The sequence below is a fragment of the Xiphophorus maculatus genome, chromosome 18 (assembly GCF_002775205.1).
Source record: "Xiphophorus maculatus strain JP 163 A chromosome 18, X_maculatus-5.0-male, whole genome shotgun sequence".
Lineage (NCBI taxonomy): Eukaryota > Metazoa > Chordata > Actinopteri > Cyprinodontiformes > Poeciliidae > Xiphophorus > Xiphophorus maculatus.
In genome coordinates this window covers 17,432,032-17,500,554 of record NC_036460.1, presented here as the reverse complement: position 1 = coordinate 17,500,554, position 68,523 = coordinate 17,432,032, and the positions used below count along the sequence as shown (strand labels likewise).

The 68,523-nt window shown below is 39.3% G+C and overlaps 1 protein-coding gene across 1 annotated transcript; it reads right to left on the bottom strand.

The window, feature by feature from the left end:
• Positions 1-21,402: 21,402 nt before the first annotated feature.
• fzd9 (frizzled class receptor 9) lies at positions 21,403-24,082 on the bottom strand. The gene has a single exon (XM_005815977.2). The coding sequence runs from the start codon at positions 23,650-23,652 to the stop codon at positions 21,904-21,906; it is 1,749 nt and encodes a 582-aa protein (XP_005816034.2). The 5' UTR covers positions 23,653-24,082; the 3' UTR covers positions 21,403-21,903.
• Between the last annotated feature and the right edge of the window lie 44,441 nt (positions 24,083-68,523).

Genomic DNA, 68,523 nt, shown 5'->3' with positions numbered 1-68,523 from the left:
GGGAAGATGAAAGGCAGTCAAGCTTGTAGATGTAATAAGTGGGCCGAGGCCTTTCATGATTCATGCCGAGGCTTCGTTTTACTGTTCAGTCAGGCCAGCGATATTAAATGTTGAGCAGACTTGTGTTTACTGCTATACAAAGCACTGCCTTTTTTATGTTCTTCTGCTCTATATAGGACATTACATGAGTTTAAAAAAAAAACGTTCTGATGCTTCGTATCTGCTGAATATGTCATAGGGTGTGTTAAAAATTCATCACAGAGCGTATGATTGTTATTTATTTTTCATGCAATTCTTTGCAAAGTATTCGTGCTCCTTGAACTTTTTTACAAAGTGAAACTTCATTTTGCTTGATCGGAAGATAGAACAGTAAAGCAACACTATGCAATTCACAATGGTGAAATTACAGTGTTATGTAATTTCTGGGCATGAAGTGACATTTTATAGGACAATCAAGTAACTCTGTTACCTTCAATTGTTATAAAAATGCTTTATATAACACACAAGACTTAAAGACAATTGACTTTGTAATTTAACTCCTTAAATTACACCTCTGTCACTTTAAGAAGCTACTCTTTCAGAGTCGGCATGTCATCATAGCAATGTTCCTCCATTATGTCGCTAACAACCTAGGAGCTTGTATAAGCTCAGCAGTTGTGCAGTTACACTTGGTGTTTGCTAATTAGTGCTGCCGCTAGTCTGTAGGAGCAGAGTGGGAGGGAAAGGGTGCTCTGTGAGACAGAAGCTCGGCTTGTAGACTGCAGCTATGGGGAGCAGCTTTGTGGAAACAGTCAGGATTGTCCTCCTGCTGGAAAATAAATCTCTGCCCCACTCCCAGCTGTTTGAACAAAAAGATACAAAAACTGACAAAATGTCAGAACATGAAAAAATAAACTTTATTTTGTAAAGCAGGATCTCTGACAGAGACCAACCAAAGATAATATTTTTAAGTTCTTTAGGTGAAGGTTAATTCAACAACATTTGAACTTTTACTTTGGGCCAGGACTCCAGAGGGTGTGATGCAAAAACACAGTGAAACATGGAGGTGGCAGTATCATAATCTGCCCAGACTTTTATCTTCAGATGAAACTGGGCTTCTTATGAATGGAGGAACTTGTGAACTCTTGTAGGTCCTGGTCTGCTATAAAGACAATTTATCCAAAAAGTGAGATTGTATTATCTTAGGTTTGGGCGATGATGGGCCAAACCTCAACTCTACAAGCAGTGGTCTGTTTGTATCCTGTTCACCTATCTGTCAGTCCCTTTACTCTCACTTATATGCTTCATCTTATCTCTTTTCCTCCTGTTGATCACGTCACTTTCGATCCTTTCCCAACTTCCAAGTCTTTTTCTCCATTTCCATCCACTCTTTTTTCTGGAAAAGCCCATTTCCTAAACACTGCACCCCCACTGGCCACCCCACTGGTCAGCGGGTGACCAATCCTCACACCCTATCCAGTTCATCTTGTCTGACTCTCTTTTCAATAAACTTTATACTCTATGTGTCCTGCTGGTTAATGTCTATTGACTCAGCCATATTTCTGATCTAAATTTGTCTAAAAGGGGTTAGAGGATGTAATGGCCCAAACAGCATTCTTGCATTGCAATGTACACATGTGACTCACTTTAAAATAAAAAATAAAATGCAAAGTCTTCAGCTTCTGGACTTAAGGACTCGTTTTCAAGTGTTTAGGTACAATCAAGTGTTTCTTTACACACTACATGACCAACACTGTATTTAATATAAAAACATAAATGAAGGTGCATTGTAAATGTAAATGTCCTCTCTTTGTATGTGTGTGCGCCAAGGTGTGTGTGGCTTATAGGAAGCAGTCAGAGGGTTGCTGACGGCTCCATAAAGGAGCCTTTGAATGCTCTGGCTCTGGTAAATTTGTAGCAGATGTGAGGGAAAGAATATCCACCCAGGTTGAGTGGCCCTTTACTATGAAGGCGACAGGAGTCCAATCCAGGGGAGGCAGACAGGAGCCAGGAGAAACATACACACACACACACACGCACCCCCCCCACACACACTCTGGGTGAACTCCAATCAGCCAGGAGCAAACTGTGCAGGAGACAGGAGGCTTTTTCTTTGAAGCGCTCTGGCTTTTAAATTGAAATTATTCTCGCTTTTTAATCCAGAAAACAAAACAAAAAAACATTTGAGTTCCTTCTGTTGCTCTCTGCCCAGGTTTTTCACTCAAGTGTGCAAGTTCAAGCAGGATCTTTTCAGTGTTCCCTCTGCAAACTGGCTCCCCGGTTTCCCCTTGTGGATGTGGAGAGTTTGCGGCGCTGCAAGACCCGGCTTCGTGCCACCTTTCCTGGCTGAGTGCTGACAACCGAGGAGGGTTAGGAGAGAGAGGCGCCTCACCAGTTTACATCCTCTCACGCAGAGAACACGGCCAGGTAACACATGATAGGGCTGAGTCTACAAAGCTGGTGGGGCGACACTCATTATCTTATCCATATGCTGGGCATCTGTCAGGGATACACCCTAGAGCAAGGATGCAGCCGCAGAGAGAAATCGAGCCATGGGATTAAATGTAAGGGGATATTAAATGATTCTAGTTAAGTTGTTGTACAGTTAAACACCCCGGAGCAAATATGGTAAGCAGTGAGTTCAGAGCAAACGTAAAAGGTTTAAGAAAAAAGTAAATTATTGCGACTTTATGCACATACATGCTCAGAAATCCTCCTTGCGAAGCACTTTATTTGTGCTGCAGGATGGAAACGTCGCTGTGCCTTGAGACTGCAACACCAGCGTTAATTAAAAGTTGTCTGGAACATTTACCACGTGGGACCACAGGAGCTCATTCATTCACACTGCTTCCCCCTCCCAAGGGCAATTACAACTGATAAACGGGGCATTTAGTTTTACTACCAGCATTGCTATAAACAAGGTATACATACAATGAGACTCAGTGTGATGAAGCAGTCAGCTCATAAAAGAGGCCCTGAGTTTTTTTTTGTTGTTTTTTTTTGTATCCCGAGGTGATTGGTAAACACAACACATGTTCAGACTCATAAAACGACTCCTTCCACTGGGATCACAATGTATACACTACAGCAGTGCTGGGATTTACATTGAAAGTGAACAGAGCTAGAATAGAAAATTATGGAGACATTTTTTCTTGTTATTGTTTGTTCTAATATTATTGTTTTACATCTACAGATCACGTTTGTGGTACACCTTGTTATTATTGAGTTGGAACTGCTTTTGCCTTCAAGAACTCCCTTAATTCTTTGTGTTAAAAGGTTAACAAAGTGTCAGAAACTTTCTTTGGAGATTTTAGTCGATATTGACATGATAGTATCATATATGTACTGCAAATGGTATGTTAATTTCCTGGTCCACCACGTCGCAAATAATCCTCTATTGGCATGAAATCCTGTGACTTTGGAGACTTTTGAGCTGCAGCAATACTTTGCAGTGGGATATAAATAATGCTCACCCAAGAAACATTTAAAATCAAGATAATTTCTTGTAAACCAGGTATTCTTCTTTTAAGAATACCTGGTTTATTCCTTGAGGCTTGGCATGCTAGGTAAGACATCTAGACCTTTAAACAAAAGACCACAGAACCAAGAAGTACTATCAGAAATCCAGATCAGGACTTTTAAAACCATTCATCATCTTGTTTCCTTTTACTCCATTGAACAACTGAGCTGCATTGAACACAATCAGCTTCAGAGAAGAGACGGAGACATTGATCACTGAGGCATTCTGGATACTTTAGAAACTCTGCTGCCTGAAGGCTACCTAAGAACTTGGACATCCATCCTTTTCTGTAATAATAATGATTTTTTTCCCCTCTTGGTCTACAGTATGTGACTGGTAATGATATTATCTATAGTGCTCATGTTTTTCTTAGTTTGAATTTAATGAAAGATCTTTTTGTTCATTTGTTGTTGTTTTTTTCTCGCTTCTATTTGAACCCCATACATTTGCATATCATTTATAGACCAAAATGACAATGAGTTTGACGTCCCTGCTGTGTGTCTGGTGCTTATCTCCAGTGATCAGTGGGGGTGAATGATGCATCCATGGACAAGTTGTAACAAGCATTTTCTTCAAATTTACCTTTACATTTTATAAAATGATCAGCAACTTTGGGAACTTTTAGTTAGTGTTTCACAGCTTTCCCTGCAAGCCTAGCCTTGTGACTAGGCTTGCACCGATATGAAAACTTGGGCCGATGTCGATATCTTATTTTAATTCTACTGTATGCTATATAACCGACACTTACCAATAATTTATATACTGTATTACTGTATATTCGTCTAGCATTTCGACACCTTTGGGGGAAAAAATAACGAGAAACAAATGGCAACATGATGAAAACAAATAATGGTTGTAAATATCAACCTGTTCTTTTTGTTTTTTACCAGACTGATGTCAAAAAATTACTACCATGCATCACTAGTTGTGACTTAGAGGTAAAATATTCTTTGTTAGTGGGAAAGACAATAGAATATGTCAATAAAGTAAGAACTGAGACAAACAGGGATGAGGTACCGAGTTTAACTTGCCATCACACACGATGGGATAATAAGGACGGTCTCAAAAATCTACAAAATTCATAGACAACTGCAGTAAGAACTGGCATCTTGGGGTCACCAGTCTCCATTATACCCATTAAAAGCTGGAAAATACCTCAAAACAACCTTTTCTGTCTCGCTATCACACATGCAGGTGTGTGGAGTTCCCTAAATCTCACCTGGGACATTAAGCAAAACCTTATGCTTTAATCAGTGTGAATGTAAGATTGAGTATTTATGCAGCAAATATTTGGCTGGATCTAGAATGGAACAAAAAAAGTGATTAAATGTGGTGGAAAATCTGTGATGCTGCGGGCCTGCTTCTTTTTCAAAGGCTTAAATAGCCTTGCTGGAGAGCATCCTATCATAAATACCTTGAAATACCAGCAGATTTTAAAAGGAATTCAAAATTTTGGTTCTAAATTTGGGTTGTCTGGGGGATCTGGTGCGATCAAAAGCCAAAAATCCCCCTATATGAGTGTGAAATGTTACAGTTAAGGACAACAGCTAAAAAAAAGGAGTTCACACAAAGTATTAAGTTTTCTCTAAGGCTTCCCCGTGAGTGTGCAGGGCGCTTTGTGCTTTGCTGTGCTTGTTTGATCTGCCGGACTTTGTTGATAGGGGCTTTCTCGCGTGCAAGAGTGACTCTAGAAAACCAAACTGCTGAGGGTGAACAGATCTGTCTGCAGGCCATACGCCTTTCTCTGTGTGTCAGGGCACATTGTCTGTAACCCAGGCTGTTCGGTCTGAATGCAGCTGAAAACAAAAAAACATGAGGGGAACTTTCACACCATGAAAGCCTCCTGAGCAAATAAATGACTGAAGTCTGTGTTCTTTCAGTTCCAGTAATGTTTTTTTGTGTATTTACTACATTTTCCTGACCATTGCTCTTTTCCTTCCAACCTCAAAAGTTCAGGTTGTGCACAGCTCAGGGGTGTCAGGGGGTATTGTGTTCACTTTTAATTAAACTTCACCCCTAAATAAATGTAACTGAGTCTCACACCCACTCATATCGCCTTATGAAAAGAGCCCGCCAGGCCAGATGTTTGCCTTAGTGAGGATAAATATCTAAGTGGCAGGTTTTTCTGTTAGAGAATCTGCTCCCTTGGTCATTTTTGTCGGATTAGTCGGGGTAAGGAAAACACGAGGATCGTGTTGCGTGCGTTTCACACTCCCTGACTGCTCAGCATAAACACCATGAGATTCTGGCTTCCCTCACATCCGCCTCTCCAGCTCCTCCACTTTTCTCCTCGGGCCCCTGAAGCCCCATGCCCAGCGTTTGTTTTAGTAGCGCAGCCTCAGAAGATTGTTTGGCTGCGTTGTGTGTCACACTGGGTGAGTGTTTGATTGTGTTCGATGCGTTACATGGTGGGAGTGTGCATGAGCAGGCGGGGGATGCTAATCCCTCTCTGCTTTGTCCTCTGCTGCACAGCTCCAGTGATTGCAGGACTCTTCACTCAGACACACATGAAGTAGCTCTGAGGGGACCAAAGAGGGTATCAAGGTGATGCACATGCATTAGATCTGGCATTAAGTTTTAGTTTATGCAGAGACACAAAATAAGCAGCAGGACTATCATATTTATACTCAAAGTTTCTATTAAGTCCTCTTTGAACAAGGGGTTATTTTTCTTTGCCCTTTTCTCTCTAAGCCATTCAATCAGTTGTTTTTCTTTTTTCCTCAGGGTCACACAACGAAGACATCTAAATCACTCAAAATGCCTGATGAGCCGTTAAAGTGAGACAAAGACACATGACCATTTTCTCCTACTGTCTAATATTAAATTACCTAAAATATTCTATTTGCTCAATACCAGAATAAGAGGAGAGACTTTACACATTTTACTAAAATTCAGAAATTTACATTCATTTCCTTTGTATTTGGTAGATCTGCCTCTCAAAATGCAAATAGGGTTAAAACAAGTCTTGCTAAATTATAGGTTTAGAAACTATTACATTAGCTAAATAGCGAAGGAAAGTTTACTTATATAACACTAGCCAAACAAAAATAACTTTAAGTCTAGTTTACAAAGATATTGTAATATTTCTAACACAACGCATTGCATAAGAGAAACAAATGCTAAATTGCACATTATAAAGTTAACTTGAATCTAAGTTTGATTTTAAATCTAAATCCAAGTCCAGTCTTCAGCATCATGTCCAATCTCTCATCAGTGATCAGGCAAACAGTTCGCTTGTCAGATACTTTGATCAAATGCTGCAATAATAAATGTTTTCCTTCCTGATTTAAATTTAAAAAAACTGTTTCTACATCTCAGCTCTCGGAAAGGCCTGAAAGGGCTGGATGGTTCATATTTGACAACTAAATCAGAAATATATTTTGGCCCAAGACTATTCGGTGCTTTATAAACCAGCAGAATTGTAAAATCCATTCTTTAACAAACAGTGGAACAAGTATAAGCACAATTATAGTTTTCCAAGAGACTGGACAGACATGTGTGCTCCAGTTTTACCAGGAAAACATTTTTTTCTGGCAATATTTTTAGAATAATAAGCTGACATATTAACAGATTTTATGTGGCTGTTCTGATTTAAGCCTGAGGCCAAACAACACCAAACCTTCTTGTATACTTTAACCCAACTGACTCTATTTAAGATATTTTTGGACCAAAACAATGATTCCAGTCTTTTCTTGATTAAGCTGGAGGGGATTCTACCCCACCCACTCATGGATATTATGGACAGACTCATTCAGCCGCTGCTATGGACTGTGGTCACAAAGAGGTTGTATCAGCGTACATGTGGTGAAAGACATTTCAGTATTCAATAATCAAATCATGTGGCACCCTCAAGGACTTGAGGTTAGCAACTCAGATTTAGATTCTTGATGAAAGAGGCTCAAGAATGGACCTTTGAGGAACTATACAGTTGGTTGTTGCTGTTTTCCATGTCTGCTAAATAAAATCTGAACTAGTTTGGCACAATCTTCAGTCTAGTATAGTACAGATCCCAACTTGACACTTAGAGCACACTATGCCTCCCCTTTCAAACATTAATGCACTATTTAGATGTAAAAAAGAAAACAACAACAACAAAAAAGAAAAGTTCCTTTAAAGCCAGCAGCAGCGTTCAGCTTTGGTGAGATAAACTCACCACATGCAGGTGACTGCACACTGTGTTGCTACACAGCAAAGCAGCACCATAAACGGAGCGGAGCGTCAACAGGGCCCGGCTTCACACATACCCCTCAGTTCCAGTAGTGAGTCAGCTTCAATCTCTTCACTCAGCCTTATTTTTTTCACACAAGAAACCAAAGAGTGATCAAAGTCGGCCATGAAAGATGCCAGTTGAAAGTTTTTCATCATTCTTTCATGTTCCTACTTTGCAACCAAAATCGAATGGTCAAATGTAGGAGTGAAAATGAAATGTTAGCTTGAACAAAATTGGTCTAATTGCAGGCTTTAATATTTCTGAGTTATTTTTATGTCTCGTCACTTGACATCACATGGATGATATCAAGATTTTATCAAGTTAGGAATTCTGCACTTTTCCATAATAAAAGCAAAATGTTTTTAGCCAGAAAACGTTGATAATGTTTTTAACCAGAAAACGTTGATAATGTTTTTAACCAGAAAACGTTGATAATGTTTTTAGCCAGAAAACGTTGATAATGTTTTTAACCAGAAAACGTTGATAATGTTTTTAGCCAGAAAACGTTGATAATGTTTTTAACCAGAAAACGTTGATAATGTTTTTTAGCCAGAAAACATTGATAATGTTTTTAACCAGAAAACATTGTCCACAGAGGAAAAACAAACAATAGCTGTAGCAGAAGATTGGCTTCTTTTATTAGCTCTTGTCATTTTTTTCCTTCAAATCCGGTATTTATTATAGTAAAAATAAGAGACAATTGTTTTAATTAATGTTTATAGATGTTGCATCAAAGAGCCAGTGACACCTAGTGGGAAGATTACAAACTGCAACCAAATGATTGCTAGTGAGGTAATTCTGCTCCGTTGAGACCTTGAATATAAGTATTTGACTTTTCCAGTAAATCTCAGCAGATGTAACACAAACAACCTTTAAACTGATCCATCATGGCTAAACTATGCAACGCTTTAAATAAGGATTTTTGTTCTAAATAAATGATGAACACTTTTCTAATGAGTCAGGCTTGTTTCGCTCTGTGTTTTGGAAACAGACTGAGCACCTGGCTCAGTAGGGCTCTGGTTTGGGGCTACAGACTAGCCTGTTAATGGGTACTTGAACCCCCCTCCGACATCCGCCTACCACTATGTTCCACTTAATGAGGCTCTACCCTGAGCTGTAAACAAGCCCAGATGCAACCCCAAAACACACAGGAAATGTCTCATGACCATAACAACACAAGGATCCTGCCAGTTCATGCATGATGGGGTGTGAACAGGAAGGGTGAACTGTACAGGTTTTCTTCCTCGCTGCTTCATAAGCACCTATTATCCTGAGGGAAAAGGCCGCATGTTGCACCGCTGCTCCAGCTCTTGCTCAGCATGCCAAATCCTCGCTGGCCGCCAAGATCATCACAGACTGTTGCCTCACTACTTTTCCACAGCCTACAATTACAGTATGTACACAAACCACAGTTTATTCAGCACCGTGTTGGACCTGGCATGTCAGCTCTGACAGGCCACAATAGGAACAATGTCTGCTTCTGCACAAAGACTATTTCACACACACACACACAACAAGGTTTTTATGTTACTTCTAGGGGGCTCAGACCCTCACAAAAGGTCTAGTGTTAGAGTGAGTTTTGAGCCCAGCTGGTTCCCTTTACTGCACAGACTGGCTAATGTACAGTGATCAGCCTGAGTCAACAGAACTGGCCGGAAAACGGGGTTTAATTGATGATAGGAACGTTTTTTTGGCTAAATGTGTTTGAACTGCCCCAAAATGTCCCGTTAGGTTTTCCATCTAATCAACACAATGCAAATATTCGTGGACATCCTGAGTGCATATATGCACATAATAGCCAGAAAATACAAGGTGCTTAATGAGTTCAGAAAATTAAACAATGAACAGAATCATTGAACAGAATCTTTTATGTTTCTTAAAAAAAATGCACGTACATCTATCTATCTATCTATCTATCTATCTATCTATCTATCTATCTATCTATCTATCTATCTATCTATCTATCTATCTATCTATCTATCTATCTATCTATCTATCTATCTATCTATCTATCTATCTATCTATCTATCTATCTATCTATCTATCTATCTATCTATCTATCTATCTATCTATCTATCTATCTATCTATCTATCTATCTATCTATCTATCTATCTATCTATCTATCCATCCATCCATCCATCCATCCATCCATCCATCCATCCATCCATCCATACATACATACATACATACATACATACATACATATACATATATGCATATATATATATGTCTCATGATTAAAACATACTATTGTGGATTTATGCCCGCATTTGGCTTATTTAAATACACAAAAACTGAAAAAAAACTAAAAGTTAAAATAACATTCAAAGTTGTATAGCACAAGGCAAAGAATACTTGTTTTAACAATATGTACATTATTAACTATCTGACAAAGTAAGTAAAAAAAACATATATACACACACACACACACACACACACACACACGCACACACACACACATATATATATATATATATATACAGTATATATGTATATACAGTATATATACCGTATATATATATAGAGAGAGAGACTAAGACAAAATAGACTGTTTCATAAAAAATTCTAAATTTACAAGATTCAAAACAAATCATGAATACTTTAAAAATAGAAGCTCTGGGAAATTTTAAGTTAAATTATAGCACTGATATTACTAGCACAGTCCTAGTAATATCAATGCTATAATTTTACTTAGTTTATGACAAAACTAAAGTCCTAGTAAGACTTTACTTTTGACTCAAATGATTGATATTTTACAATTTTTAGAACGTTTTGTGGCCAAGTAGTGTATAGCTGGAGGGAATGCATACACTGAGACAAGATGTTTGCTAAATTGGACACCTGACTAGACTGCCAACACCACACTTTGGAGGTGAGACTCATGTTTTTTGCCTATTCTTCACTCTTTTCTCTGTCCTGATCAATCTCTCCCCTAATAAGGAAAGCTTCTGCACTGAAACCAATACTGTATATTTTTTCCACGCAGCTGTTTAAGCTTGAGTACAACAAAATGGTTCTGGTCATTCTGCAGGTTCTTGCAGCCTTAGGTTTTGCTCACCCACTACTCAGCTGACTCAGTTGGTCAGGATACTCTGGATGATTCAGTTGAATAATTTGTATAACACATTTGACTGACGACAAACTTACTTTACTCACTCTGTTTATAAAAACTGCTGTTGAGCTGAGCTGTTGTACTTCACATGTCTTCCTGTACAAAGTCCTGTCTTTGGCTGTCCTTAATGTTAAAGAATGAAAGGCTCATATGTGCAGCACAGTTGTTAATTAACTTCAAACACACTGTATAGTCACTTAAACTAATGATTTCTTACAAGTGAAGAATTTCCAATGGGAATACATAATGTCCCATAATTAAAGTAATTTGATAACAAATGAGAAAGAATTTCATTGACATCTTTCTGTCTTGAAATAGTTACAAAGACAAGTCTAGAGGTGTTGGGACTCCAGTGAACCATAATAAGAGCGATTATCAACTTACTGTATGTAGAAAACATGGCACAGGAGTGAGCGGTCTACCAAAATTACTCCAGGAGCGCACTTACCCAAAAAGTCATAAGTTAATCTAGAACTAAATATAAAGCACTGTGGGACTAAGGTAACCTCAGTAAAGGTCAGAATTATTAATTAAAAAATAACCAGACTGGGAGAATATTACTTCCAATGGAGAGTTCAAAGGTCAAAACCACTGCTGACCAGGAAGAACAAAAAGGCCTTTCTGGTATTTGTGAGAAGATTGATTGATGATTTTGACTTGTTTATTAAATCGTTTCTTATTGCAGCCATTTCTTCTTTTGATACATGATGACGCCAGCCATTTTGGATTTTGAAGTAGGGATTGGAAAGCAACTGGGATTTCACGGGACTTGGTTACTTTGTCTTGGAACTAAATTTGGCCAATGTGAAAATATACTATACTAGAGCTAAATGAACAATGTGTGGACAGTCTGACTTAGAATTTAATAGAAAAGAATTGAATAAACAGTTTAAAGTTATCTAAAAGATGCAGTATGACCAAAGGCTAACATAAATCCAAACCCTGACTGAAAAGTAGATATTCTCTTGGAGGTGCAATATCACAAAAATAAATAAATAAATAAATATATAAATAAATAAATAAATAAATCTGTTTCTGGATTAAAAACCATACAAAGAAATTGAAGTACTCCCAAATGTATTTGTTCTTTTGCCTTGATGTCAAATGATGCTAATTACTTGCTGACTTTAGGCTGTAGCTTTGTTTTATGTCTTCAGAGACGAGAGTTTTCTTTTCTTTTCTTTTTTAAAGCTAATCAAGAAGGTACAGTAGCTCATTTCCCAAAATAAATTTCTTTTCATCTTTCAGTCTTTAGAAAAAGACCAAATGACTCAAAACCCTGGTACAAATGTAGCACAGCATCAGAGGCAGCGGAGCTGCAGTGCCGGGCTTGCAGAGACCGCATCCTCTGAAAACTTTAAGAATCAAAACATTCGGCTTGAAACAAGAAAAAAAAAAGAAGAGGGAAAAAGGTAAGACAAGAGCAAACTTCAAAACTCCAAATCAAAGAGTGTGAATAGTAGATCCTTTCTGAGCCTGGGGCTGGGGTGGGAGGGGAGGATCAGTACGTGGGAGATGAGGGATGTGCCTCCTTTTTGAGAACACAGAGCTGAGGGGTGAGTCTTTGATGGCGGAGCGTGACATGAGTACGTTTAGGATGGGGGGTGCTGCAGCAGCGGCAATGTGACAGCAGATACTCTTCCCAGAGCTGACCTCCGGATCCATGCGGTTCTGATCCGTTTCAGTACCTGTTGTCAGACAGCTTGCCTCCAAAACTGCGACTTTCATCAGCCGTTCTCAAAAGATTCTTTTGTTGCTAACATTTGGGAGCAGATTTAGATGTTGACAGTGAACTGCCAATGGAACTGTGTGATCTTTTATGTATTCACTGAATGGCCCAATGAAACTACAGAGGTTTAAAAATGTTCAGGAGGGCCAAAGGTAGTTTCAGGGCCAAGCTCAGCCTCCCCCCTGTCCAGCCCACTTCCACTCCCTCCCTTTATATTGTCTCTAAAAGCACCCCCCTTTCATGGACTTGTGTTCTTTGTTGATGCTTTTTTTTTCCCCCACGTTTTTTCCCATCCTTTGTAACTCCTGCTCCCTCTCTTTTTCTCTGGGGAAACACTCTTTGGTACAAGAGATTAGAGCGGGTGCTGCCTAGCAACTGAATAAAATTGGCAGCTACAAAAGGGGTGCTCTCACTCCCCAACGTCTGACCTATATAATCCCAAGCCTCTGATCGTGCAACATAACAGCATGATGAAAGCCATGTGGTGATTTAACCCTCAAACAAATGCTTGCCATGGCTGACCTTTTGCTCAAAGAGGGATCTCACTTACCGCAGGACCGTAAAGGGTGACTTCTGAGATCCTGACGGAGGCTAATTAGCATGGAAGAGAGAAAGAGGCTGTGATTACTACTGGAAATGGGATGAGTGTATCTGAGGAGGTGGCAACAGAGTGGCAAAGGAGATTAACAGTGATCACAGCAGCACTGTTGGCTTCAGAGAGCGCAGGCGAGCGGTGGAACCTCCTTCTGTTCACCGATTCATCTCTGCGTCAGCCACAGGCAGACAGAGCTCAGGAATCAGTACAGACAGACGAGGAAGCTTTACTGCTCTGTCGTCTCGTTATTGATCAAAGCACAGGAATAAAGAAAAACAAAACAGGAATAAGAGAGTAAATAAGGGAGAAAAATCAAACCTTGATCTTGATCTTGATAGATTTAATCAGTTTAATTTTTGACATGGTTTGCGTAACAATAAATCCTCTGGAAGATTAAAATCTATTGGCTGAAAAATTAATAGCTATCATTGTGCTGGAGAGTAGTCATTTCAACGCGCTGACCTCAGTCCTGCAGGGTTCCATAAATAGTTCTTTTAAATCCTCCAGGTGAGACTTAAAAGTGCACATCTGATGACTGAATCTGTTTACAGAGCTTCTGCTACAAGACAGGTTGTCGATTTTGCAGTCAAATCTGTTTTCATCTCCTGCATACTCTAAAAGTGAAATATCCTACCAATGCATATTTCCAGTAGAGAGCTTTTCAAGAGAACAATACATTATTTCTGTGCATTTACCTTTGTTGTTCTAGAGGTGCTTGTAAGAGTTTCATAACATTCAGGCAAACACACATTTTCTAATACATTTAACATCATAAGCTTTGTATAATATCATTCAGTCTTGGTGCTTAAAGCTGCAGTATGTCTTTTACGTATTTGTTAAAACAGCCAGATTGTCGTGGCAGTATGATTTGAGAAAGATATTCTGTGAAAAGACTGATCTCATCCACCTGCTACTATTATCCTCTGAAGAAATGCACCACTCACAATCAAAAACAACCAATCACATACACAGGCTTGATTGACAGCGCTAAGAAACTCCTCCTGCCTTGATTGGTTGTTTCTGACCAAGCTGTGTATTTCTGTAGTTAGCACTGGGAGAGGGCAGAGGAGCTCAGTTTTTCCCCCACAAATGATCTGTACTATACTGGACTGTAAGGACACGATGACAATTTTAACAAATACATAAAAAACGTATCTTTTTTTTAAAATGAGTCACATACTGCAGCTTTAAAGGACGCATATTATGCAACCTATTTAACAATGCTGTCCTGCTACTTGGACATATTCCCAGTCCATTATCAGTCCATACAACAGAGACAGTCTTCAGATCAGCCTATTCAGGTTCCTGGTAGGACGCAGCAATAAATCAATAACAATATACATTGCAATAGACACATGGTCAATGTCAACAAATAAAATGAATTTGTTTTTTCAACAGAATATTCAATCATTTCACTGAACTTCTTTCCAGAGATGTAGGCAGAGGAAAGATTTTAGCCGCTCAACCTCTCACGGTCAGCTAAGCTTGGCTGGTGGCATCAACTCACTCACTCTTTCTTTGGTTACCTAGCAACTTGTTGAGTAACTTGAGCAGCAGCAGTTCCCAGTTTCGCCATAACTGCTTAAAAAAAAAAAAACAATGGCATGGGTGGATAAAACAGGCCAGTTTGGCAATATTTCAGATATTTAAACAAAAAAACTGATTAGTAATTATTGATATCAATTCTGCATCTGTAAAAGTCTCAGATTTTTGAGGTTTGAAATCTGGCTCATCTGGGTTTCACTGTACTGGCCATGTGTACTTAGACTAGCATGGATTTATCTTTGAAACAATCATATGCTAATGGCAGGACCAACCAGGAACCAACTGTTATCGGTGTGATAATCAGCTTTTTTTTTTAAGGAAGACCCACATGATCGACTGCTGAAAAGATCAACCCGTGGTGCATTTTTCTAGACAGGACAACAGAGCTTCTAGTAAACTATTTCACTAATTCCCTCATTCCCCTACTCATGTTCATTTATTGGATGACAAGAAGAACTACACTGCCTGGCCAAAATAAAAGTCGCCACCTGTATTTAACTAAGCAAATAGGTACAAGCCTCCTATTGGATAAGTACTGCATAGGCGATTATCTTTCAGCTGGCAACAAGTTATTTAACCCCAGCTGATGCAATGAGTAACTCCTCATTTCTTAAACAACCATGGCAAAAGACACATCCTGTGGTCGTGGAAAAGACGTTAGTCTGTTTAAGAAGGGTCAAATCATTGGCATGCATCAAGCAGAGAAAACATCTAAGGAGATTGCAGAAACTACTAGAATTGGGTTAAGAACTGTCCAACGCATCATTAAAAACTGGAAGGATGGTGGGGAACCATCGTCTTCCAGGAAGAAATGTGGTCGGAAAAAAATCCTGAATGATCGTGATCGGCGATTACTTGAACGTTTGGTCAAATCAAATCAAAGAAAAACAACAGCAGAACTCAGGAGTATGTTTAATTGTGAACGCAAATGCATTTCCACACGCACAATGCGAAGGGAACTCAAGGGGTTGGGATTGAACAGTTGTGTAGCCGTAAGAAAACCTCTAATCAGTAAGGCTAACCAGAAAAAAAGGCTTCAGTTTGCTAGGGAGCATAAAGATTGGACTCTGGAGGAATGGAAGAGGGTCATGTGGTCTGATGAGTCCAGATTTACCCTGTTCCAGAGTGATGGGCACATCAGGGTAAGAAGAAAGGCAGGAGAAGTGATGCACCCATCATGCCTAGTGCCTACTGTGCAAGCCTGTGGGGGCAGTGCTATGATCTGGGGTTGCTGCAGTTGGTCAGGTCTAGGTTCAGCAACATTGTGTGCCCAAAGAATGAGGTCAGCTGACTACCTGAATATACTGAATGACCAGGTTATTCCATCAATGGATTTTGTCTTCCCAAATGGAACGGGCATATTCCAAGATGACAATGCCAGGATTCATCGGACTCACATTGTGAAAGAGTGGTTCAGGGAGCATTAGACATCTTTTTCACACATGGATTGGCCACCACAGAGTCCAGACCTTAACCCCATTGAGAATCTTTGGGATGTGCTGGAGAAGGCTTTGCGCAGTGGTCAGACTCTCCCATCATCAATACAAGATCTTGGTGAAAGATTAATGCAACACTGGATGGAAATAAATCTTGTGACACTGCAGAAGCTTATTGAAACAATGCCACAGCGAATGCGGGCTGTAACCAAAGCTAAAGGCGGTCCAACAAAAAATTAGAGAGTGTGACCATTTTTTGGTGGCGACTTTTTTTTTGGGCCAGGCAGTGTATTTGCCACTGCAAATATAGAGAGAGCATATGCACCTACAAGTAAAATAAGGTTGTGTTTGTGTTTCAAAATGGTTCCATGTAAATCTCAAACACTGTAATCTTGTATATTTTTAACCTTCAGTTTCTAACCTCCCTCTAGCAAATCAGCTGGCAGATGTGATTAATCAGTTGCTGACATTACATCACTTTCAACATATGGTAGGGGTATAAGTACACAGAATAATAAAAAAAATGTTGCTTTTTTAACACTTTTCTTCATTCCAACTCATCTTGTCTATTTTCATTTTCTGTGGTAAAAAAACCCCTCAAGAAGGAACATTGTCTTTAACATCAGTGAATGATTTGGGTTAAATTTAATGCATTTCAGTAATTCATTGTAGCAAGTGAACCTCATATGGATTCGTTGCATAGGGAGTAATATTTCAGTTAACCTGATAATTACGTTTTACAGGCAATGAAAATGCGAAATTCAGTTTCTTAGAAAATAATAATATTACACAAGATACAATAAATGTTAACACAGAAATATTGGCCTAGTGAAAAGTAGGCCTAGGTACTGTACATCACATGCACTATACAGTACATCTCTGCTCTGGTGTTTAGGGAAGCCCAGGTCACATATATTAATAAATGAGTCTTATAGTTTAAAGTGAATTAAACAATATTGTAACTTGTTGTGTATTATTGCTCATAACGTAAAGTTTGGGGGCAAAATGTGCAACAATTTTCAGAAACTGTCCTGGTAATATCTGGAGTTTGTTTGAGAGAGCAACATTTGAGTACTACCATGAAAACACCTTTGATAATTTCATTTGCTGTGTTCCAGGAGCTACAAGGCGCCGAACACTCCTGCGAGCGCCAAAGCAGACTTTTTATCTAACCTGCTTTGATTTCATCGGCTTGATGATTGCTGCAGAGTTATTTCAGTTTTTACATCTTATCTTTTTACCTTTACAATTTATCTCTGCATCCGTAACAAAGTTGCTGCAAACCAAAATTATCAGTGTGGCTTTGTACTGGGAACAGATTCCCCTCTCGGGTCATTGTGTAAATGACAATGTCTGCATAATGACATGAGTTAGAATACATACAGTGTGTGCGCGTGAATGTGTGCGTGTACGTCTTGCCCTGACAGGAGAGATGACAATGGCGTGCTGGCCGCCTGATTAGAGTCTGCTTGTGAGGAGTGGCGAGCTGTGTGAACTCTGCTGCTCTCTGACTGGCGCATTTTCATGGAAAGCATCTCTTTGGGGGCCTGCAGGTTTTCAATGCGCTCATTTACACATCAAAACAGCCCAGGAAAGGGATAGTGCTCAAGGGTGGGGGTAAGGGACTATAGAAAGGAGGGAAGGGTAATGAAGGATGCTTTATTTTCCCCTTTTTTTACCCTCAGGGGTGGGCAGGGGTTTAAGTATACGAGGGAGGCGCATTGATGCCATAATGATCGCCTTTAATCAGACCCGTGACCAGATGGAGGGACTTCTCCTCAGCAGACAAAAACATGGTGTCAGCAGCAGGATAAGCGCTGAGGTGTTTTCACGCCTTTTTCCCCCCCCCCTTTTCCTATCAGAAATAAACTTAGCAAATTCTGCGTAAACGCGCCTGTTCCACACAGCTTGGGATTCAATAAATGCTCCGACACAATTAGAATTTTCTGTAGAAACCCTGAAGGGAAAGTGTTGCCTTTTCTGGGAGCAGAATGCCTTTTGGCCCAGACAAAGTTGCTGCTCAGTGACTCTGACACTATTTAACCTCCTGAGCCAGAGGAGAAGAAAAACAGCTCGGAAACTCAGCCAAGCTAAACCTCTCGAGCAAGACTGAGCTTACTTACTCCTGAAATTGGACTTTACTGGAGGTGGGGTGAGGTCTTCTGTAAAACAAGTTCAGTGCTCATTGGTTGTGTATGCCCGTGTACTACTGACCCCAGGTGTGTGTGTGTGTGTGTGTGTGTGTGTTGGGAAGGGGAAGGTGTTCCCGGCAGGCGCATTTCTGGCGCCAAAAAAACCACAGTTCAAACAAACTCTGATTTTGGTCTGAACTTTTCTTTTTCGCTTCTTCTATCTGAAGCTCTGCGCTCTGTGATTCCTTTCCTCTGTGAATGAAAGGAGCTAAAAATAGCAGCCGGTGACCTGGAAATGCAGCGATAGAATTCAAATGTGAGGAGGAGAAAAGTAAAAAGAAAAAAATAGATCCCTTTGCTGCAATAACAAGCAAGTTCTAATTCATATTCAGCAATACCTGGAAGAAACACTGAAAATCAAACAAGAACTGCTGAGGGAGGGGAAAAAGTTCAAACTAAAACATGCAAACTTCCCCTCTGCTACCTCCTCGCTATCTAATCAGCTCGGCACAGGTGGGGAGAGCCGGTTTGTCTCACACAGCAAGTGCTCTGCCTCCCTGGGTCACGCCACTGAAGTGTAAACTAGTAGAGGAAGCATGGACCCCCCTCACCCTCACCCCCATACCACCACTTCCCATTCAGGAGGCGTCCATGAACTGGAAAATGTCGCTGAAAACCCGGCCAGCCGAGGCTCATGGCTGCGAGCGTGCAGACTCCAATCAAAACAGCCCCTTTTTAATAGTTAAATGTGATCCAGTGTCAGAGTCCAGGACTTGGAGCGTACTCCTGCCAAGCTGTGGACGACGTCTACAAAGCCCGAGTAATGAAAACAGAAAAATAAAAGGGGAAGGGGGCTGTTGGTAGTTGCCCATATCTTGTTCTGTCCAAGGATCTGGAATAAGTAATTCAGGTTAACTCAGCTGGCTAGAAATGTGATTGATTTACTACTGAAACATAAAGCATCCACTGGTGAAAAGTAAGTGCAGTTGCTTTGCAGAAGTATTTGGTCCCGTTACAAAATGTTTCTGAAACATGTGACGTGAACTTGTACTCAGATCATTTGAGTGAATGCAGCAAAAATCTTTCTTTAGCTGCTGTACAGCTGTAATGTTTGCAAAATAGCAAAAGCTCAGTCAGGTCGAATGGAGAGGATAAGTTTTTGACCTGAACTTTACATCCTCTAAAAGTTTTTTTTTTCTTTCTAAGTTTGCTCTTTGATTATCTCACCAACTGTGACCAGCTTTCTATTAACCTGCCCCCTCCCCTCACCCCAGAAATAGTGTTTGGCATTTGGTTTACTTTTTATTGGTCCACTTCCAAACTTATAGCAAACAGACTATCCTGCAGAAATGGATTTCTTCTTGCCACTCTACCCAAAAGGCCAGATCTGTAGTAGACATAAATGACGGTGGATTGAACCGTCAATCCACCGCTTCTGTAGAGAAGCTGCTTTCAGCTTCTCTACAGCCGTAACCCTGACCTGCCTGCTGTGTTCCTTGGACTTCATGATCCTGTTTGTCCACTAATATTCACTAACAACACTCTGAGGCCCTCAGCTGGATTTTTTTCAAAATGTTGAGTAGAGTGAAATTCTGTTTGTTTTCATCCTGGTTGCACTGCTGTTCAGCTATTTTTCAGACAGAAAATTTGCACTTTATCCTTTGCTCGCTTTATTTGACAGCTTAAGTCTTTAGTAACCTTTGAGATCAAACTTTCACACAGTCAGGGGCGAACCATTAAATTTCAACTCACTGCTAAAGATTAAACAAATGACTAACATGTTTTTTTTTTGGCATTAAACTTCTACTGTGACTCACAAAAAGCAATTAGGGTTTCATATTAATTGTTTTCTAGTCGCTAGCAGTAACTAGAAAACAACAACCGGATTTTTGCTTTAATCAAAAAATGTTTTAGTAATACTTCAAGCAATGGTGACAACATATTTGCGTCAGCTCTGTGCTTTCTGAATGTCCGCTCAACAGGTTTTGGGAGTTCTTATTCTCAAAAATGAAATGGTAACGTGGAAAAAATGAAAAGCAAACAACTTTTAAACTCTGCAGATGTCGGCGAGCACACGCCTGCTTCACCCCCCACTGACAAACTGTTAATGGTACAAAAACAAGCTCCTGGTCACGGTGCAGCTATTTTCCAAGACGACTGCCACGATGTTGCTGCTTCTGGGGGGCGGCGACAAAGCAATCGTGGGCCGGCGTAATAAACAATCAACCCCATTGCTGTCAAAAACACTTATTTCCACAGTGCTGTGCAATAAAACAACCTGGTGTGTGAGGTTGCAATTTGTGTTGGCACTGCAGCGACGCAGCCTCCTAATGTAAAATCTATTTATTTTCCCTCTTTTATGGACCATCTGAGGACATGGTGGCTCTCATGGTTTATAAAAACTGAGTTTACGACAGAAAAGCTAGTGGCAGGAACCCACTCGCAGCTCTTATTTAATGAAAATAATGTTTGACATTCTTCTTCTCTGAATAAGTCATTATTTATACCTTGTGGTAATTTCTGCAGGCATAAAGGTGAATTGTTCTCACTGAACAAAATGTTTTGTGAAAGTGGAATTCCACCAATCCATGTCAGATATTCCTGCAGCCGCCAGCCGGCATTGAACCTGAATGCTCAGCTAATAGTCCATCAGTTCAATGAGCTGCTCCAGCGTTGAGTGGCTGTGCTAAACTCAAATCTGTCGGTGAAACCATGCAATAAGTCTGAAATCCACTTTAGATTTGTGCTCTCAGATCAAAGTGCCGAGTGTTTTGAACGACGATCAAATGGAGCAGAGAGAGGGAGCGGGGGCAACAACACCGACTCCGAGGAAAAGGATTAAAACAGCCATTAATTTAATATATTCCTCCTCGAAATGCTGCTGCATTTTTTAAAGCCGATGACGCAAACGTTAATGCCTGCCACGGTTTGTCACTCCATTCATCAGCGATTCTCTTTGAGGATCACTGACGAGGATGCCTCTGGGAAGCGCTGGGAAGACAAACACAGGCGCCGAGAGCCCCACCGGTTCAAAAATAAATAAATACCAGTCTAAATATCGGAGACAGATAGCACACAAAAAAGATGATGATGTGTTTGCATTGAAATCCTTAAGACGCTCAAATAACCACTGGGACGCAAGACAGTTTTACATGAACTCCACAGATTTATTAACCTCTCCCCTGTTCCCCCTGCAAAAAAGCCAAATTTTCTTATAAAAGGCACTTAATTTCCCTTACCTTTTGAGGCATGTAACTAAACAACTCCTGTGAGAGCCAAGTTGGGCTTTTAAATTAAATATATTTACAATAAATAAACCATTTTTTACAGATTTATACAGATAACCATGACACTCAAGAGAGGAAAATACACAAATATTTCCCAACATCCTCCCATTTAAACAGTATAAGCATACACATTGATATATTTTTGCTTTGCAAAACTGGAGAACAGCATGAACAAGAAAATACGGGGGAACAATACCGAACATTTCCCTTTATGTATTGATTGAATACTGTTCATAGATACCTGTGTGCCCTTCAGCAGCAGCAGCAGCAGCAGCAGAGAAGTACCCAACAATTCAGCTCAAGTCCTTAAGCAGCTCCTCAAGCAGGGCGCATGATGTGTGTGTGAGTGTTTTCCTGTCAGACATGTGTGGGGCTGTCTGAGTGTGGGTCAGTCTTGGCCATGTGCAGAACCACAGCAGGGGATTTATAGTGGCAGTGCGTGCTGCCGCAGTTCACGCCGCCGCAGGGCTTCCTCCCACTAGTCCTGTCCGCCAGCTTCCTGCTGCACAGGCCCTGCCAGGTCTGCAGGGTCTTGGAGCTCCACACCCACACCCCACTGGTGATCCCCACCACCAGTGACATGAAGATCTTCAGCATGAACACGGCCACCGTGGGCACGGACGTCTGCAGCGAGCAGTCGCCGGCGGGGCCCCCGAAGGAGCCGCACTTCGTCTGCAGGCCCCTCAGCTTCCAGTAGTCCATGTTGAGCCGCTCGTAGAAGTAGCAGACGATGACGCATGTGGCCGGCACCGTGTAAAGGATGGAGTAGATGCCGATCTTCACCATGAGCTTCTCCAGCTTCTCCGTGTTGGTGCCCTCCGTCTTCATGACCTTGCGGATGTGGAAGAGGGCGACGAAGCCCGTGAGGATGAAGGAAGTGCCGATGATCAGGTAGCATGACAGCGGGATGAGGACGAAGCCAGTGAGCGCCCCCGAGTCCATGCTGCCCACGTAGCACAGCCCCGTCAGCTCGTCTCCGGCCACCTTCCTCATGGTGAGGATGATGATAGTCTTGAGAGCGGGGATGCCCCAGGCGGCCATGTGGAAGTAGTTGCTGTGGGCTTCAATGGCCTCGTGACCCCACTTCTTCCCCGCAGCCAGGAACCAGGTGAGGGTGAGGATGACCCACCAGATCGAAGATGCCATCCCAAAGTAGTAGAGGATGAGGAAGACTATGGTGCACCCAGTTGACTCCAGCCCCTCCTGGATGATGTACAGCTCCCCGTTCTCCCGGTCGCAGGCGATGTTCTCCGGGCCCGCCACTGAACGGATGATGAAGGCCACGGAGTAGACGTTGTAACACATGGAGAGGAATATGATGGGCCTCTCGGGGTACTGGAAGCGGTGGGGCTCAAGGAGGAAGGTCAGTACAGTGAACGCGGTGGACACAAAACACAGGATGGACCACACGGTCACCCAGATGAAGGCGAAGTCCTTGTCCTGCCTGGACCAGTAGACGTCCACGGCCGGCGAGCAGCGCGGGGCGCAGGACTGGCTCTTGTCCACGAACTGGAACTTATCTGGGTTTTCGCAGGAGCCCACAGCGCCCGGAGAGCGGGCCCCGCTGGCACCCGGCTGCCGTGGCCTGTGGGGCACCGGGAGCATCCCCTCACCCTTCTTACCCTCCGTCCTGGTTTCGTTCTCGGGGGCCTCCATGCACAGGGCGTTGGGGTCATTCCTGGTGGGCAGCTTGGAGCAGTTGAGCGAGTCGGGCCAGGTGTAGCTGAACTGCTTCATGATGGGGGCACACTTCTCCCTGGCCTGCTCGCACATGGGCCTGCAGGCAGGGATGGAGGTCGACACTTTGTCGGTGCACATGGGGGCGTAGAGGGAGCAGAGGAAGAAGCGGAGGTGCACGTCACAGCCGTATTTCACCAGGGGGGCGAACTCCAGCAGCTTGATGGCAGCCTCCTCCTGGTCGTCGTGCTGCATGAAGTTGGGCATCCGGGTGAGGTTGTAGCCGATCCCCTGGCACATGGGGATCACGATGGGCTCGCACTTAGCCGGTCTGTCCCGGTCCAGGTCGTACGAGCCAATCTCAAAGCTGGAGCTGGAGGTCACCAGCAGACATAAGGAAAGCACCACCTGCAGCGGACAACAATCCATGCTGATTATTTTCAACTAGGAAAAATAACAAGTCTGTGTCCTTTAGGAATACGCATGAAAATGTCAAAGAGAGACGGAGTGGTCCCCCTTATTTCCACATACAACTGGAAAAAATCCCTCCGAAAAAGAAAGAAAAAGGGGGGGATACTGCAGCACACAGAGTCTCTTAACGCTGGACCACGAAGTCCGTAAATAAACCAGATTAATCCAAGAGAAAGCTGAGAAACAGGTCCGTAACCACAACGTGACAGCCGGGAAACTTCGGTAATCAGCTGAGCGGAAACCAGAAGAATAAAATGCGGGGAGTTAATCCTCGGTTCGACCGGGAGAAACCAGACGGGAGGTCGGCTGTTCGTCTCGCTTTTTATCGGCTCCAGAGGCTCCTCTTCCTCCGCTTTCAGGCTCCACACTGAAGTTTGAGAGCCGCTCAGAGGGACTTCACTCCCAGAGCAGAGACACAGAGGAGGAGGAGGAGGAGTGAGCGCCGTGACGCTCACATTTCAACCCCAGCACCACACAAGGAAAATTATCAGACAGATGCTGGAGGATGGTCAAATACCTCTGACATTTCTTCCGCGAATAGTTCACTCACACGCTTTCCAAGAGGCTGCAGTTTTATACCTCCTGCAACCATTAACCGATCTGACCAAGTTTATTATTTTGTGCTCCACACCGTAACATGCAACTCGCATTCATTTAGAAGCTGTTAACTAGGATGACTTGGAAAGAGCGCACGTAGATATGTGAATGAGCAGCCTGCGCTCAGTTATTTTTACATTTATACAGGGCCGCATTAACTATAAAAAGGACCAAGGGCTAAAATGATCACAAGGGCTCCCTCTGACCCTCAAGTGTCCTCCATGTAACCCAAGTGTTTTATTTTCACCACAGAATGAATATAAATGAAATTAATATGTAAAATAAACACAGAGGTGATATTTTGATTAGTTTGGACAATATATCTGAAAATTATGTATATCCCAAACAGATTTCTGTTCAACCAAGAAGTTTGAGCAGAAAATTTCCTATGAGCCTTTCTTATAGGAAATGAGAATGACTTCAAATTAAAGATCATAAAATACTGTAAGACGTATATTAATGTTTTTTTAATATATTTATTTAAACCTGACTTAAAAGGGGGGCTGCACAGTGGTGCAGTTGGTAGCACTGTTGCCTTGCAGCAAGACGATCCTGGGCAAGAAGATCCTGGGTTCGATTCCCGGCCTGCGCTTTCTGCATGGAGTTTGCATATTCTCTCTGTGCATGCGTGGTTCTCTCTGGGTACTCCAGCTTCCTCCGACGGTCCAAAAAAAGCATGACTGTCAGGTTAATTGGTATCTCTAAAATTCTCCCTAGGTGTGAGTGTGTGTGCATGGTTGTTTGTACTGTCTGTCTCAGTGATGAACAACCATGGACACAGCCTCACACTCACACCTAGGGACAATTTAGAAAAGCCAGTTGTTTGGAGAACATAATTGCTAAATAAAACCATCCATAAAGACCCCAGGTTGGGATTCAAACCCACAACTTTCTTGCATCAAATCAGCAGTGAAAACAACTCCCCCACCATGCAGTCCTAATATAAATAACTAATAAAAATGAATGAACTTTTAAATCCATCAGTTAAGAGTTAAACCTTGTCCTCTGTGGTAATAGTGACATAAAATGGAAAAACTCTTGCAAAGAAAAGTTTTTGAAATAATCTAGGACGGAGGCAGCTTCTGAATAAAAAAGCCAAAAATATCCACGCATTAGGTCACTTTAATAAAATCCACTGGATGTTGCTACAAGGATTCCTTGTCTTTATTATATGAGGATATTAAAGAAGATGAAGTAAAATCTATCCATTACTTATGAGAAACCTGTCACTACCTGCCTCTGCTGCCCTCAGTTAGAGTTTATTTTTCTCCGTTGTGGTTATAGGGAATAACTCATTCCACCTGTAAGACGATAGTCCCAGGGATGTCTTACTGTCGCTGACTCCAAACTACGAGTTCTGCTAATGTTTTCAAGAAACAAAATGTGAAACTTTATTGAGCCTCACAGGTCAGATCCTCTAAAACCAGAGCTGTCTTGCAGCTGGCAGAAATCTCACCGCCTATTTTACGTGAAAGACTCAAAGTTGGAAGGAAGAGAGCGCTTTAAGGCGAACATGACGAGGAACAGACAGCCTGAAATCAAACACACAAACACAAGCAAACATCTAGCCTGGACCGGGATGATTTAATGAAGAGACACAACTTTGTGCAGAAAGCAATAATGGATGCAACACTGACTGTGCTGGAGGAGGCTATTGTTTCCATCTAGTGGCAGCTGAATAGGAAGAGCCTGTAGCTCCACAGCTGTTGCACGGAGCATTTGATCTTTTCTCAAACAGGGAGGGAACTCGAGGATTTTGGCCTCTCGCCCTGCAGGACTGAATTGCTTGTCAACTGCATGCTGTCTCTATTAGCCCCAGCGCTAAATGTCCGCCTGCTGAAGGTGGTTTTGCACCTGTCTGGTGGAGACTGACCCTGCTGTTTGTTACATTAAGATGTTAATGTTGACAGCATACTGAGGGAATAAGGGTCTTTTATATGCTAAATAAAAAATGTGAGACAATGGGCTTTTTATACAAGACTGTTGAACTATATCTTTTATTTCCGAGCAAGTGCAAGCAACCCAGTTGGAGTGAGATCTGGTGACTGTGGAGGCTGTTGGAACCTGCAGTCATATTCAATAAATTAAGAAATGTGTTCAGATGAGGCCAGTCTGCTTGTTTAAAAATACCCTTTGAAAATAACCTTTAAGCAGGTATTAAACATACTTTTCATTAAGGTCACATTTCTGTTTTAAATATGTTTTTTTTCAATGGTCTGTTATATTCTATTTTTAAATGTCACATTTGTAAGTAAATAATCCTCATAATTAACAGAAATAAAGGCTTTCAAGCATCCATCTGTGTGTAATTAATCTATATAACATGCTTCACTTAGTGATAAAGTTCCTGAAAATTTAAATTGAAGTTCAAACAGTACTAGCATCACAAAGAAATGAACTGTGAGATGCTGTCTGACTGCAACACTGCGCGGTCTCTTGCGTGACTCTGCACAACACTCTGTCGCTGCAGTCCTTCTCTCTGTATGGAGTCGCTGAAGCCGCCTTTGGGATTCAAATACAATGCAATTTAAGTTATAACCCATCAAAACAAGAACCTTAATGTCCTCTGTTGCCAAGTGTAGCTGCAAATGGCATCTTTTGGGGGTCGACCACAGTCAATGGTCAATCCACGTTCCTGCCCATATTTATTGCCATAATTAAGAACAAAGGACAATGGAGACACACCCAACTTAGCAAGCAAAGAACTAGACATTAACTAGCTACAGTCAGACTTGACAATGCTAAAGACACTTTAGTAACCTCCCCATCAGTTAAACAGTCAGTTTATTTTCTTCCTTGTCAGATCCTTCCATTTTCTGTAACCTTTCCTGCCTTCTGCCTGTTCTCCAGTTATTTTGTTGTTCCTATTAGATGTTCCCCAAAAGACTGCTATCAAGACAGACTTTAACCCAAGAGGCTGAATCAGTATTAATCCCCCTTCCACTCATAGGCATAACCACAAGACACACATGGTTCTACATTTAGTACTTTGCATTTGTCGAGAATTTATGCAATCTGAGAGCAATTTCATGAGAATTTGTTTGAAATAGGAACTAATCAACTAAGTATCACTGGGATTCTCAGTTATTTAGAATGCATGAAACTGAATGTGGACAGTTTTGAAACCTGACTTAAGGAAACATCCTGATTTTTTTTTAAAACCATGTGAAAATAGAACTAATAGACGATGTGTATGCCGATGACATAAATTCGATTGTTGTTTTGTACATTGATTCTCCCTTTCATTGGGATGAAATGCACAGATGTGTGTGTATCCCTGCAGAAGTGAACACCAATTCTACTATGACTTTGTTTCAGTTGTGTAGAAAGATTGACTCACTGAATACCAAAGAAAGCTATCATATAAATTCCTGCCCAATTTATCTCCAGCTATGCCTCCCTAACCAAACATTCTTTCTGTTAAATTGAAAAAAATTTCATCATGACTATTACTATATAGACTGAACACATGCTGCAATCCTTTAAATTTGTGTAGCAGCTATGCAAATGACATCAGTAACCTAATATTAACATCATTTAAGCACATGCAGTGCTATGCAAAGGCTCTGTCTGTGATGTGGAAAATTTACTCACTTCCACATGCCAAACTGTTGAAATTCTGGTAATTTGACCACTAGTTGACTTAGGTGCTAATCTTTTGACTGCTTCCTGGCCTCACAGTTGCATTAAACTTGAAGTCCCAGATGGTCACCTGATCATTAAAGTGAAATGAAACAACATTATTTTGGAACAAAGATCATGCCTACCCACTCACAAACCAATCCTGTATCACAGTAAAAAAGCTTTTAATTCAGTACTCATGAAATCCTTGTACTCACCTCCTCCCATTTTACCTCCAGTTAGTTCCTGTTTTACACAAAACAAGCCAGTGAGATCTCAGAAAAAATAATCATGTCTTATAAATTTTCCAACCTTTAAGCTAGCCATTGCCTGCTTACGCCATTTCGCTTGATTCAAACCTCACTTCAGTGCACTGGCTGAGTTTTTTCTCATTACAGTGGATTTTTCCAATAGAATTTCAATTGGACCAAATCACGTTCAGTCCGTGTTGGCCACGCTTCCAAATATTGAATTAATATTAACAACCGCTTCGTTCAGCGGCTCCACTCCCTTCATAGTGGAGGATGGTTGTTTACAGTGCAGGCAATATCTGGTAAGCTGAATTAGCATCAAATTGCTGCATGACAAATGTCATGGCCAAACATCAGCGGTTGGGTAAAACTAAACAGAATCTCAATAGCCGAAAGCCCAGACCTTCAAAACAAAGCGTAAAACCAGGAACTGGTTTTTCACCAGGCTACTAAATAACAATACCACATACAGTATTCACTGGTTATATTTTTAAATTAACAGTTGTAATGTTAAACGTGTCACGCTGTAGATTTTGTTCCTGGATCGACATCCATAAGGAATAAATAGCAGTGTTTCCTTGATCAGCTGAGGAGCCACAGGGTCTGACCGCAGTGCTCCTGTGTGTCCAGGGCTCCACAGTAAGACACCATTGTGCTTCTGGCGTGTTTTTATTTCACCTAATTGTGTTATTTCTTCTTGACCTGAACAGAAAATGGTTGAAGGAGTAGGAACACGGGTAATGGAGTATTTACATATTTTTTAGGCTTGCAGCTGATTTGTTTTGAGAAGGTCATTGTTATTTACTTTGCCATTCAGTGGAAGGAATGGATATATGTTATTTATTCCTCCCCCTGCTCTCACTCTTCTCCTCATGATACTGCCGCATGTCAAGCCTATGTAATAAGTAGCCTCTACAAATAACCCCCCATCTTTTATTTCATGCATTCATCAGCCGATCTGGTGGCGTGTGGGTCTGGTAATTACTACCTCTTACTTATTGGTTATCATATATCAGGTACAAAGCTATAAACATCCCCTGGAACAATGGGGGAGCCTTGCCACAGCCTGGCAAGGCATTGCTATCCCAGAGCCACGGCCTGTTTGAGGTTGTTATGGGTGTAATAAGAGACACCTCACACATAAAGCAGTACATCTGGACCAGTGTACAGCTTTTGACAGGGAGCATAATGGTAAATTGTTGAGGCTAGAATCATGTCATTAACTCTTTATTCAGGCTATGTATTGTAATCTGCAGTGTGGGCAGAATCTGACATGTGTGAAAGTTATCATGAAATGCAGTTGTAGTTTTCTGTTTTCCAATCATAGCTGCACTTATGCTGTCTGGTAAAGCGATGGCACTCTCTTCCTTCCAGATCATCAGTTTCAAAAAGTTATTAGCTGCAATGAGGGGACAATGTGCGCAAAATGTCTCAGTTACTCCGTTATGCAATTTTACACAGTGCTATTAGGTGACTTTGTGAATAGTCCTGATTCAATGCTTCAGTCCATCTGCGTTCCTCATCCAGCTCTGTTTTCTAATAGGATGATGTCCTTCACAGCCGGAAACAGGTAGCAGGAATGACGCCGCCGCCATTTCCTCAACACGTCAGGCTTGGTAAGATTAAACAAGGGAGTGATTCAGCCACTCTTCAAATGAGCCAAGGTTTTTTTTATTTGCTCATGGAAGAAGAAAACAACATAGTTTTTGTGTTTATTGCTCCTTTAGGTGAACATTTAAAAAAGAAAAAAGAAACCAGTCATAAGTAATGGACAGTCCAATGAAAAAACTAATGCTCTACATCACAATTTAGTAAAATTGTTATTTTGTGTGCTTCTATTGACTAAAAAAATCTTTATTTGATTTGTTAAGGAACAGAACCTTTCTGATGGCATTCTAATGTCGCAACACAAGTGGGAATAGTAACTTTGGCTAAATAACAGCACTAACTTATATTACACTTCTCTAATATGCAAGATTATTTTTTATTAGCATTTTCTCTCCAGTTGAGAGAAGTAGATGAAAAGGCTGAAAATGTATTTCACAAGTATTTTAGAAATGCAAATGTAAAGATGGTAAAGCTTTGCTGGTGTAAAACTGTTCTGTTTTGTGGTATGAATTGGTGTAAAATACTTTCTATGAAACCTCCGTTATATTCCCTTATGGTCAGGTCTTTATTGTATTTAACAGTTGGTTCTGTATCAATCCACATGGATAAATAAAGGTTAAAGAATAATAAAGAAGCCAAGTTAGAGTTTATAGCCTGGATTGCTCTCTTTAAGTGTCAGGAAAACCCAAACTAATATTACAGAAGTTAATCTAGACTCTTGCTGGTCGTCTTTGGTTGAGAAGCCTGTGCAACGCTGCATTGCGTTGATGAAATACTCCCTTCGGGTTGTTGAAGGGGGCGGCGGTTCTTTTCCTTATGAAAAGGTGAAACACGTTGGGGTTGTGGAGGGATCAAACGTCTCAGGCTTCCTAGCAATGTTTATACCTCTTTGGTGCAGGAGAGAGTTCAGCTGAGAAACAAGCATCTGACTCAGAAAGCAAAATGTAGTTCTGGTTGTTGAAACACTGGACCAGCTCCCTACCCTTGTAAGGATATTTTGGTGTGCTAGGAACCTCTCATTACCAGTCTTTACGTGTTTTGCTGATTTGGGAAAGGCCAACAGTTGTGTCCCTTGAGGTGTCCTGTGGTCCTTCTGGTATCCTGTTGAGGGTAATTTGGGAGTGAGAGGTCACTGACCTGGTGCACATAACTAATTAATCTCTTTGCAAACACAGAAAGAGTTAGGTTCATTTTACCTGCAAGAAGTGAAACAAATTTCTGGTAAATATTGAAATTTACAGGCATAAATGAAGCACAGATTCCCCGATTTAAGAGGATTAAGATCCTATTACTCATTTTTACAAATCTTGTACCATTTACCTCATCTAGCAAAGACCTCCAGTCACTGGAGATGTTTGCAGCTAAGTGAGAAGCAACCAGGTTGAAAGTTAGCACCTCCTGTTCTGAGACTTTTATTCACAATAAGAAAGGGTTGATTAATAATTCTGGGTTTGATGTATCTTGTGATCTTTGTTATGAATGAGTGTAAATCAAAGCTGAGAAACAACCTGGGTTAGTGTGTACGTTGACAAATGTCTGTTGTGGAAAAGAAAGTAGTCAAAAGATGAAAGGTAATACATCGGTTGACACATTTTCAAGAGGAAATAGCAATTACAAGTGACGGAAATTAGCTTCCCTTGCAGAGAGGTTGAGCTCCGATTGAGTCAAAGTGAAGATCTTGAATGTTTAGAAGATTGCTCAGAAAGGAGTCACCGCTCTTCCAATATTAAATAACACCAGTTAAGCAGTTTGGACATTTGGTGTGGTTGTGTTTTTGGCAAGATCTTGTTCCTATGGAAATGTTTTGGGGATGATCCACCAGGAGAAGCAGTTACTTCTCGAATCTCTTTCTGCTTAGAGTGTCGTTCCTTTCAACCAAGGTCCAGGTGCCCAGCAGGAAGTAACTCAGTTGATTATTGATATCTTGAGATCATTCTTGTGAAAGTGGTGCCTGTTGAATTGGCAACATTGTTGGTAAATCACGTGCAGGATGCAAAGTGTAGAGCTTTATTTATCTTGAGATTTAGTTCTGTGAGCAAAGATAAAATGAAGATTGATAGGCGTCTTGGGTTAGTGTCTGTTGTAGCTCATTGGGTAAAATTGTTTACCTTACCACAGAAATGTTTTTGTACCAGCTGTGGTCATGGGCTATGGGCTTGACTGAAACAATGAGATTGTGATTACATGTAACCAAAATTAGCCTTTTTGCAAAGACGCTGAGCTTAAATATAGACAAAGTGAAGATCTAGGGTCTTTGTGAGTTGCTCATAAAGGAGACCCAGCTCCTCCAACGTCCAAGGGAGATGTTTCAGACATGTCCAATCAGCAGGATGCTTTGTGGAGAACCAAAATATTCTTGAAGAGACTATGTCACAAAACTCAATTCAAAACACATGGGAGTTCTACTAGAAAAGCCAAATAATCTTAAGAGACAGATCTGATCTCTGAGGAATTATGCTTAAAATCTTCTTTCCTGCAACATTAGTCCCATGTAATCAGCAGACGACTCAATTGATGGGTGGATGTCTGCAGGTTAAGTTGCCTGTACATTTAGTTATTATAGGCTACGCATTAATATAGATTAATATAGATATTTGTCAGTGCTAAAAATGATCTTTGCTGATGTTAAATAACTTCCACATCACATCTTAATAAAGATTGTCTGACAGCAATAAAGTGACAAATTTGACTTGTAAACAGAATAGTCCTGTTTGTAAAACAAATACATTTTGTCTTGTAATCGGTTTAAAAAATCCCCCAAAATAAGCAAAAAGCTAAAACAATGTTCGCTAATTCACAGCTGACCTCACTCTGAACTACTCCAACATAGCTGTGACATAACCTCGGTTTGACCCCTGCAGGGAGGAAGTCTATAGGGTTACAGATCTACAGCTGAATCATCAACTAGAAAAAGAAGAGGACAAAACACTCATAATTGGATACATTTACGAATCATATACAACACAGATACAAACAGTAGGTTGAAATCAGGAAGTTTTGTAAAGATCACGTAAGTATTTTTGTCATTTTTTTTTAGAATTTGCAGCTGCAGGATGTTTACTTGGGAGATCGAGCTCGTGCTCTGATTTAGCTGCAGACACAGATAAACTCGGTATATCTTCAGAATCTGGTAAACAAGTCAGGGTGACACTTTTCCCAAGGTTTTCTAAAACAAATCAGGTTCGTGTGAGACAGATTTGTGCAATTTAGTAAAAGTTCACGTGAGCGGAGGACAATATTTACAGTCTTTTGAGTTTTAGCTGTGTCAGAGTCATGAAATAATTTATGGATGTTTTGCGGCGCTGAAGCATTCTAGAGGTATGTCTGCATTTTTATGGAAAGGTTCATCCTTAATAGCTTGTTTTGAAAACAGTTAAACATTTCTCCTTTTGCTTTTAAAGGCTGAAGTTTCGAAGTGCACACACACATCCATGCTTCGACCGCCTTTGGGAGCGATGCCTTGGAAAGCAATAATGGTTCAGGGTCACGCAGCGGTACAGCAGGGTGGCGGGGTGTTTTGAATGGACAAGTTTTTGGAAAGAGGCGTCAAAGGACTTGGAAAAATCTTAAGATAACGTTTTTCAAGTAGGTGAGCCTAAACTGTGATATTATATTGTTTAAATTGTTGTAATTTCTGTGGGAGGTTTTAGAGAGGGAACGATAACCTGTGTGCCAGGACTATATAACTTGAGAGGATGTCATAATTCGCTTTCCTGGAATGTAAGTACGCAAAAACGTGTTCTGCATTGGTAGGAGCGGGAATTAATTGGGTTTCACTGTGGGTCGGAGAGCAGCGAGTGGCCGACTTCAGGCCGTCAGCCAGACCGACATGGAAAGACTAAAAATGGACCGCTGGGTGTTGGAGTGAGCAAGGGTAAAAGGACCAACTAGCATATCTGACTGGAAATAACACACACAGTTGCTGTTTATTTTGTCAAGGCTTGTCAATCACCTTTAGCGAGTGCCACATCATATGATAAACAATAGTTTACATTTATTTATTTTATATGCATCATACCACATTTAACAAAAATATAGAAACAAAATTCTATCTAAAAATGTATTTACTTCTGCTCTTATTTACTTTTATTCTTATTTTACCTTTTTGCATTAAAAGTGATTTAGAAATGCCTAAAGTCTGCTGACATGTATTAAAAGATTGTTTTTGGTAATAAACCACCTGACAAGGTTCAGATCCAACAGAGTGCAAAACCGCAACGTCAGCATTAATAGAAATTAAAAGTTTGATATTCTTTGATATAAAAAATGACAAAGAGCTGATCTCTGGTGTACACCTTTAGGAAGAAAAAAGTTAAATGGGGTTTCCACCAACATGGAGAGGATTGATCCAATCAAATCATTCACATTCAGTACAGTTCAATGTAGAACATCCCAGTCGAAATCAGTAGATCACATGATGCCAGTTTGTATAAAGGTGTCTAAGAAAGCCTAATCAGATGCATCATGTAGTTATGCATGATAACTACATGATGCATGTAGTTATCATGATTTTGTCTCCCTGACCAAGACAAAATCAGGCTCAGCATTAGAGACACTGGTGCAGGTCTCACTTTATTGCTCTTTTGTCATCTTTACAAATAAAATAAAGGTTTCAAACTCTTAAAAACTGTCTCAAAAAATCACTGTTGAGTGTATAGGATTATCCAGTTCAGGTTTGGTCAGTCTAAATATTTTAGATTTTTAACTAGAGACGACCAGTCTCATATAAACATTGCATTAGCCCTTTAGCTATTGAACCATGGTGCATGGCATTATGCAACCTGCCATAAGTGCAGACACCTTATTTAATCCAAATATGGTTTATTTTTCTGCTTGGTACCCAAGTTTATGCCACATAAACAATTTTACATGTGGAAGTTTCTTGAAAGTTCATGTAACTAAGTGGCTTTAGTGGGCAACTCTGTCAACATAGCAGGGAAATTCATCAAAATAACAAAGACACTGACTTTTTGACAAGAAGCATAGTAGCCTTTAATGCTACTCTCTGACCAAAATAAGGAGCTGTACTAGAAAGCTGTAAACATCCCTCATCCTGACAAACAGGTGATCAGGCCAGGTATGCAGACATATAAAGTTACATACAAAGGCAAAAAAATCGAAAGAGATAATTGAATATATAAAAATAATAAAACCTGATCTGAACTGATTTCATGATGCCTGTGTGTTTAAAAAAGACAGATGCTGCAGTTTTATAAGTATCAGTTGTTGATTTTGTAAATTTGATCCTTTATGTAGGAGCAGAAAAGTCTTGGTTTTGTTTTCCATCTTTGAGAAACATTAAGTGCTGACTGAACCTCAGCATTAACTGCTCAGACATAAAACGACAAAAGCACAAAAATACTCAGCGATGCTGATTTACAAGAAATCAGATGATAAAAAAATCAAATGCAATCTGTTGCCGGCCAATAAAATTGTTACAGGATCTCTTTGTTGTAAAATATAAGTGGTCCTGGTGAAAGTTTATTAGCGAGCGTTATTAGTGAACCAGAGTGGAAAACCCTCTGTGGTGTTCATGGTCAAGTTCCCACTCTCCCCCCACTGTCAGCCCCTCACATTTCTCTGCCCTCTCCTTCCTCACTCCTTCGATGTACTGTCGGAAAACTAATAAAAACCTGAAGGAGGGCAGATTGCTCACCCTTCTTTGAAAAAAAAAAAAAAGTAATGGCGAGGATTATTCCTGACAGCTGTGCGGTCCTGAGCCCATATCTAAGGAGCCGCCGCCATAGAGGTCGACTCGCACTCAAGCCTTTAAATCAATCACATGTCAAGGCTGTGAATAGCAGACCAATAAGCTCAATTAACACCAAAATACTCTGAATCTGTGCCCTTCTGCCGCCCATCACCACCTCCCAGGCGAGGCCTCTCAGATCTCAGGACATGTGAAGACACCGGCAGCCCTGAACCCACCACTGATACGTCCCAGCCGCAGCTTCACAGCGACATGCAGCCCTTCTCAAGCTATAACTTAAGCATAACTTAAGCCTGCACTTGCACACAAACAGCTTGGAGCCTATTTATACATCATGTCCTGGCAGCGCGCATGGGAAAACAAGACTCCAGCACTATCAGCGTATCCAGTGTTGTCTGCCTCTCAGTGTTCTTCCCCCCGACTGATGGCGGGCAGGACAGAGACATGAGATAGCTGCTTAGGATAGCTGAAAGATGGCTGCTTTAGATAGCTGGAAATACCAAAACAACTTGATTATGCATTTGGCAAGATGAAGCAGTTGCTGATATTCCACACGCTGCATTCCTCCCCGCCACTGGCATGTAATTGTGTGCAGTGTCACGTTATCAAACCATTATCAACCAAACAGCAGGATGGTATCCTTTAAGCCTTAGGTTCGCCTGCAGAGCGTTGTGAGTCACTTTGTTGTGAAACGAAAGCGGCCTTAACAACCGATTTTCATTTGGATCCCGTTTCATCTGGTACCCTAAAGAAAACAAAAAGACACGGGGAAACAGAATAACAGAAGACCTGGCAACAACTGTTCTGTAAACTGTAATTATAAAAAAACAGCACAAAATTAACGAATAAGGTAAAAAGTTGGAAATGTCCAAACTAGTCAAAAGATTAAGGTGTAAAACATTTTAGTCTGAAAACTATGTAGTGCTCTTTGAGCAAGATCCCATTAAATTATTTATTCTAACTTTTTAAGGCAAGATAGTTGGGTTTATTGTGTATATTTTTTGCTCTAAATAAATTCAAAATGTAAAAGTTTGATCAGCAATAGAAGATGCTCTCATGAAAACAAAAGAGGAAGAGGGATGCAAGAATCAAAGCTTTACAAAACTGTTTAACTTTAGCCACCAAATAAATTAATCTTTTAGTGAGAACTGGTAATGAAAGTTGACAGGAAAACTTTACATTCAATTTAAGCTAAAGTTTAAAAACATCAAATATGAATGTTTTTCCATGCGCATAATTCCATTTTATAGCATCATCCAGTAACTATGCTGTTATATCAAATAGGTCTTAAAAGACATTTTACTTAGTTTAGACACAGATGTGGAAAAACTATCAGTATCATTTTGTTAGTGACCAAAAAGGTTCAACAGATTCATTTAAAAAAAACAAACAAACAATATAATTAAACAGGCCTGGGCAAAAATGATGGTACTTGTAGCTGATATTTTGTGTCTCAACTTTCTGAGGCAATTACTGTAATGAATTTCTGTAACTGTAACTGGGCGTGATTGAGAGCGCTAAGACCCTCCTCCAGGCTCTGATTGGTTGTTTTTGACCAGGATTGGTGTATTGCAATAAAATGCCATTTTCAGAGAGATTATCTGTCTCATATTATACTGTCATGACATAGTGTCACAAATATATTCAAAAATGTTTTAAAAAGTTACAGAAATTAGCTGTAGAAATTAAGTTAATTAATTTCTACAGCTAAACCTGCCAATGAATGGGCAAATGCTTGTTTGGATGAGAAAACAAGTAATTTTTAGGTTAAAATAAAAAATTATTGTCTTAATTAATACTGGAATAAAAGTTATTACATTAAAAATGAAATTTTAATCTAAATAGAGATGTAAAAAAAACATTTGTTTACATCTCTACTGAGGATAGGATGTTGATTCTCTCTAAAAAGCCCACTTAAAGTTAAAACGAATAAAAGTACTTGTTGGAAAACATTTCATTAGCTTAAACTGGGTTAGCATCTCAATTCTTCTACATTGTTGTTTTGTTTGTTGACTGCCGTAATAATAATGGCGACTCAAGTCTCAATGAGTGAAAATACAACTTGAAAGAAATTTGAAAGGAAACTAGCTCAAATTTGGAGCATTTCTGAAAGTTTAACTATGTTCTTGCAAATTGTGGAATCAAACCAGATCAGGAATTCAATGCAAAATAAATCACATCTCAACATCCACATCCGACTACCTTCTTAACATTTTGCTGACCTAGACGTCAGTAAAACTCCAAACAGGCCCAGTTGGGACATTTATTTAAAGAAATTTCCCTCCACTTTAGAGTGGTGTCTGTGTTTTTTTCCCTAAATTATCTTTCACTGTCTCTGATATCCAAAGGACCAGAAAAGTGGGCTACCTTTGCAGTGGTCTGATGCACACAAAGTGGTCCAAACGAACCCATTTTATCGGTGTGTGTGGTGATATCTGCTGGAGGTGACGGCTGGTGATCAAACCCAGCACAGAAACTCAGTAGGGTTCCTTCCTGTTTTCCTGTCTTATCTCCGTTCACAAGATAACATGGCACCAGTATATTAGATTCTCCATGCTGGCTTTGTTTGGGGAGCTTTAGGTGTGAATCTGTTGTTCCTCACTCACTCGCTCTTATTTAATCCATCTGATTGACTGCAATCTTGTTAATGTGCAGAAAGCGAAAAAGACGTCATTTTTAACTTGTGGTGACTCATTTTGTTCCACAGCCAAGTTAAATAATGAGGTAAGACAGAGTCTGTGGTCCATCGTAATTACAACGATGAAGCATAGATCTCTTTTAGGTCACCCAGCATTTGTAGTGTGCCTCGGTAGTCTGATTACGAGTTGTCAACCAGCTTCCAGAGAGCAAGAGAGAGTCGTTGCACAGTGACGGTGATGATGAAGCACAAATTCCTCCAGCCATTTGTCACATTTTCATGCGTTTGACCATTTCAATTACATGCTGTCAGCTGGACAGAGAGAGAGAGAGGAGAGCAGGAGTGCTTGCAGAGATGGAGGGCATGCCTTAGAGAGTGCGAGTGACACATGTTACTCCGACTGAGTGAGGGGGGACACATGGCGGGGCCGACAGAGAGAGAGAGACAGTGAGACAGAGTACGAGACAGAAAAAAGAGACAGACTCATAAGGGAGAGAAAGCTGGCAGCAGCAGAGGCAGGGAGGGCGGTGTGGTCGTACAGAGCGGTTAGAGGACAAGCAAAGGGATATCAGCTATCTGTGACCCCACACCCACCCCATGTGCCCACCCGTAGCACGAGAAACAAGACCTATTAATAACCTGTGGACAGATGAGGGAATCAGGTGGACTCTCCTCTGGAAACAGGCCGTGTACGAAGGCTGTAATAGCAGCATGTGGCAAAGCTGGTGGTGAAGCGATACCTTGCGATATAAAAGCGCTGCAGGATTTCTCGTCAGAGTGTAATCTATCTGACAAAACGCCATCTAGCTGATTGACAGCGCGTGACTTCGACTGGTGAAATAATTCTGCGCTGAGCGGAGATTCTTCAAAATACAATTTGAGATTCATGAAGCCTTTACGTTGCTTGAGAAAACACAAATGCAACTTTCTTTCGGATGACAATAGAATTAAACAAGCAAATAGATAAATTATATGAAATGACCAAACCTGTAAAGCATTAGGCTTTGGCAATTGTTGATTTGTTTTTATTTTTTAAAGTTTGTAATTTCTAAAATGCTCATATTTGTTAAACAAAACTAGTTGTTTTAACTATTTTTTTTTACTATCAACTAGTTCATATTTTAAAACAACTAGTTTAGCTTCCACAAAAATATTAATCCAGTGATTTCTATTGAAGAAACTGTGATGTATTTTCAAGTTAAACGCATCGCTCATCCTTACCTACTGTTACTTTTTAGAAACCAAACTTTGCTTTGACTAAAACTACAGAATCAGCTCGTGTTTATGAATGATCACCTCTGTCTTCAGTGGAGCATTTTTGAACTTCAATGAATTATATGAATTAGATTATTGGGCAAAGTTGAATTACATTGATTTAAGTCCACATTCAGGGTGTTGAGGCTGGTCTGTGGCAGAACGAAGAGACACAACATGAGGCCCAACCCGAGCAAAAATTATGGTTTCTGTTTCTTTCTGCACAAACTCTGAGATGATTTTCAACTTCCTCGTAAAGGTGAGTGGATAAAATGACTTAGTTCAGGGTAGGAAAACATTTCCTATGATTCCCATGTGAAAATATCCTGTTACTGCTGGATTGCTGCCTCTGACCAACCTTGGAAATAAACAAAAGGAGCTTCTTAACATTTTACTTTCAATGCTGTTCTGGATGGAAAAAGAGTCATTTTCTAACTTGTTCCTGTTTTACCATGAGGTCAGTCTGATTATCTGCAAAATTCAATCAAACATAATGATAGAGGATACAAGGGATGGATAATTTCTTTGTTAAATATTCTTTTCCCCATGACAGATATGATTTAAACAGAATAGTGTACTATAAGTCACTCCTTTACTCCTCTGTTATACGTTTAACATGAGCAAAGTTAAAAATCAAGCCATGACATTATGCAGACTGATATGTAATACAGTGTTATTTACTAGAGTCAGGATTAACTTGCACAACAATCCAAAGCAAACACTTGAACCAGAGCAAAAATAAATATCAGGGAGCTTCATAAACAAAAGATTTTTGTTTCATTTTGTAAACCCCCATGTTTTTTGATAGAGAATAGGATTATTTTAGTTTAAAAAAGAGGAGGCTGGGAGAATATTTGTAACTGCAATGCTTGATAAGAGAAATTTAAAATGATTTCCAGGAGCAGATGCTTTATACTTGATCCAATCATTTCCTGATCAGTTTCCCTCTCCTCCTTTACTCCTCTGCTGTAGACACTCATGTAGTTTGCTTCTGAGCTGTAAGGTTAAACCTGTGCTAACACGGGACATTAAATAGTCCAATCCATCATGGGAAAATGAGACAGCAGGCCTCCCCCCCATCTCTATCTTTACTCGCTGCACAGTCTCCCCGCTCCGTTACAGCCGGCTCTTTAGCCCCAACGCACTCACACACACTTAAAAGTCCAAATTACTGCAAACTTCTCCACATAGCAATCCTTTCTTTATTATTCTTAGCGAACAAGGGGGCCCTTCAGAGCCTATGTAATTTATCTAGAGTCTAATTTTGACAAAAATAAGTCCAAAAATGAATCGATTGGAGTGAGAAGGTCGCTGTGGTTTAAAACCTTTGAGCCACAGGCCTTCCTGCGGAGCCCGAATGTGGAAAAGGGGTCCAGAGGGTCATGAGGAGGCCCTTTCAGTTCCAAGTCTGTTTGACACGAGGGAAAACAGAGATCCATCAGTAGGACCATTTATAAACCCAGCATTCCTCCACTTTGTTCCCCTCTCAGCAATTTGCTGCTTTATAGTTTTGGAATATTTCAGCCTCATAGCGCTCAAACAATTTGAGAATCCCTTTTTTTTTTAATGGCATTTTAGGAACGAAAGCTAAAGAAAATATTCGGCATACGAGGAAGATGGGATATGGAAGCTGACTGATGTACCACAACTGTTTATAGTTGAGGCTCTGCATGTTCCCGTTGCATAATGCTGGATAAACAGAGCTGAGGAGGATGAGGAATCAGGCACTTTCACATGATGTAGCTGTCTTAGAACCCTTTTAGATTATATAGACGGTCACTGATCTCTTCAAGCTGACATTTTTTGGCTTGTAGCGATTTTACTTGCGTCATTTGTGATTGAGCTTTAAGAATGGGGAAACATGATTGTGTTTTTCTATGAAGTTGTTGATTTTAAATTAAAATATCCTGCAAATTTTAAAGGTTTGTAAGATTGTTGTCTTACACAAGTTGATGTCCCATTCCTTGTTCCCGGTGTTCATCCTCTCCGTTTCCTCAGATCATCAGTGCATCTTCCTGGAAACAAGATGGAGATGCAGTCACCTGCAGCTCCCTGTCAGTGCTCGTCTCCACCTGGACCTTCATTTGAAACAGCACAAAACCTCAAATAATAACCACTCACCTTTTCTAATTGAGAGCCTGGACTGTTATCTCACTTCTGGCAGTTTCAACTTCTAGTAATTTTTTTTTTTCAAACTTTTCCTTAGTGTGAGTAATTACTGCCAATGCTAGAGTTTCAGTTTCAATTTTTGCCACTGAGAGTTGCACTAAATCCATGTTGTTCTCAAAAGAATCAGCATCAAAGTTCCCCAAAAAGTTACTACCACTTTTTTTTTAAATGCACTTATGCAAATGTTTTCGCATCCGTGCTTAGTGGAGAATTTTTATGATTGATTATCAAAAACAGTCGTGCTTAAATTGCTCCTTAATGGTGTTATGAAGCCTAGGCGCAAATTCAAACTGGAAGAATCTTTTATCCCCACCGGGACCCGTTAATTGAAGCGACCTGCCCACAATCGTCGACCTATCAACGCCGGACCAAGCCACATCACGTCCAATCATCGACCAAGTCCCAGCTGATAAGGACCTTCATTCATGGCGTCCTTCGCTCTCCAGCCGAGCTCAACCCACCACCACCCCTTCTCCTCCATTCGCCCGGTCCTGAGGCCCGCACCCTTCTTCAACCTCCACCACCAGTGCCGGGCCCTGGGGGATGACGTTCCTAAAAGCATCGGGGATGCTCATCTGAAGCCTATCGCTAACGCTGCGATAACCGTTATCCCCAGCCGGGGCCCGAGCGCCAAAGACTTTAAATTCTGTTTGTCAATAAACTCTTCTAATTGTCTTCTCATCTCCGTCTGAGTCTCTCCAGATTGAACTGAGATTTGCTAAACGCTGAGCTTGGTGCTGAAGTGATTACTAAAATCATTACATGCCACAGCTACATTGTAAAACAGCGGTGTTGAATTATGATATCAAGCTTAGCAAGCTTTTGGGAAACCTCTGACTCATCAGGCCTCTGCTCGATGTTGCAGCTGATTTTCTTTTCTTTTTCCCAAAACGTTCTGAGTACTATTATGATAGTTTTTATGTTTACACAGAAAGTCATCCTTCTAGCTTTAGATGGATTCACCCAAGACAGAAACTGCACATGCAAATAGACAAGCTACAGATAGACAAGCAAACACAAATACACACATAAATTATTTGGTATAAGACGCCTTTGATTTGGTCCCAAGTGCTACAGCCACAGGGCTGTGTGTTTTCCTAAAAGCTTCGAAATCATAAAAAAAACAAAAAAAAAAACAGGAGCGCTAAATTACTGTCACTCAAAGAGTTTCTTTCTTCCTCTCCCTGTCTCCTTTCACCTTTCCTCCCACCAGCCCCACAGTCTCCAACTCTTTCCTGCTTCCACCAGCAGCAATGGGGGCTTTCTCTTGTTTCCTGGTGCTGGCGCTGCTGGATAAACACACAGCCTTCCTCCCATATAAAGGCTCAATTCTTCTCCATCGTGCCTTAAATATGGATACAAAGAGAAACTTGTATGATAATTTTTGGCATATGGTGGTGGGGGTCAGCGGGTGGGTTATGTGTGTGTGTGTGTGTGTGTGTGTGTGTAGAAGGGGGCGTAGGGCTGGCTAGACAAAGTTTTGCCTTGTTCTGATGCTTGTCTAAACTTTCAAGGTTTTTGTTTTATGCAGGATCAGGCCGATGCCATCTGACGGACTGGCTGAGTTGCGTTGCTCGAGCAAGTCTGAAAACGTTCAGTCCAACGAAGACTTGGCTCCCTTCAGTCTTACGCTGATAAGTGGTGTCATGGTATGCTGCCGGATAACGCGCCGCTGTCATGGAATGAGGTGTCGAGTGGAAAAGCTGAGCAAGCCGAGATTAAATGAAAACATAATTTGCTAAATTTAATCGAAGGAGGTCATTGGACTATGTGGAGCAACAGATCTGTCTTTCATCTTTGATTCTGAGATGCAGCCACAGAAACGGAGCCAGCTGGAACATGCCGGAGATGACACAAGTACCCTGAAAGATACAGATGGCCTGCTGATAGCCGGTAGATCACCTTACTGCGCCGATGCCAGCAGACAAGCAGCAGCTACAGGCCTCAGAGGAGAGCGGCATTCCCCACCGTGGATACTTAAAGACTGACAGGTTAAGGTGGTTCAATAGAGTGGCTCTTAATGTTAAAATAAATTAGCTCTAGGCCCTTTTTAAGTCATACAGGGCATCAATTTCCTATCAGTTTTACTTTGCAAGGTGCTTCAACCTCTACATACTTCCTTGATATTAATATACAGAGATTGCCCAGTGATGATGTCATGTAGTAAGAATATCCTGCATTATAAGTTCTATAGATAGTTCCTCAAAATGAGTAAAAATAGACGCTGTTTGTACCTGCTGCATACTGTTTATTGGTCGTCTTCAAATTTGTTACATCTGATTGTAAGTAGGCACATGTGCAGAGGTGGGTGGAGTACATAAAAATTGTACTTAAGTAAGAGGAACACTACATCGACATATTTTTACTCAACTAAAAGTAAAAAATAGCCAATCAAGAAATTACTCAAGTAAAAGTAAAAGAAGTATTTGGTAAAAAAGGCTAAAGTACTGAGTAATTGAACAGAACATCAGTCATTTAATATTATACATTACATCATCAGATGGACCAAAATATAAAGTAATATGGACATTTGGGTATTTTAAAAACCCAAATAATTCATATAAATAACATAAGTACAAGATAACAAAATCAGACAGAAGAAATGGTTTTCCTAATAATTCTTTTCATTATAAAACACATGAAACTTTACCAAAGACTGCAGGTGTGTGTCTGGTGAACTTTTGGTTGCTTGTTCTTCATTCAGCAAAGTTACTCACAGTGGATACAGTGTCCATAAATTTTACTTGATTAAGAGTAAAAAATACTGAAGTAAAAATAAAAGGTACAGCAATACAATAAAGTTTTTCTGCACATTTACTCTAGTAAGTGTGAGTGAGTAAATGTAACTAGTTACTACCCAAGTCTACATGGCTCATATAATAATCTTTAATTGAAATAAGAGGTCTCAGATTTAATAGTATGCATATATCGTTTCAATACATTTATTGAAAAACATCCCTCTAGACATGCATTTACTTTGACATTTGCATATTTATGTTAAAGAAAAATTACAAGCAAGCAATAAACAGAGCTACAGACGGAGACGTAAGAAGAAGACACCACTGTGCTACTGACTTTCTTAAACTTATCAGATATTCCAAGAATATTCAAAATGTAATACAGCACCACCTGCAATTCCAAAATCATGGAAAGGAAACACAATATGCCACACCAATACTGTTCTAGTTCAGGACCAGGGGAATAGCCTCAGTGGATTCACACTTCTCACATAAAGGCGAAGTGTCTGGAAACATTTTATGCTTCCTAATCTTTGAGTAGCCTGTGTAAGATCTTAAATTGTATTAAGCGGTGCCGGATATTAATGGAGCACTCATGAATATTTTCTAGACTCTTTCCCCAAACTGGTTGGGGTAACAAGCTCTCTTCCCCATTTTTCCAGAATACTATCCATTTTGGGAAGGCACATAGATTGCCGTGCCTCGTAAAGCTGGGAGACTATAAAACGTGAATTGGCAAATATTCTAATACAACTCTCGAACATGTCGAGTTTAGCTCTCTCAGAGTTAGGAAGGTGTGTTTTAACATAGTTCTTCATTTGAGTGATTGTTGGGTGGACTGTGTTAGTGAAGTGAGGCAAAAATCCCTTCAATGTATAAACTACCAATATTACAAAGCCCAATTTTTTTTCCAGAGGCTAAATATCCCATCCATGGCAGAGAGAGTAAACAAAGGACTTGCTCCTATTGGTAGTAAAACGGAAATCTTTTTAAAATTCATAGTAGAGTTACGGTTATAGTCTGCTTTGCTAATAGGTACGAGTGATAGATTAATTGCTCTGACAGAATATGGTAAGCAATCTTCATGTTCCAGCTCTAAACCATTGAATGGAGATTGGACATCTTCCAGTCTGGATTGCAATAAAACATAATCCAGTCGTCCAGTAATGTAATTGGAAATCAGGTAGCGCCAAATCCCATTAATTTTATGCTTGCAAAGACAATCCTTTTTAATTCTGTGTGCTTTATATTTCCAAACAAAATGAAGAATGATAGTATCTAATTTCTTAAAAAAGGATTTAATAAGAAATATAGATTTTTAAAGAGGTAAAGAAAGACCATAAAGTGCGTGTTAATTATGAAGCATAGTTTGTCAAACAGAAAGATCCTGCAGTAGCAGAATGAGCCTGAAAATAAATGTAAATCATCAGGTATCTGTTGGCTGATGTTGGTGATACTAGTGCAAACTAACTTATAAAAACCCCGTATCAACACCTAACATACAGGTAACGTCCACATTTTTCAAAAGCTGCGTTAGCTTGAAATCCTTTTAATAAAATGCCACAGAAAGTGTCAGAGTGACTGGAGTTTTCACTGTTTTCAGTGTTTAGATCATTGACCCTCCCCCACTTGTTGCTGCACTCTACCAATCACATTCAATATAAAACTGTTCAGAAATATGTCTTGTAAAAAACAACATAATAATCTGGACAAAAAAAGAAACAGTCCATCATTAAGGTTACGGGAGTGCTGCTTTGAAAGCTAATGGACCTTACCGAGCTCCGCCCACAACCGACCCACGTGACCGCAGGTCTCACAAACGAAGTCTGGCGGCCTGTTGTTTCTATGTGAACATGACTGGATTAGTGCATCATTTCTACCAGATTTTCACAATATATCAGCTACTACAATGGACAGAGGAACTAACAAGTTCATGTCATAGATAAGGTTTGGAATACTATAAAAAAAATGTCCGGTAAATCAAGAGAATATTTCTTTCCAGTATTAAAAGAGGATGATAAAATTATAGTAGATAGTAAAAGTAAAGCAGAATTATTAGCAAGAGTATTTACAAAGATACATAGCACGGAAAATCTAAATAGTAAAGAAAAAAAAGGACGTGAAATTACATTGCAGAATCAAAATGAATTACTGTATAATGATGAAGATAATGAGGACCTTATTAATATAAATTTTTCTTTAATAGAGTTGAATAAAGCATTGAAGAATTCCAGTAAATCAACTCCTGGGAATGATCAAATTAGTTACAGTATGCTAAGTAATCTTAGTGAATTGAGTAAAAAAATATTATTAGAATTATATAATAAGGTATGGAAGGAAGGAATATTACCTGACAAGTGGAAAGAAGCAATTGTTATACCTATTTGTAAACCTGGTAAAGATCCTCACTCAGCTGAGAGTTACAGGCCAATAGCTTTAACATCATGTATTGGTAAGATTATGGAAAAAATGGTAAATAATAGATTAATTTATTATTTAGAGATGAAAGAAAAGATTAAATCTTATCAATTTGGTTTTAGAAAAGGTAGAAGTACAATAGATTCTGCATTATGTCTGGAATATGAAATTAGACGGGCTCAGATTAATAAGGAGAGTCTAATAGCAATTTTTTTAGATATAGAAAAGCTTATGATATGTTATGGAAAGAAGGATTGTTAATTAAAATAAAACAAATGGGGATAAGGGGCAGAATATATAGATGGATTAAAAAAATTTTAACGGAAAGAAATATAAAAGTAAAGGTAGGTGGCGTTTTAAGTTCAAGGCATCAAATCGAAAATGGCACTCCCCAAGGTAGTATAATAAGTCCTATGCTATTTATTATAATGATTAATGATATTTTTAATAATATAGATAAATCTTTTGGTGTTTCATTATTTGCAGATGATGGCCTTATCTGGAAGAGGGGAAGAAATATTGAATTTGTAAATAGGAAACTACAAGAGGCATTACATAGTGTAGAAGCTTGGGCTTTAGAATGGGGATTTAGAATCTCAATATCTAAATCTAAAGTTGTTGTTTTTACAAATAGAAAGTTAAATATTATTACAAGTCTGAAATTATATGAGAATGTTATTGAAAGGATAGATCAAATAAAATATTTAGGATTCTGGTTTGATAAAAAACTTACATGGAAGACTCATGTTAATAAAATAGTTGAAAAAAGTAAAAAAATCTTAAATATAATGAGGTGTTTAAGAGGAAAAGAATGGGGAGCTGATAGGAAAGCTTTAAAAACAATTTACATTGGTCTAATCAGGTCAGTTTTTGATTATGGATGTATTTTATATAATTCAGCTTCAAATAGTTTACTAAAAACCATAGATAGAATACAATATCAAGCATTAAGACTTTGTTGTGGAGCGATGAAAAGTACCCCAATTTCAGCTCTACAAGTTGAGATGGGTGAGATGCCGTTGGAGCTCAGAAGGAAACAATTAGCAATAACTTACTGGGCAAATATTAAAGGACATAAAGAAAGTTATCCTCCATATATTATGTTACAATCTTGTCAAGAAAAAGAAAAAAAGCAAATTAATAGTTTTGGATGGTTTATAAAAAATGAAATAAGAGATATAGGAATAAATCATAGTTTAATTAGTCCTGTGATTGTTCTTCCTGTTATCCCACCATGGATAATTGAGATAGCGGAAGTTGATTTAAGTTTACTGGAAAAAGGAAAACAATTAGAAAAGAAAGAGGTGGAAAATTATATTGGAAATGAATATGCGGAATATATACAAATATATACAGATGCCTCTAAAATGTCAAATAATAATATAGGAATAGCTTTTATAATTCCGGACTTAGATATTATGAGAAATAAAAGAATAACAGACAAATTGACAGTATACACAGGTGAACTAATGGCTATTTTAATGGCTCTAGAATGGGTTGAGGAAACAAGAGAGAGAGCGGTTGTAATCTGTTCAGATTCAAGTAGTGCATTAATAAGTATTGTAGAACAAAATTCAGAATCAAGGCAAGATATTATAGTTGATATTAATCATTTAATGTTTAGGATTAAAAGTTATGGATCTCTGGTCAAATTAGTTTGGGTTCCTGCTCACATTGGAGTAATAGGGAATGAGCTGGCAGATAATTTTGCTAAGAATGCAGCAAAAAAGTGTATTGTTGATTTAAAAATTAAAATGAGTAAAAATGAGGTTAAAAATATTAGTAAAATGTATATTAAGGATAAATGGCAGGAACAGTGGGATAAAGGAAGCAATGCCAGATTTTATTATAGCATCCAAAGAAAAGTTGGAGAATATAGGAAATGTAGCAGGAATAAAAAAGAAGAAGATATTATATCTAGATTAAGGTTTGGACATACAGGTTTAAACAGTACTCTTAAAATAATAAATAAACATGATACAGGTTTCTGTAGTTATTGTGGGAAATTAGAAACAATACAAAATTTTTTTTTAGAATGTAGTAAGTATGTTCGAGAAAGGGAGGAGTTAATTAGAAATTTAAAAAGGAATAAAAATACATTAGATATTAGAAGTTTGCTTCAAAGATCATCGGGGGACGTAGTTTTTAATAGTATTTTTAATTTTCTAAGGAGAACAGGTATTATGGGAAGATTATAGTGACTTTACATCTGATCCATACTCCAGTCTAGAAGGTGGCGGTAATGCACCTAAAAGTTGTTTGCCAACCGCCATAAAAAAAAAACAAGAAGAAGAAGAAGAAGTTCATGTCATCATCTGGGAGGAGGTTACTGGTTTCTCAGTCACAAGCTGGTTGCAAACCTGAGGCCAGCAGGTGTCAGTCACTTATGGTAGATCTGAAATTTGGTTTGATGACGTCAATATGAGAAGCTACAGACTGATAGGAGGAACCAAAGAGCTCTGTAAAGGTAAAGGCAAATCTTCTGAAGTTGGGATATAATTAATTTAATTTAACATAATTATCGCGGTAGCCATTTGTTTGTTAAAATTTTATGAAATATATTTGATGTTTGTTATGAATGATGTAAACTCACAAACGAACGAGGTAATTAGTCCAACAAAATAACCCGAACAGGTGATCAACTCAAAACCACTCCTACCTTTTTACTCTCTCTCTCTCTTTGTAGTTTAAGCACACCTGTTACCGTGGCAACCGCCTACGCCCCGCAAGACAAGCAAAGATTACGTTAAAAACATAACATTCAGTCTGTTACGATATCAAGTTTCCAGGCTTGATATTTATTTCTCGATTATTAATCAGCGCTTCCCTGAACACAGCGACAGTTGATCGACTAGCTGTACTTGGTGCTAACGTGGCTAACACGAGTAATAGTTCAGTCCAAAGCCTTTTCTGCTAAAATAAAATCTTTAGTGTATGTCAGATACAGACACATTGGATATTGATCTGTTTAGCTAACGTAAGACTGTGTAGCAGACAGGCTTCAAGGTGTAGAAGTTGTATCAGTTCTGCCATTATGCTGTACTTAGCTAACGGGAAGCTAACGGTGTGTTTGTGAGACGGCTACGCACGTGACCACGTAGAATGGACATCAGCCAATGAAAAGCGGCCCCTCTGGTAAGGTCCATGTTAGCTTGTTCTTAGTTTTTCTATAAAGAGCAGCAAGGTAAGTTTAAAATATTATGTGCAAATGTTTTGGAAACCACTGTTGTTTGTTGTCAAATCAAAGCAACATTAAATAAAAGATGGAGATGAAATAACATAATCAATGTGTTATAAGAAACTTTTTATTTGTTTTGTTTTAACTTTTCTTAAGTTAAAACAAAACAAATCACAACAGTTAGATGTTTTTTTTAATCTAAATAAAATGGAATTTTATAAATTTTCTCTGCCCAAAAATAGTAGATAATTGAATTGAAGTCAGAAGGTTTTTGTTATAATAGTACATGAAGGAGTTATCCATTAAGTCTTTTTTTAAATTTTGCAACTATCATATCAGGCCAAACAATGACTCTTACTTTTACTCTATTTAATCATCTCATAACCTTGGCTTTCCTGATGCCGTTCAAGTCAAAACAGAAAAGAAGAAGGTAATGTTTGAACAAAGCTGTTGATTTTGGCACCAAGACACTTCAGTGCACAATGACCAAGCAATCTAAAAAACAACTTGTAAAAAGGCCGAAGCTTGGAAAGGTGCTAATTTGTTTCAAATTTAATGTGAACTTGTAAAAATTTGTTAGTCCTCAAAATCACTAAAAGTGTTATAAAACAAAGTGCACGTCCAAGAACTCCCTTAATTACAACCTGTAATGGTAGATTTGGATGCTGTATGGCTTAGTCCAGATTCTCTAAAAAGTTACCAAAACTCACAGAAGGGTGGGAAGAGCAATTTTACCTTTTGTAATCCACCCTGAGGCCCTAAATTGCAAGCATGTGGTCATATTTATCCTCCAAGATCCCAAATTTGTAGTTCAGTTAGGTTCACCTGCGTGTAATCTAAAAATGCCATGATTTCAGTTCTTGTGAAAGATCCCAGAACCTGTCACAGCATTAAGCCCAGCTCCTCTGCAAGATAACCAGGCTGCCAGTTATGAAACAATCCACACAAGGTTCTACATTAAACTCATGTTAATCAGCTGCGGCAAAGACAAAATGTAGAAGTATTGTTCACATTCTTTTACTATCAATAAACTCAAACCTTCCAGGAAAGAGCCAGAGCACTAGAACTCGTAAATCTGGCAGGATGGTCAGTAAACAGAGAGGGAACTAAAAGAAACAATCAGTATTATGTTTTCACTGTTTTATACAACCGAAAGTTCAACTAGGGACAAATTCGTTTGACTATAAATGCTTAAATTGTTGTGATGAACAACAATTGATTTTGCTCTAAAGCTCAGGTCAGCATTTCACTGCTTCGTTTTTAGGTAAAACCTATTTTCCATTGCATTTTTCTTTTAATTCAACATCTGCCTAAATGTATTTCATACCTCTGTTAAGCACTTTGAATAGCCCATTGTTGGACTGTGCATCACAAAAAACTTGCAGTCTTTGGAGGTGGTTAATTTGCAGTGTTAACTTTTTTCACTTTCTTCTAATTCATGGTTGCAAATTTAAGGCTGTTGGTATAAAATGTTGACCAAATGCACTCTCCCAAAAACCTATGTTTTAGACCTGATTAAAAGAGAAAAGGCCAGAGCAAAAGAACACTTTCATTGTACCAACCAGCATCATCACAGAAATATATGAGCAACGAAGCGAACTACTATTAGAGAGATGCTCTCAAACGTTTCCAAACTGAGGTATGGAGTCTTTAAAACAACTTCAAATGCAGAGTGAGATTATATAGCCGAAAGCAAAATCTGACGTAACGTTACATCAGCACCTGTGTGTCTCTGTTTTATCTGATGTAGCCTGTGAGACATATTGCCAGGCGCTTCGATTATTGAGATGGCAACTATTGCTTTCAGAGTTGATGCACTTTCATTGGACACCGGGGTATATTTAGGGTGCAGAACATACTTTAATATTTAACCCAAGCCAACATAGACTGAAAGAACAAAAAGTCTAGTAGATGGCTTTATACGGCCCCCACTGTTCTCTGAGAAAATACCCTGAGACATAACTAAGAAACATTGGCTTGCGCTTGCAATCTATTTAAGCATGTTCCTACAGAAACGATTTGCCGTTTTATGCTTATCAACACTGGGAATCAAGGGAATAGAAGGAAGCAAAAAATTTCCTATAGGAGCCGAGTTCCTTCTGCACCGATTTTGGTGATAACACAGGATCAGATGGGATTTCAAAAAGACAGGGAGTTGTGACACTCGGAGTAAGCGGAGTGTGGGAATGGTTAAACTCCAGCTGAAGAGGTGAAAAAGACTTAAAGATGAGGATTTAATGAGATAAACCAACAGCAGTGGCTTGTCAGGTCCTGTTTAAGAAATCTCTCTGGTGTTTTGGGGCATTTTTGTGCACTGTAGGATTACTGCGCAACACAGGCTACATTATGAGTATGACAATGAACATGTATTCAGATGAAACTGAATAAGCTAATATATCACAGCTTCTGCAGCAGAGTGTGGCATACCTACTGTATGATGATTGGCAGCCATGCGCAGAGGTAATAAAGCAGCTCATTCCTCTGTCTGTCAGAGTATAGAGCGTGCATTCACTGGCCGCCAACGGACACAGCTTACTTTGGTTTGCTGAGAAGGACTTATAAAATCTTGTTTCTTTTGTAATCATCCCAAAGCCTCGTTTGATATTTTAATTCTGTCTCACCTTACCCCCAGCTCACAAAGTTTAGTCCTGCAGCACTCTGGAAAAACAACACACTGGTTTACATTTGGCCAAAAATCCTTTTCATTTTCACCTTTTCCACGGAGACTGTTGATGTTCTTGTGTAATAAAAGTCAACTCTCTCTGTTTACAGTCGCAGGTATGTGCTGCGACCATGAAAAGATAAGGAAGCTTCATGCTCCAGGAAAAATTTTCATAATACTTCATATATTTTGTCAAGCTACAACAACATGGACTTTGAAAAGAGCCCTGTGAGACGTTCTGTGCTTGGGTTGTTGTTTTATAGGCAAATTTTTAGAACCTCACTCTCCACCACTTCCTCCCTGACGTGTCTGCCGTGCTCCTTCGTGATGCTGTTTGTTCACTAACCTGCAATTTTGCATTTCTGAAAATGATCCTGATTGTTGTGTAGGACAAAAAGTCAGGCAGTAAAACCAAACAATGCTATTTTTATTTTTTTTGTCCCTGGATTTTAGTTTACAAGTAAAAAGAGCACATCTGTATAATTACTTCAGAAACATGTCTGACTACATGAAAAAAGCAAAGCTTTAGCTATCAGTTGCTAACACAATCAGTACTCCAGCAGAGGCAACCATGCATGCACACCATCACTCCTAGAGGCAACAAGAGCAACTAGATAATCATCATGTTTTTGTCTTTGGCAGCAGTCAGAGAAAGTGGTAAAACGAAATGCAGATTATTTAAAATGTAATCATTCTCTCAGAAAACTATGAAATTAAAGTAACGTAGCATTTGATGAAATATGTTCTTTACCCTAAGTTTCTCAAAAAAAAAAAAAAGAGACTTCAACATTAAATTTGAGTCAAGTTACATTGAATGAATTTTGCGTGACCTCAGTATGCATTTTTAATCAGGACAGTCTTTGCATAGAAATAGTGGACTCTATTAATAACTATTTGAGAGAATACAGTTGGTCATGGTTTTATTATGTTGTATTGTGAAATCCGTATAAACAGTCAAACACTTTAATTTAGTAAAAATGAATCAACAATCTTAAAAAAAAGACAGAGTATAATTTTAACTAATGTTTATCTGCTAAAGAGCCTTGAAGAAATACTAAAAGCCTTTTTCTGTGTCTTCCCGCCTGATCCACCGACAGCATTTCCGACTCCCCACGTGTCAAAAATCATTTTCCTCTGAACGGCCGCTGCTCTGAGGAGTTTCCTATGAGGCAGAGAAACCTGCCTGAAACCTGAACATCCGTGTTTTAGATCTTTATTATCCCTCAGATCAGTTTTCTAGTGTACACGTTGACATATGGGCACTTTATCTCACATTGTTTCTTTTCCTTGTGCGCCTCCTACTCTCTCTGTGCCCCTTTGTTGATGAGGGCACAGGGTTAGCCACAGGTACTGGCTTTATTTCTCTACTTTTTAAATAATAACAGTTGCGTGCAAATGGGCTGCAACAGGCTTTCAAAAAAAATGAAACACATTTCAGGATATTTTTAAGAATATCAAGCTGCAGGAACTATGCAATCTCATGCAATCTTCCGAGAAACACGAAGGAGAAAAAAGTGGGGACTGTTGAGCAACAACACGAAGGAAAATTTGTAATATTTTTGTGGTCAGAAAAAACAAACAAAGATTACATATGTCTAAATAAAAAAAATAAGATGGGTAGATACATCTTCAGTTGAATCTGTGTTAAAATGTACATTTTATTTATTTAGATTACAACATTTGTGATTGATCTTGAAATGTCTGCTTGTTTTCGGTCTTTCTGGGTGACACATGGTATTTTGGTTCATGTTAGGTTGGAGGTAGGAGGCTAAAACTTAATATATCTTAAGTAAATATTTGTTGTTTTCAGTGGGGTTGCTAACTCTGACCAGTATCTGTGGTTTAGAGCAAAACAGTTTCACAGTGCAAACAGGAGTCTGACCTTGGCAGCTAAAGAGAGCTGTGTGAAATCACCAGTGGTGCACATTGTAGCACAGAGTGCAGTATTTTAAGAAGTACTACAGGAAGTGTAGGCAGACTTGAGCAATGGCACACAGAACCACCTCAGACTCATAAAGCGTCTGGGACAAGAGTAAGAGACAATACTGAGTAAACAACATAAAAGTGGCAGCAAACATGCTTACTTTTACCCCAAGTTTAAGCAAACAAACCCAAAATATCCTCTTCAAGGGAGAGATATGGAGCTTTTGACCAGGAAAAGTATCAAACTCAAGAGATTTCTTCATATGAATCAAAAGTACCAAGACTTTTGATACTCTCTCCATCTCTAATTTGAATAAATAAACAGATTTCCAGTTCAATGTGTTTTGTTGCTTTCTGTTTCACTCTTTTAAACACCAGAGTAAAGTCAACGTGGCCCACTATAAAGATAAAATAAACACAATTTTCTCCACTATTATTGCCACTCCAGGTAAAGATGTGTGCCAATGCCTCCAAACAACTGATTGCGGTTTGATTTTATAAATCCTTCACCATACACGACCGTGAGCAGAAGATGCTTTTCCACCTTTGCTTTAAGCTTGTTGGTAAAAAGCTAAGGCTAAGTCTCTGTTTCAGTTTCAGCTGAAGTCCCAGTAACGTTTAGCAAATTCCATGTTTGCATTTGTAATGGTAGGGAAAAATGTCAAAAATGTTTGTCAGTAAATTAGACTTTTATATAATAAGAACTACAGCAAATTTCTATTTAAAATATAAAACTGAGGCAATGCACAAGAAGGCAGAAAAACAATATGAAACCTTTAAAATAATGAAAAAGCACATCATTCTTTCTGCCACCATCTTGCTTCCTGATCCTGACATCAGAAACAAACAAAAATACAGTAAGGGGGGGAAAAAAAGTCATACCATTTGTTCAGTTGTTTTGTTTTGTTTTATTTTCTATTGAGAAAAATGGCATCTGTGTTTAAGAAAGATCTAACAAAGGCCATTTCACGCATTTATCTCATTTTTAAATCCTGTCCCCTGCAGCTGCCGTCCTCTCTCCTCTTTCTTAATCTCCCCTCCTTGGTTTTCAGCATTGCTCCTGTAGGTGAGGAGAGTTTTTCAAACAGCTGCTCGTGGTCACATGTTAACACATAATAACTCCAGAGACACTCTTGCAAACATCAAAAGGCCGAGCTTTTCCAGTCAGTGGGATGCTCCATGTTGCTGCTGCGTAGAACACCTATGTTTTTATTTAGGCTGAGGAGCGAGAGGTTTGGCTGACGGGGATCCTCATAAGATGTTGCGAACTGGAAAGGTGAAAACTCACACAAGATCGCACACATACGAAAACACACATAGAGCGTACATATACAGCAAAGGCCTGCCGTGTTTGAATGGAGCTCTTTGATGGTGCAGCCATTCGTTCCTAGTTTGCCGTTTGAGTTGGCATTGAGCTCTCCAGTTGGAGACACACACACACACACTTAGAGCGCCCTGAAAGCTTCATGAAGCCTGCAGGGAGTCAAACTGCTCTCACCTGTTGTCTCTGGCAGCCTAAGAGGAGACGATTAGCGCCCAGCACTGACAATCTGTTCTTTGTTCCCCTCTTTCTTCCCTTACTACCATCTTATACTCGCAGTCTGTCGCTTCTGCTGCTGGGCACTTTGCTCACTGCCTGGCCTTCTGTTTCCTCTTGTTCTTCCTCTTGGTGTCTCCCTGTCACCCTTTTGTTTATGTGTCCCTCAAGTCTGACTACTATTTCTGTCTGCCTCCCCCCCTTTCCTCCTCCCTCCTCCTGCTTCTCTCCATCTCTAATGCCCTTGTGGCCATGAGGGCAGCCTGTGGAAAACAGTTGAGCACTTTATCACAAGTCATGGATGTAATCCCCCGCAAATACGCTTTGTGAGGGAGCTGCGCAGTTGTGCTGCAGGGGCATCATCACCACACCGCACACAGTCGGTGAGATGAGGTTTAGCTTAGTCTAAAGTCGGCGTTCATGTCGAGACTTGGAGGTCAAGTGTTTTTAACATTAGCGCCGACGTACACGGCTGTAAATACACAGGTGTATCTGATTGGAATAGCTTTTCCATTCAGGTTGTTTTGGTGGATTTTTATGAGACAGATTGACATGTGGAGCCTCATAATGAAGATCAGCCCTTCTGAGTCAATACTTTGTTGAATCATCTTCACTGCTGTGTAGACTGCATGATAATTAATTAACCATACATACAGCTTTGGAAAAAATTAAGAGAGAATTTAAAATGATCAGTTTCTCTGATTTTACTTTTTAAGGGATATGTTTAAGTAAAATGATTTTTTTTAATTCTATGAACAATTGAGGACATGTCTCTAAAATTCCAAGCAAAGATTTAGTATTTATTAGTAGAAAATGAGAAATGGTCAATTAACAAAAAAAGATGCAGTGCTTTCAGGCCTCAAATAATGCAAAGAAAACAAGTTCATATTCATTTAGAAACAACAATATTAAAGTTTTAACTCAGGAAGAGTTCAGAAATCAATGTTTGGTGGAACAACCATGAGGTTTTCAATGGGGTTCAAAGCAGTGGGCTCTTCATTTTTTCCAGAGCTGTATGTAATTTTGAAAGAGTAGAAATTGCGACCGTGAAGACACTGTTGCAGTAATCAATGCGAGATAAACGCAGGGTGGAGTTTCTCTACATCTTGCTGATAAACAGTTTAACATCAGTTTAACATTTTATCTCCATATTCTTCATAAGACTGGGGTCTTCTTTGATTGGCTCAGTCTAATACAGGATCGGTGAGATGAGGTTTAACTTAGTTTAAAGTCGGCATTCATGTCGAGTCTTGGAGGTCTAATGTTTTTAACATTAGCTTTGTCCTAAACCACTCCATGGTTTACTTAGTTATAAGTGTGTATTGTGAAAAGTGAACTTTTCCTCCCCTTCTTCTGCTGCCCCCCAACCAATCAAAAAGCAGGAAGTCATCTGTGATTCTGCGTTGGGATAAATTGCAGTAACCTACTCTCTTCCATGCCTCGGTAGGTGTGCAGTTCTGCAATAATCTTTCCATTTTCAGATGATGGAATAAATAGTGCTAGAATAAATAGTGATTATTTTCAGAGCTTTTATTGTTTTATAACCAAATGCTGCTTTGAGTTTCTCCAGAACTGTATCTATGACCCGTCTGTTCGTATGGACCGCACGTCAAATCCAAATAAAACACTGAAGCTTGTTGTTTGTACAGTTAAATGGATCTTTTCATGTTGTAAATGAACACTTATTTGTACTTCTAGCATAAAAACTAATTTGATGCAGCTGATGGTTGGTTATGCAGAGTGATCAGTGAATCCATGAAGCTGTCAGTGGAAAAGGACAGGAAATTAAAAGAAAAATACTTGCATGTAATTCGATTAGCAGAGTGGAACCAGTTGAAGAAATCAATCTCCCCACTTCAGATTCCATGTTTTTCCTTGGTTTTACTTCAATGAAGAAATTAATTTCGGACGCAAGTGAGGCTCTTTATATTTTTCTGCCAATCTTTTGGAGCATCATATGGTTGCCTGTTATCTCCCTCCGTTCTGAACTCAGTGTTTTTTGTGTTTTGTAGCAAACGTCCTTTCCCCGGGTGAACCTAATCTTTTGGCCATTAGATGCTGTTGTTGGGCTCCAGGCTCCTCACTCTTCACAATGCTGATAGGGTTTAGTAGGCACAGAAACTGAACACATTGGTTCTCCAGGCTTTCTGAAACGTTAGGCTGTTTGGTCATTTTCTGCCCAGCACTTCTTCAATGCAACGCAGCGCAATCAATTTCACCTTTGTGAAATTTAAGGTCAGTAAAAATCCAGCTGTTCCATGAAAACTGAAAACGATACTTGGGAAAAACCTTCTTAACAAAAGACTTTAATGAAATACATGAAAGTGTCACTCCATTGAAGAAAAGATAAAAAAGTGAATATTTAATGTTTTTGGACAGTCTTTCTAAAATGGAGAAACTTACAGGTGAAAAGTTTTAAGATATTTCTTTAGTGAGCTAAAAAAGTAGTTTAGTATCTGCACAAGTAAAAATTGGTGCTCTTTAAAAATCACAAGAATGTAAAAAAAGAGGGGACCGCTTGGGTAGTAACAAATTCAAAAGTTATTTTTCCAGGTGTTTTTTCTTAACAACATAACAATAACTAACCAGGGTTTTGTTTTTATTCTTAGTGTATTTTAAGAAAGAAATTCCTGTTATTATGATGTTAGTTTTGGTTTGTGTGATGTCTTAATTTAAGTAGTAAGCAAAGATTAAGAGGGTAATAAAGAGTTGAGCTCACATTCAAATTTAGAAAAACAGTTTTAATGTGAAACAAACATACTCACATATATAACATTCTGTAAGCATAAAACATGAAAACGGCCTGTGTTTTCTGTAGGCAGTGTGTTTGAAGCTGCCTGCATGTTGTTGAGAATATGTGACTGTTATCATGAGTCCCTTATCTCACCTGCTAAAATATTTCCTCTTGCGTGACGGCGTGCAAACAAACCGAGTGGAGCCTGTGGACAGTAAACGTAAATGAACAATGACTGACCTGTGAGTGGGACCACTGCTTAAAAGTTTCAGCTTCTAAGCACTTCTGCTTTAAAATGTAGAGAAAAAAAATTATAGCTGAAACCCATTAAAGCTGGAATGTTTAGATCGCTGTACCATGACAGCATAATATGAGATAATCTGGTCCTACTGCCATCTGCAGGAATAAGAGCAGCACTCGGTCAGAAACAACCAATCAGAGCCAGCCGGAGGGTCGTATCACTGGCAATCATGTTTGTGTATGCGCTGCTCACAACTTTTCTGTTAAAGTTCTAGTTTCCTGCACCGAGGGGATTGTGCATGGCCATCGATGACACCGGATAAACTGTTGCTGCACTTTGAGCACCACGTACGCGAGCATGACTCACAGTGTTAAACGCTTCCTCCTGGCTGTTTTTGACAGTGATGCATTCTGCAGATGGCAATAGTAGCACTGGAAGGAGGCAGGAGGCCAGATTCTCTGTCTGATGTTATACTGTCATGACATGGTGACTCTTTACAGATATGTGGAAAATATATTTTCTAAAATGTTTGCATTAAATCAACAGAAGCAGTGATTCGTTTAGCTTCTCTCTTGTTTTTACTGACCCAGTCTGCGTATTGGTGACTCGGTTTAACTTAGCATAATGCAGAAACCAAAGTACAAACATTTACATGTCAGTTCCTGGAGGCTTCTTCCTTCCTGCTGTGATCCCATTTCCGGGAAAGAGTAGCAAGAGTCTGAGCCTCCAAGACTTCGCACTGCACTGTAGTGAATTGTTCTCTGCAGCCATGATAACAGGAACGTACACCCCATTTCAATTCTTGGGTTATAGTATAGTTTGTGCATATTTTGGATTTTTGGGGTGTGCTTACAGTGAACCTTGATAGCTACTGGGAATGATGTGTAAAACTCTTTTAAAAATCTATTTCATGCCTATATTATAATTTGAAAATATTAAAAAAAAAGGTAAAATATGGTCACTGAATTAAAAAAAAAAGTCATTACCAAAAAATGTGTGAAATAATTAAAAGACAGAAATATTTTAAAGTTCTAGACTAATTCTTTGAGGTTGAGGGTTTTGGGCATCATTTTGAGATAGTTGTGTATGATGGTTCAGAAGAGGAGAGTACGTTGCTCTGGTGTTTGGAGTCAAATATCCATGCAGGGATAAACAAATCTTCTCAACGCAGAAACATTTGCAAGGGAACGTGCGCATGGACTGTTTCTGACGGTACATATGGGTGTCTGTGTGCATTTTTGCATTAAAGTCCATAAACTAAAACCTCCAGATCTCAAGATAAAACACGTCCCTTTAATTAATTCGTCAGCCAAAAATATTTAATTTCTAAAGATTAAAATAAGCGCAGTGAAGTTACACAACAGAAGTTTTCAGTTTGAAAGCGTTTTTAAACACTTGTTATATCCCCTGGAGGTGAACTGGAAACTTGAGCTGGGTTACATTTCAAAGAGTTTACAAATACCCTGAAGCAGAAATTAAACTAAAGTGGTGCTACCTGAATAAAAGCCAACAGCGGAGTTTCTCTCCTCATGCATCATGGAAACAGGGACATAAATTATACATCTTAGTTTTTCTACTCATGCACCAGATAATAAGCATATAGGGGTTGAAATATTTAGCATTACAAAGCATCCCATCATACTCAGAACGCAGAAAACATGGTTAACAGTTTTTAAAATGTAGCTTTTTTCCTGTATGTGTAATTCATAACGTTATTAACAACTTAAAGAAAATTTGTTTAAAGTATTAAAGTATGTCATTTTAAGGTCTATGTTTCTGTTAGCTCATCTTTTCTAACAATTCTTTTATTTTTGTCCAGATTTCTGAGTACAAGACGCCACATCGTTATCTCACATGGGAGAATATAAAAGTTGGAAGGAAGGATGTTTGTGACCCTGAACAGAGGTTAGTGGGTCAGCAGGAGAGGTGAGGGGTGAGCGTGAGCCATCTGGGCCACACTGTCTGAAACGCGATGCTGGATGTGCTCATTATGCCTGGCAGATTTATGGTTATGGAAGAGGACACACAGGAGGATTCTGCAATAAATGTTAGCTGATTATTTAGTAGAGATTGAACTCTTTAAAAGTGAAACTCATAATTTATCATGCCAAATCACAGCTTTTCCTTGAGTAAAAGTTCTGAAATGGATTTTGAAGTATTGAAATGCATGTAAATCAATCCCTGTGGAAATGACAGTATCACTGTAGATATTTTAGTCAAAAAGAGTTACAACATATGGGGACTTTTTTTTTTTTACATTCTGTCATGTTACACCAGAAAATTTTATAGGGTCTCACTAGGACATTTTACGTTACATAACAAAGCAATTTTCCAAATTAAAAAGACTACGGCACAACTGCAAACCTACCAAAATATGGCTGTCCTCTGAGAAGATTTGAGACTGGAGCGGTAAGTCTGCACCTTCCAATAAGTATGCCTTAAATAGAACAATCAAGGCTAGGGCAATCGTGTTTTCAGTCAAAAAAAAATGTTTAAAGTTGACAGGAAATTTGAAAATATCACTTGAGAATTATGTGTTATCAAAAGATTGGAAAATTAATATCTGAACACAAACTATAAAGTCTTAAAAAATGCAAACATCTTAAAAAGACTTAAAAAATAAGCAATGCTTAGCCTGGTGGGGGCACAAATAAAGCCCGGTGGCCCGCCAGGCTTATAATCCACCGGGGGAAACCATGAACAATGCAAGATTAGAACAGTGGTGGTTGGAGAAGCTCTGCAGGTAAAGAGCTAGTAAAGACACACTCCACAAGAGTGAAAGCAATAAGTGGAGGAAAATTAGGTTCTTTCAAAATCTACTCAGGGCAGCTGAAATTTCTGACCAACTTCCTGATTTTCATGCACTGCTTTGCATTGATCAATCCCTTAAAGTTATAATAAATTAATGCTTTCATTTGTAGTAGGATTAAATATAACCAAGCTGTAGTAAATACACCATCTAGGCCTATTGTTCCAGTTGTTTCCCAAGCTAATTATAAATCTCTTTATTTCGACTGGAGATGGGATTTTGCCTGTTTTTTCTTTGTCCAGCACCAAAAAGCAGTTATATTTGAGGAGGATAGACTTCGACCCGTTACAGAGAGGCGACACAGAGCATGCCAGTGCTTGGACTGAAACCACACCAGCGTTCCCAGTGAAAGGCCACACACTCTTGCTCAGGGAGAACATGGAAACTCCATAACAGAAAGCCCAGCTGGGACTGGACCCAAACATCTGTCTTTTTTTGTTGTTGAGGAAATTAAAGTCATAAGCAGTTCTCCATGTTTTTTATGCAGCTGTACAGGCTATTTCAATAAAATATAATATCACTAAAAGTCCATTTATTTCAGGAACTTTCTCACTAAGTGGAACACATCATATGCATAAATTACACACTGTTGTTTGAAAGCATTTATTTATATTAATTATAATTAATTAAGTAATGAAGCAATGAAAACATGTTTATAGTTAGAATATGATGTCTGACTATTAAAAAACATATTTGACATATAAATGTAGACTTAATGAAAAGTATGTTTAGTACTTGGTTAAAGTTTAATATTTTCTTAAACTTAGATAAGATAGATTATCTTATCTAATTTGTTAGATTAAGATAATTTTAATCTAACAAACTCACCTGAAAAAATATTTCAATTTATTGATTAACAGTTGAATGGACAACAATAATAAAAATAGAAATTGTTATCAACTCTCTATGACTTCTGGGGCCTTAATTGCTCTGTGAGATTTTCTGTTAACAAAATTACATTACTTTTGTAGACCCACAATTTTAATTAGAATAAAATCGAATCTGTACGGTAATTTAACACTCAGCTGATTTGTTAACATTGGGTGAGTTTTTGGGAAATGCATTGTTTATACCTTTCAGGCTTAGTGGGATTCACAAAGTTGTTGACAATTAACTAACTCTTTCAGCAGCTGGTATGCAATCAGAGGGAACCATTAGTAGCCCAGAGCCCCAACAAACGCACGACTGTGAACTGAAGCGTAAACCTTACAATTTGTTCCTCTACCTGAGCCAAGACCACCCATTCTTCTGCACAAATCTGCGTCTGTGGGCTTTGCAGCTGATTAAAATGTGAGGTCTCAAAAATCAAGATGGCACTGGCAGAAACATTAAACCCAGGTTGTTAAAATTGTGAAGGAGGGCGCGCCGTGGTGGCGTAGGGGATAGCGTGACCCACGTTTGGAGGCCTCGAGTCCTCGATGCGGCCGTCGCTGGTTCGATTCCTGGACCCGGTGACATTTGCTGCATGTCTTTCCCCCTTTCCTGTCAGCCTACTTTTATATAAGGGACATTAGAGCCCACAAGACCCCCTGGAGGGTTAAAAAAAAAATTGTGACAATGTTCTCTGTAGGAACATTTAAAAAAATTGCTTTGTTTTGATTAAATTTTTTTAATGCATCATGGGCTGGGAATATGTAACAATGCTGTATTTCAAAATTTCAAAACGCAGATTCAAAATTAAAATATTGTGCATCTGGAAAACAGGAATTGCATCAATGTTTGGCTTAAGGAATTATTAATAATTCCAATTTATAATTTCCTTTTGATGAGATTATTAATAACGTTATACTTTTTTTAGTTAAATCAGGGCGCTATCCAGACTACCTGGAATCATTAGCCAAACATGCCAGTCTCTCATGAAGCCATAAACTAATGATTGTTAACGTGTTACCATTTAGATTCATGCCTTCTGTTTGAGATTCTTGGTTATTTGTTTTGTTCTTTGTGCGTTTTGGGTTTGGACTTTTTTGGTGGTACGCAGATCCTTTGCATTGTGCTGAGCTCCCTCTTTGTTCATTCTGTATTTTCTTAATTCCTTCAGTTTCCCCGCTCTGCTCTTTCCCTCAGCTTCTCTGCATCCCTCTGATTAGAATAACATGGTTTCAATGTTACTTTCCAGTATTTAAGCTCCCCGGTTTCGTTGTTTCTTTCTGGTTTCTTCTGTTGCTCTCTTCCTGGCTCCATGGCCTGCTCTCCGTATGCCAAAAATTAAAGTAAAGTAAATTTCTTTTGTTTCACTAAACCCTCGTTTCATCAAGCAAATCCAAGGTTCTTGTCTGCATTTTTGTCCAGCTACACCACTCGTCATCACAGTGACGTGCGGCGAGGTTCATGACTGGCGACGCTTTGACTCCCTCAGTCAGATGAACAAATCCAACATCCAGGACAGAAAATTATTTTTCAACTTTTACCTTAACTGGTTAAAGCTTCTGATTATGCTTTGTTCAATTCCATACAATTAAAAAACATTACAGCAGGATGAGTAAAATAAGATTTAACACTGTGGCAAATCTTTTAAAATAGAATGTTTTTTTGGCTGGCCTCTCTCTTTCCTGATTAAAATTAAAAATTATGAATGATCTTACTCTTATTTTTACAGTACATACACCTCCTTCTCCATGAATATTAACTCCGTAGTGGGAAATTTCCTTGTTTGTCTCTTATTTAACTTTCATTTTTTAAAATCTGGCAGCTTTAATGGGGTTTTTTACCACAAAGGAGGAGAGTGGCCTTGAACGGTTCTTTTCCAAATGTACTATCTGGATTTTTTAATATTGTTTTGTCTTTTCAATACAAAGAAAAAACCAAAACATGTTGCTTATTGTGCCTTAAGGGCTCAGCACTGCTCTCTATCAGTGAGGAATGGTACTTTCTGCCACTGTATTAATATTTCCAACCAGTAATACTATTTGACTAGCCCTTCTCTGACATTTTTGATATGTACAAAGAAAGCTAGTGATCACAGAATACAAGGAGATGTGCAATTGTGTTACAGAATATGCTCCGTATTTCTGCTAAACTGTCTGTCTGGTTCTTTGTATTATTACAAAATAAAACAACAAAGTTTAAGTTATCTCTTGTGTTTTGCCAGCAGACAATACAAGCACTAGATCCTTAACAAAACTAAATGAAGGCGTTTGAATGAAGTGCTGAAGTATAAAGTCAATGTATCCTTTAAATCTTGAGATTTCAACACAATATATAAAAGACCCTGCGTTGCAAAGTCATGTCTTTTGTTGCTTTTCCCCCCTTTATTGCACTTTATATAGAAACATTTTGTTTTTCAACAGAATCCACAGACCACCAGTGTTTTGTTTTAATTGTATATGTTAATTCAGCAGCATCTGCTCAGGCCAGATGCTGAAGGGGGATGTGACAAACAAAAGCCCTTAAACCTGAGCATGCCGACAGACTGCAAGAGGTAAATTGCAGATTCTGGGAACACACAAAGCATAGATGGACCTGGACTGAGTCCAGACTGGCTCCTGCACCAACTGTCAGTCATATTACATTGCCAACAAAGAATGCAATGAGTACCAGCTAATTAAATCAAACTGATTTTGCTCGTAGAAAGTGATACTGTGGTTACAGCTTATATTTCTGTTTTTCTGTCGCCGTCATCCAGGTCTGTGGGATTGCTTTTGCTTTTGTACCTGCCGCTAAGTACTTCTCTCTGACTCACACAAGCTCAAAAAGCTATTCTTATTAGGACATTGCACTGAATTTTATTTGGCATGTGGACCTTAACCCCAAATTCACACTTACACCTTCATGCTTGACAAAAAGAAACTCTTCTGTCTTATTAGGAGAGGGCTGTGGTCTCCTTTAGACTAAAGGTTTCAATAGCGCAACTATAGAAATACATGAGACTGGAGGAAAAATTTTTCTCATTTTGCCTGATTCAGAGTTTAACCTTTTGATAATTTTGTAGCCAACTTTTTTTGGGAATGAAAAGGCGCTGCCTGCATGTTTTTTACTGTCAATTAGTGACTGTGATGGTGGCCTTTTGTGAAAAACTACCATTTATATTGGCTCCTTACAGTGCACTAGAACCCTAATTAATGGATATAGCATGCAATATAAAACCTTAAGAAGAAATATGCAATTAATTTAATCTTAGACATGAGATATTAGCATTTTAATGAAAATTTAGTGCCAGTTGTACCGTAATCAAATTTCTTTGATTATCAATTAGATAATTTAACTGACAACCAGCAGGAAGTAAATTAACTGAAAATGGTTTCTTTACAGATAAAAAAAGGAAGCTGAAACGAAATGGACACAAATATGGTAATAATACAAATAGAAATAGAGCTGTTCCAGCGAGGTGGGGGGACTGAACGACCATGGTGCATTTTTAGCCATGCCAACCAGTCAACATTGCCCTAGAATAGGTTTCTGCAACTCCAGGCCTAAAGGAGTGATGCAACTTGTAGATGTGTCCTTGGTCCAACACACAAGTTGCTGAATTGTCTCCCTAGTGTGCAGTCGAGTTTCCACAGAGTCTTGCTAATGACCCGATTATTAGTTCTGGTGTGGGGACGCAGAGGCACAAAACTACAGGACACCGGCTGATATACCTGGTTAAACTAGCAATGTGCTTTGATTGAGAGATCGTAGAAAAACTTGGCATCAAACCCGCAGCTTTCTAAGATCTGCTTTCCAAAATGACCACTCGTTTCACTGATCCACAGAGTTACAAAGTGACATCAACACAAGCAGATTGAGCTGTTCAAACAGATGCTGGTACCAAAGTGATTGTGGTTTGTGGCCCCTGAGGTGGCATATGTCATCACAGCTGTTCTCTTCCTTCCCTGAACAGCAGTTTTTATATTCTTTTCCCTTTTATTCTATTCTGAAATGTGTCCTTGTTATTCAGAAAATCTAACATTTTGGTCGATTGTTGTGAGCTTACACCTCTGTGGGATTTTCTTCTCATGGATAAGCCTTTCCCCCCCAAACAACAGGTGAGATGTGGTTGATTGCAGAAAGCATTAAACAGTGATAGTTTTTTTTTGCTAAAAATACAGACACAGGAGTTTAAAGAGATCAAAACACTCTTATGACCTGTATGCGGTGAGCTATTTTTTGGGCTGTATTTTTAGTTACCTTGCAGCAGGACAGTCCTGAGTTTGATTCTGGACACTTTAGGTTCATCCCACACTCCAAAAAGCAAGCATGTTAGGTTAACTGGTCTCTATAAATTGATTCAAGGTTTAAAGGACTTTGAAAAATTACTCTTTCCTCCACCTACAGCCTTCAAGTATGTTGCTGTATCGTGGAAACTGGAATTTCTTTGAAATAAATTATTCATGTTCTTATCATAAAGGAATTGCTGAACTATGTAGAGATGATTAATTTGAACACATCACACAAAACAGACAAGTATTCATACATTTTGAATGTGACTTAGCATAACTATCTAATTAAGCATAACTGGATATAATTTCATAAATTAAAAGGTGCAGTATTATGTATTTTCCAGGTACACAGTGCCATTTTATAGCACAATCAAGTTACTATGTTACCTTCAGTTGTTATAAAAATGCTATTAAGTATGATGTAAAAAAAAAGTTGACTTTGTAATTTGACACCTTGAATTTGGGGCACCTTTGTCTCTAAAAACTCCTGCTCTTTCTGACACTTTGTCTTCAGGAAGTGATCCCAACATCGCAACATTAATCCTTTACCAACGTTTTTACCATCGTTTTACTGAGAACTGGCTCACATAAGTTCAGCAGATGTGCAGTTCCACCAGGTGTTTGCTAATTGCTGCTGGCTAGTCTGAAGGAGCTGAGTGGTGGAGTCGAGGTGGAGGGCTGCTCTGCATATGGTGGCCCTGAAGCGCAAACCACATCAACAAATCACTGAATCCAACTACAAACTGAAAAATACAACAACATAAATTAGAGCACAATTACAAATGAATAAAACACAACAGTAACACTGATTGATAAAAAGCTATGTTTTCAATATGGCATTAAATGATGCTCACCATGATTGGTCAATAGATAAATGTGTGTTTGGACACAGTCAGTCCATGATGTTGTCCAACCCATGGCAGTCCTGAGAGCTGTGGAAAGTCTTCATTGGGCCTAAATGAGAAAGAACACCACACACACATCCTGTGTTTCTGTTGGACCACCAGACCGGAGCTGACTTATTTGTGGAAATGTTAGGAATTCCAGCAATGAAGCTCAGAAAATTGAATCCAAACCAAAGACATCCTGAGTCTTGGTGAGGTTTCTTATGTCATGTTAAACTCTTGCTCTTCATTTTTTCATATTCCTGTGACATGATATGGTTTAAAAATGGTGCTATAGAGAAAACAGAGCAAAACAAACAAACTTTGAGTGTTTGACAGCAACCCTAAATCTGCTTTCCCCTTCACTTTCTCTCCTCATGGCTGGATTTCAGTCTCCCCTGCAATCAGAAGCGTCTCAAAGATGATTATTAACTTTCTACCCTCTCAAGGCTTATGCACGCTCTCACAAGCACATCCGCATAGGTGCAGAGGCAGCTGTAAGTGTAATTTTGCATCCTTAGATACATGCAGATGAATTTGAAAAAATTTTAAAAATGTGCACACACACACACACCCGCCCACGCACGCACACACATTAAAACGCAGCACCCAAAAAGTAAAAAAAAAAATAAAAAAAATGAAAGGAACATCAGTGGTGTGATACCATCCTGAGGATGCCAAAGCAGAACTGAAGTATTGCACAGGCCTTTGATGTG

What these genes read in the sequence shown, in the direction of transcription:
- fzd9 (XM_005815977.2), bottom strand. Translation starts at nt 23,652, where the DNA reads ATGGATTGTTGTCCGCTGCAGGTGGTGCTTTCCTTATGTCTGCTGGTG.